The sequence below is a fragment of the Neolamprologus brichardi genome, chromosome 3 (assembly GCF_056152115.1).
Source record: "Neolamprologus brichardi isolate AB-2024 chromosome 3, ASM5615211v1, whole genome shotgun sequence".
NCBI classification, from domain to species: Eukaryota; Metazoa; Chordata; class Actinopteri; order Cichliformes; family Cichlidae; genus Neolamprologus; species Neolamprologus brichardi.
In genome coordinates this window covers 31,451,369-31,512,316 of record NC_142106.1, presented here as the reverse complement: position 1 = coordinate 31,512,316, position 60,948 = coordinate 31,451,369, and the positions used below count along the sequence as shown (strand labels likewise).

The 60,948-nt window shown below is 38.9% G+C and overlaps 2 protein-coding genes across 2 annotated transcripts; both read right to left on the bottom strand.

Moving 5' to 3' along the window:
- Positions 1-381: 381 nt before the first annotated feature.
- Positions 382-11,120, bottom strand: LOC148104204 (protein mono-ADP-ribosyltransferase PARP14-like). Its single transcript, XM_087836478.1, has 14 exons — positions 10,897-11,120; positions 10,682-10,806; positions 7,435-8,949; positions 7,114-7,350; positions 6,508-6,732; positions 6,367-6,421; positions 6,069-6,215; positions 4,823-4,885; positions 4,568-4,744; positions 4,303-4,479; positions 3,557-4,186; positions 3,080-3,216; positions 1,952-2,132; positions 382-820 (listed from the first exon to the last, which is right to left on the bottom strand). The coding sequence occupies exons 1-14, from the start codon at positions 11,066-11,068 to the stop codon at positions 534-536; spliced, it is 4,128 nt and encodes a 1,375-aa protein (XP_087692604.1). The 5' UTR covers positions 11,069-11,120; the 3' UTR covers positions 382-533.
- A 17,961-nt stretch (positions 11,121-29,081) lies between these two features.
- On the bottom strand, positions 29,082-52,848 carry LOC102788875 (alpha-2-macroglobulin-like). Its single transcript, XM_087836682.1, has 36 exons — positions 52,763-52,848; positions 52,431-52,611; positions 52,112-52,268; positions 50,751-50,803; positions 50,381-50,401; positions 46,672-46,837; positions 46,496-46,580; positions 46,282-46,405; positions 45,359-45,488; positions 45,137-45,246; positions 44,886-45,053; positions 44,518-44,745; positions 43,949-44,012; positions 43,656-43,801; positions 40,106-40,255; positions 37,142-37,276; positions 36,709-36,799; positions 36,474-36,576; positions 36,138-36,363; positions 35,160-35,286; positions 34,876-34,997; positions 34,735-34,786; positions 33,699-33,782; positions 33,119-33,295; positions 32,957-33,032; positions 32,589-32,745; positions 32,423-32,497; positions 31,617-31,779; positions 31,357-31,544; positions 30,968-31,180; positions 30,128-30,249; positions 29,913-30,003; positions 29,733-29,801; positions 29,543-29,648; positions 29,343-29,384; positions 29,082-29,158 (listed from the first exon to the last, which is right to left on the bottom strand). The coding sequence occupies exons 1-36, from the start codon at positions 52,840-52,842 to the stop codon at positions 29,154-29,156; spliced, it is 4,287 nt and encodes a 1,428-aa protein (XP_087692808.1). The 5' UTR covers positions 52,843-52,848; the 3' UTR covers positions 29,082-29,153.
- Positions 52,849-60,948: the final 8,100 nt, after the last annotated feature.

Genomic DNA, 60,948 nt, shown 5'->3' with positions numbered 1-60,948 from the left:
TTTAGAGTAAGATAGACAATAACGGAGGTGTAAATTTGAGCTCGTGTCCCTGAGATTCTCAGTCAGGTCCAACACTGTCTTGCTATGGTCTGGTTTTATTAAAATAAATAAATAAATAAAATATAAACTAAGATAACTGTCAAAATCCTCAGCTTGGGGGTTTAAACAGGAAGTCTGCTGTTGATTACCCACCTCTAATTTCTCAAGAATGGACCATTGTCAGTCAGTAAATCTTTATTAGGGTATTGTGACATGTTCTCAGATTAATTAGGTGTATTCAAAGCACTTTGCACTTGGCAAGGTGAAGATGTAAGAAGATCAACCAAATAAAAGATTAAAACCTGCATAATTGTGTAATATGTATGTATGTACGTATTTATGTACATATATGTAACTTTTAATTTCATTAGAAGAAGCTACTGTTCAGCTAGGTTGGTGACAGTGACAATTCCATATGTAACTTTTATATTATTCATAATTGATTTTTCAGACACTTTCATTTATAAACAGTGGAAAAAACTTTTCCTTTACTCTCACTTGAATGTGATGAGGTAATCAGGGTACGCTTGGTTGTCATGAAACACAACATACATGCTGGGGTTATCTATTCTGTCTACCACACTGTCATAGCGGTCGTGAGGCTGCTGGGTGTTTCGAGGTGGAGGCACCTTCATGGTAGCTTGGCCCTGAGTGAAGACACCTGTGAGGACTCGTGCGACGAACATTAACTGAGAACCATCATCAGCTGGCTTGGAGTAGGTGGGTTGAGCCGAGTAGTTGGCATTTACAGCAAAGTAGGTCCCGTGACCGTATGCAGTTGCTGAGGGTGAAAAGAGAAAAGGAAATTAACAATAGATGATTGTATTTACACCGTAGTGACACAGAACTAGTTACTAGTTCACTAACCCTGCCTTTGTTACAAGTACTGTTTCTTTCATATCTTTCACCAGGTGTTCAAGATTTTAACCATGCAGTGGATTGCAGCATGTTTTATTAGTGCATACAGGAACATAAAAACATGTCTTTAAGAAATCAAATGCCGTTACTCTACTAGGCCTGAAAAAAAATCCCAAAAGCCTTCACAATCACCTGGGGTTTTAAGTGTTGCCAAAGCCACAAATGCTTACAACAAACAAACAAACCATATCGGTTTTTTATCGTTTTTCAGCGTAATTTTTTCATCGTTTTTATTGTTAACTCGGTGTCCCTGGATCTTGTCCCGTGTGTTATGAATAAATCTTTTTTTTTTTTTTGGTACCGGTACTGGTTTTATTTTGTTGTATTTATCTGCAACACCTTAAAGGCTGGTCCGTGAAAATACTGTTGGACATAAACTTGTCCATGGTGCAAAAAAGGTTGGGGACCGCTGCTCTTCAGGTCCCACCACAACATTTGACTTTGGGCCATTGTAGCACTTTAGCCATTTTTTATTGTCCTATTCACCCAGCATTGTATAATTTTGAGCATTTGACTCTCTAGAACAGAGACGTTCATTGTTGACTGAATGACTCTAAGGTGCCCAGGTCTTGTGGCTGCAAAATAAAAAAATGCAACCCTTCCAAATAAACCATACTTTTTCAGTTTTTTCCCAGGCCAATAGCTTGCCAAAACTTCTGTTTTTATAAACACACACATATGTCTCTGTGGAGCAATCGTTTAACGCATTTAGCTGTTAACTCACGGGCTGGTGATTTCAGACGACCCAGGGATGTAGTCTCTATGCTTAGAAGTCAAGCACTATTCTATTTTCACAGAGTTCTAGATATCTACCAAAGCAGGTGGAGGCATAATCATCCAGAGAAGAGCTGCTTTATAACAAGCTTTAAAACTCTAAAACCATAAAGAACACCAATCTTTCCATTAAGGAATATAAAGAATATAAGAAATAAAGAACCATTTGTAACACAAAGCTTTGGTTCAGTAAATGTGGACTCTATAAAAAGATATTCACCATTTTGTCCAGCAAAGCTCCTGTTGAATCCAGTTTTCACTATGGAGTCGCAATTTTCCTGGGTCGTCCCGTGGTACAGAAGTTTCTCCCTTGCTCCTCCCTCCCGTGCGTTCTTATCAGAAATGTGTTTCTTCTGTGCTTCATAGGTGCGCCGCAGGTGAACGTTCTGCAAACGCTCAATCTGACATGAGAGAAGAAGGACAAAGGATCAAGGAGCTGCCTAACAAGATAATCCAGGATATTACTTACATCTGAGGGGTAGTTCAAAGTATGTCATCATAGTGATGGCATAGTTTCAATGGTGGATTGAAAGTAAAATCCTCCTAAAATCCCAAATGAATGCTGAAATAAATAAACACAATTTAATTAAATGAATCATCTTTTAAAAGGGAAATTAATTTATTTGTAAAATGTGACATTGACTGATTTGGAATTAAATTTTAATATTATTTTATTCTTCCCTTTTCTATATAAATCTAATTCTATATAAAGAAGTTTTCATATCACTGAATGTGGGAGTGAAGCTGTGGAACAGACTTAGAACTCAAACACTAAGTCTGTTCCACAGTTTGTCTCCGTTCCTCATCATGTTGTCAGTCTTCATGTCCTACTGCCATGTACCCCCCATGTGCAGTTTACTTCATGTTACCACTCTGCTTAGTTACCACGCCAGGAGTTTTGTTTTGTATTTTCAGTTTGTAGTTCTCAGCAATAAAGCTGTTTAAGTTCATGTTTCGTCTCTGGAGTCCTGCATTTGGGTCCAACCTCTGCTTGCCACACAGCCAGACCTTGACAAACCCCCTTTTAACATGTTGTTACTGATTATGATTATTTAGTGTTAAGCCACAATAGCAAAAACAACCATAACAATATGTGGACGCATAAGCAAAATCATGTTTTCGATGACATTGCCATTGCAGGATTTTGTTTTTTGCTAATAGTCAAAAAAACAAAACAAAAAAAGCCAAAGAATTGAATAAACAACTGTTATATTTAGTGAATCAAAATAAATAAACTGTTCTATTCACTAAAGAAGAATAAAGTAGCGACAAAGCAGCATTCATATTATATGACAGGTAATATAAATAGAAACTGAAATGTTCCCTTACACAAAGGACAGCCACCCACCTTCATCACAGTTTTGGCAACAGTTCGTTTGAAGGCCTCCTTCACTGCCCGGTACTCTGCAGAGGAAGGCTCCAGTGTAACGACCTTCATGCTCTCATTAGCAGCCATGCTGTCCCAGTACAAAGGGTAAGTAAAGTCTGAAAGAGACAAGCATATATAGCATATACAACATCAGAAGACACCTAGAGCCTATGATGAGTTTTATTTTGCTATTTACTGCAAATCTTTAATGATGCACGTAAAAAGAAAAAAGATTTTAATGGTATCATGTGTGAATACAACCAAAACATGCAATGGAGCCCGTCTGACAATAAAATAACACTCCTGTTAAATCAACATGATCCAACCCTATCAGCTGATCTAGGATTTTCATACTTTTTGTTTAAAAGTGAACAGTTTATGGTTGCTTTCATGTTTCACAATGACTTTTGCAACCTTCTTTACTACAAGTAGGTTTTTTAGTGTCTTTCTTCTCACCTCTCAGATTCTCAAGTCGCTTTAGCTTCATCGTCTGTCTGTTCAGTTGTTGTGTGGCCATCATTGTCTGTAGATTAACCTCCCATACGAGTCCCTGTGCGTCTGTTATTCCGTCTGTTAATTCGTTGTTTTCTAGTTGGTGATTGGCTGTTCTGGGAAGTCTTTCCCAGTTTCCGTTATGTGCCAGGATGCACCAAACAACTCGGAGGTACAAATCCCCCTCCTCCCTGACTCTCACCTCATTAGCAAGACTCATGTACTGACACTGACTCATTTTCTGCATCACCCGGGTGACCCCGTCTTTTAGCCCGCTCACTGTTAGGGTGCCAGCCTGATCTGTTTGCATGAATAAACCCTCAGACTCCACGAGCTCCTTCAGCTCCATCATGTCATCCTGGTCGAGGGGTTCCAGTGCCTCCTTTGAGAAGGTTTTACTGGAGCACTGTGTGTGATATTGATGCTTCAGCTTTTCCATGGCATCGTCAACGTCCTTTTTGGAAAGACCCAGGAACGTGAAGACAGACTGCTGACTTGTAGAGCTGATTTGGAGACTACTGAGGTATGCACTCACAGAAGGAGGAGGCTGTTGTTGCTGTACTTGAACTGGAAGTACTGGAAGTACTGGAAGTACTGGAACAAATCAGTAAAAAATTTCAGTGAAATAAATTTGTAATCAGTTTTTATTTTCAAATTCGTTTTAAAATTCAATTGCACATAAGATGTCAGTTTGTGAATATTTCTGTCACCTCTGTTGATGACAGCTGGGGAATACATCTGCATCGCTTTCTCTTTAAAAGCCAAGAAGACATCGATCTTAATCAGGATGAGACGGATGTTGGTGAGGGTGTTCATAGATGATGCAGATGACTTGATCCCTCGAAGAATGGCTCCTGCTACAATCGCAGGATTCAACCCTCCAGCTCCTGAAAAAACATCACTTGCATTTAGGTGTGTGTGTGTGTGTGTTTCACAACAAACTGAATGAATAGAAATGCCAAAAAAAATCCTTACCAGCACAGATGGCAGGAATTGCCACTGAACTGTATTTATACCATTCACAATAGTCAATGATATCACATACAAGTTGTTCAATGAGAGCTTGATCCTTTTCTCCACATACATGAAAAATAGCTTTACAGGGGAAGTTTCCAGACTGGGTCACAGAAATTTCTCCTCGATTCACTTTTGCTGCACAGAAAGTGACAGAGTGAGTGAGAGTCAGATAAATAAAATGAGAAGGTAAGTAGCAGCTTCTCTTTTTCTCACCTGCTTTCAGTTTAGCTTCCACCTCTGGTCCAGCTACAGTTAAGATGTCTTTGCATACCCCATCTGTAGATGACGAAAAATAAGAAAAATATATATTAAAGAACTTACAATCTGTCCGTGAAGGAAAGCTTGTGAAGCTACATGCTAATCTTGTACAAATTTTAGCGTGCTAAAACGGCTAATCAGAACCAGGACTGACTGATTATGATGATGGTGGTTACTGACCTCTACATCATTATTACCATCCATTTTGTAAGTAACATGCTGACCTTTCAACTGGGCAAGTTGCACAGTTGATTAACAAATAGATGCTATTTGTTAGCATATAATAAAAATCACAAATGTCACAAATTCAGCCTATTGGTTAAATACTGATATATTTAATAAATATACTTAATTGTGCAGCTTTGGATCAGCTTTGGAAATAGCAACAATAATAAGAGACTACATGCCACAGTTTCATCTTAAGTTCCCTTTTGTGTCACAGTTGAATACGTATCAGACATTCTACCCATTTGATTCCTTAGTCTTGCTTCCTGCATTGCATACAGTGACTCATCAACCCTATTTCCCCTAATCAATTTAAATGCATTTATGGGAAATGGTACTCAAAGGTAAGTCAAAGGTTAATCCCTGCCAAACCTGCTTGGCTGGAGATCAAACATTTCTCATGCCAGGTTGACACCACAGGCAGTATACCAGTTCACCACGTCACCTCTGTTCCCTGCCAGACTGTTATTGACTCACTTGTCTTTGTTACAGTTTGATAATCTGATTGCTTTCCATCGCCTGTGCCTCAGAGTTTTAGATTGCCATCCACTAAGACTAATATGCATATTATGCGTAATATGCACTATATTTCACTATGTGAAACTATAATCATGATAGGTATGAGATCCAAAATGCAACAAATTATCTAGTGTTGCATCTCCATATGCATTAGAAATTAGTGGCTTTCTAATACTTATGATGTTCAACCATGACTATCTGTTAAGCTCTTCGTAATTATGTGGTGAGGTTTTTAGCTAATCTAAGTGGCTTGCTAATAATGCTAGATGAAAACTTCAAAGATTACAATCATATGGGCATCCCTATATCTGTGCAGATTTTCATGAAGAGCTGTTTTCCTTTGTCATCCATAGAGAGCTATGCTACCATTGTGGCTAAAAATAACTTCAGAGTTACATCATGGGCCTCCTGCTCACTCCGCCTTCCTGCCTTTATATGCATCCTCGGTTTCACCTACCAAGGTTAAAATTTTGGAAGTCTGTTGTGTTCACCACAGCATCTGTAGTCTCATTAGTGATGTCACCAAACACCACATGTAGTTTAACTCCACTTCCCACTGTTATGATGATGTCATCTAGGTCGCTGGTGAGGGACCTGAAGATTGCTGAGAGTAACAACACCACACATTAGATTTTGTTTGACATTTAATCTGATGACTGAAGATGCTGATGAAGATGGTAAAATATGACACTGGCTGAATGCTTTTTATCTCCTCACTTTACATACTGAAGACAGTCTGAGTAGTGCTAGTTTACCTTGGCCTCCCTGGTTCATATTTAAGCTGAGCTGTTTGTAGACATCGTGGTAGCACTGTAGATAAAAATAAAGAATAACACAATGAAAGATGGATGCCTTCATGTTACATATCAGATCAGGACATATCGATTGACACTGACCGCCTCAGAATCAGGGTAGCCAGGTTTAATGACAATGTGGATGTTTGTAAGAGAGCCAGATGATGCAGATAATCCAAACTGGTGAATGACGTCAGTCAACACTTGAATTGCTTCTCTCAGCGGGTATTTTAAAATAACACCTGGCCCAATGATTGGAATGGCCACTGAACCCAAATTCAGCTGTACACAAAGCTCCAGACACCTCTTCAGACCGTTACGAAGAGCCTGCAAATCAAAAGTTACATATTTTCAACTATGTTTTCAAACTGTTAGATTGCACACTGCAACTAACAGAGCACACATGAAAAACTGTGAGGGTGCACAAAAAGTTCAAGTTGGTTGTATAAAACTTCTCTTGCAGTTATCTGGTTGGTACATTAATGCTTTCGCTTGTCAATTAAATTAAGAAATATTTTATTATATATATTTTTTGTCTCGCTTCTACTTTTTGCACATACACACGTAGATATCATCTGATTATTCCAATTAATACTTTCATCTATGTACAGCTATAAAGTGCATTTAATTTCTTTTTTTGAAGGTAAATTAACCATGAATTACTTCTTTTCCATCACCAGAAGTGTTAATAAAAGTCCTTAATTTTACCTGAACACTCTTTCCTCTTACTCCGTCCCAAGGCAAGCACTCAATGAAGAAAATCTTGGAGCAGCCCAGAGATGGAGGTGCATCAACCAGCTGAACATCACCAGGGGCGAGGGCACAACTGGCTACGACTGAATCAAACTTTAACTTTAATATATTCCCAGCTTTGCCCAACAAACTGTTGCCAATATTTGTAGAAGTCAGCTGCTTGTTGAGCATGGGGACCACCAGAACATCCACCTGCAGAAATAATATTGAATAACATGAATATTGATATTTTATTTTGGGATTATGGGAAATTGAATTGAATGGAAATAATCAAACCTGTTCATTTTCTAAACTGCTGAGTTTGATCTTCAGGTTTGTTCTGTTGATTGCAGAGTTTCCAATTGTGCTGTACATGCTGCTGCTGTAGCTGAGAGATCTAGGTGTATCACTGAGTCTGCTGGTGTTTCGTGGTCTTTGCACATTTGGGGTGGCTGCAGTTTGCTTATCTCGGATAATGACGTGACAGGAACCCTCTATCAGCTCTTTAGTCACTTTACCCTCTTTCTGGAAGTACTGCTGAGCCCCTGGTCCATCTAGAGTCAAAGTGTCTACTATAACACTGTCTAGAGTTGATGTTAGGGCCTCCTTGGCCTCCTGAACATGACATCGAGGACCAGACACAAACACACAAGGATTTGGAAAATGTGAGGCTTGTAAGGTCACCTTGGTCTGCTTCATGCCAATCAAGTCTAGGATTTTATTAAAACAGTCGACCATTTCAGGATGAAGCAGATTGATGGTTTCTTGAGTTGAAACTTGATTCAACTGGAAGTCGTGAAGAACTTCATTGAGCTTGGCCACATTTTCACTGTAGCCCACCAGTCGGACTTTGGTTGTTGAGGTTCCCCTGGCGCCGGGCATGTAGCTGATGTCCACTCTGAACTCTCTACTGTTTGCCTCGTTCTTGGCTTTCGTCAGAATTTCTTTCAACCTGTTGAGATCTATTGCACCCTGCAGCTGTACAGTGGTCACTTTAAGGTCTCTCATTACTGCTGCCTCGGCCTCATTCAGAGCATCAGAGGACAAACTGGACAGAACCAGATCTGAACCCACCTCAAAGAAAACAGGGTTTCTGAGGCTCTGCTGGAAGCGAGTTTGGTATTTTGGGATGGCATCACTGGTCTTCATGAAGGTTAGCAGAGCTGTAGGGAACTTAACTCTCTTCTCCTTTATGTTCTTAATCAGTTCATCCAGTTTTGCAGCTCCTGACTGCACCTCTTTGTCAGGGCCCTCCAAAGTGATCATGGCACTACCTCTGATGATTGTAACCTCTGGACAATTAGCACGCATTTCTCGATTGAACTCTTCTTCTATGAGCTTGAACTTCTTCTCCACAATTGGCACTTCCTTTTTGGTGGGTAGGCTTTTTTCCAGAATTGCAATCTTCTCCTTCATGACATCAACCTCTCCTACAACCACCGCATAGCCACTCTCTGTGTAAACTTTGATATCATCTGTCTTAAAGGCCGAGTCCTGCAGTATCATTTTCACCTGTTTTGGCTCAATCACATGATAGCAGAGGTAGGTCTCGGTAAGCCGAATGAAGACCTGATCCACTTGGCACTCCCATTTCTCTGCAGCACCACCAAAACCTCCTCCTGGCCCCTTGTCAACCTCCCCTCTAACCAAAACCTCCTCTTCATCGAAATTTAGCTCCACTGTGCAGCCGATTGACGACAGTTGTTTTTCAAAAAATCTGTATGCTTTACAGTTGTCTCTCAGGAAAAACAGCAGGAAAACATCTATCCTGAAAGTCTTCTCAAGACCTTTTATGTTTGGGTTTCTAGAGCTCTGAAAAAGGGAAAGAAAAAAAAAATCTGTCAATTTATGATATACGATAGGCTACTTATTGTAAACAGTGGGGGTGTACCACATAGGCCTGGGCAGTAAATCAAAAATGAATCACAACCCTCATTCAAAACCTCTAATTGATGTAATCTTTACCACGTCTGTTTTTTTTTAAATTTCTTTTTACTTTAAATCTATGAATACTCCATCCAATATGTGCCATCTCTGCTATGTCCAGTCCGTTGCCCCAATTCATACAGATTCATACAGTCCTACATAGATAAAAGCACATTAAATTAATATTTTTGTTTATATGTCTTTGTTTTTCATTGTTATGTCTGACTATGACACTGTGTTAAAACAGAAATATGCTACAGGCCTGTTTCTAAAACAGTCTGGGTATTTGTGTATAATGTAAAGAAAAGCAGAATGCAATGATTGGTGAATAATTTAAAACACATTGTTCAGGTTTTTTATCTGTGTGCTAGCAGAGTGCAGTCTCCATGGATTCCACAAAGAATTTAATATTTTGTTCACTCTGGGCACTATATTAGGTACACCTCTTTAAGCGTATTAATACATAAGGATAATCAGCCAATCACACGCAACTAACAATATAGACATGGTCAAGAGGATCTCCTGAAGTTCGAACTGAGCATCAGAATAAAAAATAAATTTGGGCTGCTTTAATTTATTTATACTGGGATTTTCCCACACAACTATCTCTAGGGATTACAGAGAATGGACTGAAAAAGAGAAAATATCCAATTCTCTGCATGAAAATGTCGTCTTGATGTCAGAGGTCAGAGGAGAATGGCCAGACTGCTTCGAGTTGATAGGAAGGAAACAGTAACTCAAATAACATCACAACACTATAATAAAAATTTAACAGCAAAGATTTAAAGCAGCACTGAAGTCTTCCCTGTTACTCTCAAGGTGTACCTAATAAAGTGTCCAGTGAGAGTGTTACCATCTGGCTTTTTATGACCTATGTTTTAAAAAACAGTATGTCACAAAACGACTGTGTGAGGGAAGGAAAAGGACCCAAACAGAAACTCACAGAGATGAAAAATGGGAACTCAAATACACTGCTTTATTGCAGGTGTAGAGGTGATACAAATAGAAGTAATTACCTATGTGTGTTTTTAAAAAACAGTATCTTTGATGGTATGGAGATGGAGTATCATACATGGCATTGGTTTCTTCCTTGTCTACAAAGGCTTTAATGCAAAATAGTGTATAAAGTTTTTGTATTTGTATCTACATACTGTGCCATCCACATGATGTTTTTTTCAGGGAAGGCTTTCTTATTTAAACAATGCTGAACTACACTGAGTATTTCACTCTGTATTAACAGCAAGACTCAGAAGTGAAAGAAGCCTGAGAACTGTCAGCCACTGAAAACACTGAGGCACAATGAAATGAAAACTATAAGAAAGAGGGCCCAGCAAAAGTGAAGCAAACACACAGTTCTCTGTATTTGTCCCTGACGTCAAATTTAATGATCATATATTTTTTTAAAAAGGACTGTTTTACTATTTAAAATGCATTCGTTGCAGTACTTACAGTGTCTTTGAAATATTTTATAATCATCTGTTTTTGTCAATATTGTCCTCAGCTGTCAAACTTCCCCTGCAGGCTAACTCACTCCTCTTAAACTGGTTTGGCCACATTATTCTGGGGCTCAGTTTTTACTGTAACCAAAAGTCGTGTTTGAAAGGGCAGTGAACTGTACCAGTGATTGGCTTGGCGATGGCTGGTCAGAGGTCTGTGGTGAACTTGTCCGGCTCACGGTCAGCTGCACTTCTCCACTAGGAAGAGTGATGGTGTGAAACTTCCTCTGCAAAACTCTGTCTTGATCTGTAAAACAGCCATAGACAGAGTCACTGAAACAGCCTGCAATTAAACACAAATCTAAAAAAATATTTTACAAATGACCGACTGTCCTACCTTCTTTTTCCTTGAAACAGATTTTATAAACGCTTCCTCCGAGTTTTTCTACATTTCCGCAGTCACCACCCCCGGAGTCTCGCCTTTTCTGAAAGTATCTCCTCACTTTCTCCTTCTCTCTGTCTGTAAAGTCATTGGCTTCAAAAAACAGTGGATACGGATATTCATCCATTTTATCTGCAATTCTACACTAACAAGAGAACTTTCAGCCCGTCAAACACTTGTTTGTGCCACCCTGTGAGTGCCCGTTTTTGTTTCACTTTCACTTTTAAAGTATCACATCCTGATGTTTACACTCCCCCACCCAGCAATGGAAAAAGTCCGCATTTAATTCTCAGGGGCTTTTCTCGTCTCACCTACTCTGCAGGTACTTTACAAGGTGTTTCAACTGGCAGAGTATAACTCAAAATTATATTTATGTCTTAATATGGTTTTGAGAAAGACATTTTACCAGTAATTATACTGACAACAAATTAGGGGTTTTATGCTTCATCTGATCTGCAAATATATTTCACATAAACCCATCCATCCATCCATTGGTCCTCTTGCGCTTATCCCTATCTGGTTACAGGGCAGCTGGAGCCTATCCCAGCTACCATAGGTCTGTAGAGGCGGGGCACACCCTGAACATACAGGAATCCCTCCGTGTAAAACCTTCCTTATATCCTGCAATATTACCACATCGACCCACTAGGTGTCATTATAGACCCAAAACTGTGTCAGTGCAGTGAGACGTAATAACAATTAATTACATTTAAGGTGTTTTTATTCATGTTTTGCTTCATGTGACATTTCGGTTTAATTCATAAAGTGGCTGTTAGAGTGAAAAAAAAAACCATAATAGAAATAGAGCTATTTCTAAAATGTTAATTTGTTAATACAGTGAATGAAAAGATGTTATTTAAAATGTTTATAGAAACTATGAAACCGTTTTAAGAAGTAAAGCACAATTATTGCTTGTACTGATGTACTGATAAAATGCATTTATGTAGGTGTTATGTGTGTATTCTTCAATAAATAAATAAATGTTCAGGATGTTCAGACACACACGGCCCTGACTCAGTGAGTGTCAGAGGAATAAATCTAAAATCTGGAAATCAGTCACAGTTTTTGTACTTTTATCCTTGATTTTTCTTTCTCAAATAGTTTTATTTTAAGAGCTAAAACAGTATATGTTAAAATTCACAGAGCAAAAAAGCATCACTGATTTAATACATTTTTAAAACACTTTGAAATTTTCATAAAGCAACAGCTACTAAACAAACTCAAAATGCCATAATATTCACTGCTGAGGAAATTACACATCTTTCACTTCATTATTAAACACTGCATTTACTTTTGTGCTCTTATAAGTCATCAAGTGTTTTAATTTTCACATGAATACCTGTTTACACTTATAGATTTTGTCTTGATATCCCACCGTGTTCTTCCACATTCTCACATGTAGTTTCAAGTGGTAATCTACAAATATCTAAAGCTCAGACCCCAAACTTTAGAGTTCAAATGAAGTAAGCTTAGTTTATTATGCATGAACAAATAATGACATGTTTTTTCAACATGTGGTTTGAATAACATTGTTGAAATGCTCATATTAGGTGTAAATTGACAGAAAGACCAGAGACCTGACATAAATTATATGTTGAACTGTCTCGACATGAACAGTGATCTGTGCTTCTTTAAATGTGTCCTTCCCATTCAAAGGTGCTTCAGCAGCCCCGCCTACAAGGGCTGGGAAAATCCACCTCTTCTAGTTCCATCACACTCTGTTACATCAGTTACATCGATTCTTAATGTATTTTAAGATATTTTCTATGCAATGGTGTTCTATAAACAGAATCAGGTGATCATTCTGATTAAAGGTGACTGGATTAAAGGATAATTGCCATGTTTCCCAGAAAAGCTCCTATTGAATCAATTTTTATGATGGACTCACGGCTGTCCTGACTCGTGCCGTGATATAGAAGGTTTGGTTTTGCATTTCCTCTTTATAAAGGAAGTGCAAAACCAAATAACCTTCCCTTTTGTAGAGCTGAAACTAGTCCAAATTAGACTGAAACTTCAAAGCATTTTGCTGACTGTGGAACTGGCAGTGACTGGTTTTATACACGAAATACCATGAACTTTATGTTTTGTCTGTTTTTCTGTCTTTGTCTTTACGTTCACTTTACATTCACTTTAATTGGGCCACACCTCTTAATCTTTAAATTCTGGCGTTTTCAGTCTCATTGCCACAGGTGTATAAAATCAAACGCCTAGCTATGCAGTCTATTTTTATAAACATTTGTTAAAGAAATTGTTCTTGGGTCGCTCTAAAGAGGCCACTGAAGTGAGCATGGTGCTGTGACAGGATGTCATGCCAACAGGTTAGTTTGTGAAATTTCTTTACTTGTAGATATTCCACTATCACCTCAAAGGGGTGTTTTTGCAAAGTGGAAACATTTAGGAACCACAGCACCTGAGCCACAAAGTGTGAGAACATGTATACCTACAGAGTGGGGCTGCCGAGTACAGATGCTGATAGTGCCTGAAAGCTATTAACTGCAGGGCTCCAAACCCCAACTGAGATTAACATCAGTACAAAAACTGTGCACTGGGAGTGTCATGGCATGGGTTTCCATGGCTGCTTCGGTAATGTATAGCATAGCCCAGTTTCAGCTGTTGTGTTTAGTGCTAATGGTTAATTGTTTGCTTAAGTTTGCTAATGCTCATTTTGTGCAGCAATAGACATATTTACCATCAGCAAATCACTGACCAGATTGGAGAGGGATTCATGAATACAGGATATGACAGCTGGACTTCTTTTTGGCTCATGATGAATTTTTACCTCGTGAAGAAAATTTTCATAAAAATATGCTCTTCGGTGAGCAGTCACAGTTATATATGTTGGGTCTACGCTTCCACAGGCCCTGCTGGTTTAGAGACTTATTCCCATTAACGACAAGGAAACAAGATGAACAGCGATTTTACTTGCGCAAGGGAAGGATCTCAGAGCAGCCCTTCTGCCCTCAGTCAGACCACTTCGAAGAACCAGCTTCCGCTTGCTGCCTTTTATTGGAAACAGTTACAGTACACACAAGCACCACCCACTGTAAAAACCCCCCTATGGTTCTAAAAGACAAGGTACTATGTGTGTATGTGTGTGCACGTGTAAGCACGTGTGTCTATGTGTGTGTGTGTGTGTGTGTAGGTGCATGTGAGTGTGTGTGTTTGTGGGTGCGTTTGTGTGACCTCCTGCCCACAAAAGGGTCATAAAAGCAGGAAGCTTACTAAACAAGAAAACAGAACCTTCACATAGGATGTGCCTATAATAAAATACAGGCTGGGGAGGTCAACAGAAACAGAACAATGTCTTTGATCATACAGTTTAAACCAAGACTTACAAATTTAAGTAACACAATGACAATATTTAACAATTTCAACCTCACAATATATAAGGTTTTAACAAGAGATCTGAAGTCTGCTGAATATGTCCAATGTTTTTTTTTATAGCTATAATAGCTATTAGCTATAAACCACAGTTATAACCATGCAAAAATCCCTGTCTTAGGCTGCTAGGTCCAGAAGTGGGCCAGTGAAGTCACCACACACTAGGAAAGCTGACTGTGAGCCCACAAAATCCTAAACTTATTTATGTTTGTTTTGCAATTTTCCATTAGGGTCATGTGCAGAGCCGTGGGGAGGGCCTTGAAGTTGGGAATGCTGAAGTGAGAGTATGTGTGTGTGTAGTGTAAGGGTTTGCTTCGGGGTAGGTTCTAGGGTATAGAGTAGGTCATTCAACTTGTCACATCTTAATATAACTCTACAAAGTATGTCAGTGTTGAAACTACCAGACCCCACTGCACACAGGACACAAGAATAAACAGTGAAACTTAACTGGTCCTGAACCCCACAGCTAAGAAAATTATATCAGCTTATAGACAATATTTTAACAGTGTGACAATAATTTGTGTGACAACCCACATAGCAAAATTGGTATGGCCTGGATGTGGCCCACACAATGTGCTTACACATGGCCCACATACCGCAAAGAATGACGGCCCTTTGGTGGCCCAGATCAGGTTTACCAGAGTTGGCCCACACATGGGCCAGCACAAAGCCAGTTGGAGACACAATGGTGGTCCTGTGCTGGCCCATGTGTGCATTACCTCTAGCAAACCTGATCTGGGACACCAAAGGGCCGTCATTATTTGCGGTATGTGGGCCATGTGTAAGTTGTGTGCAGCCACGGGCCAGTTGTAGACACACTGCTGGCCCTTCGCTGGCCCAGATCAGTTTCAGCTCTGGCCCCAGATGTCAGCCTAATGTGTACCTTAATCAAGCCATGTAATAACAACATGTGCCGGAACATAATAGTGCAAAAGTAACATGACAAAACCACCTGAGCTATAGCCGCCCAGTGGGAAACATGAGTAAACCCTCACTAGGTTTTGGATAAAGTCTAACAAAACTTTCAAACCTGTATTTGAAACGTTGGCTACCATAGCAGTATAGTATTGCAACATGGCATTTGGGTCTTCTAACTAAAATAGGAACATAAATAGTGCCATCATTGCCAGACCTGGCCCATATCTGGTTGACATACACCCTGCCGTGACACCAGTCAGTCAGAAGTACCAGCTTGATGACGGATCCGGGCCAGACCTGTGTTCTATGAGCCTGGGCCACATAAACCAAACCACAATCAGGCCAGATGTGGCATGCCATCACATAAACAGTACCATCTAAGCCAGGCCTGGCTTATATCTGGATGACATATCACTTACCATGCCAGAAATCAGCCAGCAGTGCCAGCTTGACACCAGATCCGGGCCAGACCTGTGGGAAGATCTCTTAAGATACAACAGTGAAGCCATAAAGTAAACCTGAACAGAACAGATACAAATATTAATCATTTTTTACCCAGCCTCAAAGCCAGATTTACACAGGATGCAACATACTCAAGTACCCTTTTGCAGCAGATGTAGTACTGTGAAATTAATGTTCAATTATAATGTTTAACCTCTACCTCCATCTGCTTGCATGGTTGTACTGCTCCACTTGTGAATTGGGGTGGGTTTTTTTTTTTTTTTTTTACACCTGCAGTATTTAATCTGTTTAAATCGAACATGGGTTGGTTTTCCTCCTTGGTACGATTCGTTTGTGCAGGTGTGAACAGCAATTGCACTTGGTATGGACCAAAACAATCCCTATGTGGTCTTAGTCTGATTGGCATGGCCAGGCTCTGGCAGATGATCTCGGAACAGTTCCAAAACTCCAGAGTGGTTTGTGTTTCTCTTTAAATTTTAATATTTCTTTTTAACCAGCCTGATCTGTTTGTCTCCTTGTCAGGCTTTAAAATTCTTCCAGGCCACTGTGACAAATAAAAATGTAAGAATGTGTTCTTAAATGAAGCTTTCACTGATTTGCTGCACCATCTAGGGGTACAAAGTGGTATTATATTAAAAAATCCAACATGTTTCTGGTTCTACCTCATTATTGCAATCTGTTAATAATCTCAGTTAAGTTTGGAAGATTTTTTTTAGATATTTTTAGACCAAGGGCTTTACAATAAGCACCTTCAAAGCTACTTTATGGTGAATTAAAGGAAAGCTGCGATGCTGTGTCTTCTTAAGAAGACACAGCATCGCAGCTTGAACGTAAAGTGAACGTAAAGACAAAGACAGAAAAACAGACAAAACATAAAGTTCATGGTATTTCGTGTATAAAACCAGTCACTGCCAGTTCCACAGTCAGCAAAATGCTTTGAAGTTTCAGTCTAGCCTTAATTTGGACTAGTTTCAGCTCTACAAAAGGGAAGGTGATTTGGTTTTGCACTTCCTTTATAAAGAGGAAATGCAAAACCACGGCACGAGTCAGGACAGCCGTGAGTCCATCATAAAAAATTGATTCAACAGGAGCTTTTCTGGGAAACATGGTAATTATCCTTTAAACCAGCCACCTTTAATCAGAATGATCACCTGATTCTGTTTATAGAACACCATTAAGAGACTTAAAGGTGTACATCACATTATAAATTGAAATGACACATGTGAAATTTTTACCATGCAATTATAATAATAACAAAAAATCATCTGGATATTTGGGTATTCTCTGTTGTGTTGTTTTAATTTTTATGTGTGTGTCTTTTAACGTCTGAACTGTAACATCACAGTTTGGCTTTTGTCCCACTCAGTCACCTGACATGTTGTCGTCCCTCAGAGGATGCTGTGTTCCTGGATGATGAGATGGAGAGGGAGGAGTGTGTGATGACCGAGATGGGGATCATCTATCACGGCTCCTATGATGACATTGCTGAGACTGACTGGAACTATGGACAGGTCAGAGAAAACCAGACTGAGGCTCTTAAGGACTTATTTACCGGTTGTCTTATGGCTGACCTGAGGGTTTTTATGCCTAGTTCAACGTGTTCATTTCCCATTTAGAGTAAAATAGACAATGCCAAAATCCTCAGTTTGGGGGTTTAAACAGGATGTCTGCACACCAATCGTTGATGACACAGTCGGTGCATCCACCTTTTACATACAGGCTCCTTTGACTCTGTGCCAGCTCACTCAGTTTAGAATCTCATTTTTTAAGCTTCTGGCTCCTGCCTTTGTTTTTCTGTAGCTCAGGCGGTAGAGCAGGTCATCTACTGATCGGAAGGTTGGTGGTTCGATTCCTGGCTTCCCCTAGTCTGCATGCCAAATATCCTTGGGCAAGATACTAACCCCAAATTGCTCTCCGATGCGTCCATCGGAGTATGAATGTGTGTGAATGTCAGTTAGAAAGCACCTAGGAAAAATGTGCTTGTGCGAATGGGTGTGAATGGGTGAATGCACAAGTTGTATAAAGCGCTTTGAGTGCTCAGAAGAGTAGAAAAGCGCTATATAAGAACCAGTCCATTTACCATTTACTTTTTCATTTGACTATAAGTTCTGCCTCTGCATTTCAGTCTTATGCTTACTGGGCATCCTGTCCCAGGTTGTCACCAACTACTACTCAGCTCACGACAATGATGGAAACCTGAAGACTGACATAATCATGGATGAAAACAGCAGGATCAATTGAAACAGAACCAGATATCCTGACATCTCTTGACTTGTCTTGGTCTACATGTTGTGCATTGTAGACCAGTGGTACTCAGAATCAGATTTTATTCAATAATCAGATTATTCATTTTAGGCTCAGAAACACAAAACCCCTTCTTAATAGTGTTATTATTATATATTTATTTATTTTACTAGCAGGCAGTTGGTGACCTGCAGTATCAGCCCCCGTCCTCCAGTTGGAGTCAATTCACTATCTGTCCCTGTGTCAGGGCAGTCCCTTCTCACGTCACACTCTAATCAAACCCTTCCACCTGCCTCTCACTCACTTCCTGTCCCCATGTCAGTCTGTCTCTCTGTCAGCCCAGTTTCTTACTCTATGTCTCACTTTATCCATCAAGTGAGTGAACGGCATTCCGAGGGACCACCCAGGTCCCGCTGTAAATCTCTGAAAAAGTCTCAAACCGAATCATATTCCTCCTCCTATATCACATCGGGGCCACCAAAATTTAGGAAAACAGTGTAAATTTGAGTGCTTTTTCATCTGGACATCAGCTCCATTTGGCATAATTCTGGCTGGGTTTTGTCCACAGTTGGTACTCTCGACCAGCTGTGTTCCTTGTGCTGCATTTGTCACAAACTAAAAAAGACCTGAAGTCAGACTTTTTTCTGTTAAGGTATAAACACACTAATATATTTTAAACACCAAGACAGGAAGCATAGTACTGGAAAAAGCAGAGGAGTACGGCTGCAAACGAGAGAAGTTCAGTCCTCCCACAGCTGATGTGGACGTGGTCCTGCCCCACCTGGAGATCAGTGTGGGCCACAACTTTGAGCTGAACATGGAGTTCATAAACAAGAGCGATGAGCGCCGCACTGTGGACGCTTACATCAGCGGGAGTTTGGTGTATTATACTGGAGTTGCCAGCACCAAGTTCCTGTTCCTGACCCCCAGGGTGGCGATTGACCCCAAAATGAGTGAGTCAGGTGTACGGCATGGAAATGAAGAGGCATAGTCATGAAACCACAGATGATTACCAAATGTAGACAACTGCTTCAGTGTAACCCTGAGTTATGCACAAATGTCTCAATGAGTGTTAAATCTTTTTTAATGAAATAAACGCTAATCAAAGTAGAAATGTTTGTTGTCTTTTGCAGATGTGAAGGAGCTGGCAAGAGTGGAGTCTTTCCTCTCAGCAATGATGAACCCTCTGCTTCTTTTAAGTGTGCCTAAGTATAATCCATGGCATGTTGTGGTTCTTGTCACTGCTGGTCTGTCATGTTATTGTGTCCCGAGAAACACTTTGTTTCACAGTTTATTTAGTTTTACAGCGCGTTCCAAATTATTATGCAAATTGTGTTTAAGTGTCATAAAGATTAAATAAGTTGTTTTTCAATTAAACCCATGCATGGAATTGTGTCTCAGGGCTCGTTGTATGACTGAAATCAATCTCGGACACCTGTGATCATTTGTTTGCCAGGTGAGCCCAATTAAAGGAAAAACTACTAAAGAAGGATTTTCCACATTATTAAGCAGACCACCATTTTCAAGCAATATAGGAAGGAAAAATTAATGAAAACCTCTTTCACAAAAACTTAAGCGTGATCACCATAATGTTAAGAGATTTGTGGCTGAGTCAGAGCACACATGGGTTTGTGCAGATAAAGGCATAATATGGAAGATTTCTGCCGGACAAATACATCAGATTAAGAGAGCAGCTGCTAGAAGGCCATTACAAAGCAGCAAACAGATATTTGAAGCTACTGGTGCCTCTGGAGCCCTGCGAACATCAAGGTGTAGGATCCTCCAGAGACTTGCTGTTGTGCATAAACCTTCTATTTGGCCACCCCTAACCAATGCTCACAGCAGAAACGGCTGCAGTGGGCCCAGAACTACATGAAGAATAATTTTCAGACAGTCCTGTTCACTGATGAGTGCAGTGCAACCCTGGATGGTCCAGATGGATGCAGTGGTGGATGGTTGGTGGACGGCCACCATGTCCCAACAAGGCTGTGACATCAGCAAGAATGTGGTGGAGTCATGTTTTGAGCCAGAATCACGGGTAGAGAGCTGGCCGGCCCCTTTAGGCTCCCTAAAGGTGTGAAAATGACCTCTGCAAAGGATGTGGAGTTTCTGACTGACCACTTTCTTCCATGGTAGAAAGAGAAGAACCGTGCCTTCTGCAACACAACCATCTTCACGCAAGACAATGCACCATCTCATGCTACAAGGAATACCTCTGCATCATTGGCTGCTATCGGCATAAAAGCAGAGGAACTCATGGTGTGGTCCCCATTCTTCCCTGACTTCAATCCTATTGAGAACCTTTGGAGCATCCTTAAGCAAAGAAATATGAGGGTGGGAGGCAGTTCACATCCAAACAGCAGCTCTGGGAAGCTATTCTGACATCCTGCAAACACATTCAAGCAGAAACTTTCCAAAAACTTACAAGTTCCATGGATGCAAGAATTGTAAAACTGCTATCAAATAAGGGGTCCTATGTTAATATGTAACTTGACCTGTTAAGATGTTTTTGAGTGAAATGGCATTTGATTTCCGTAAAATTAATCTACTAATGCTGCAAATTCAACAAATGACCATTTTGAATTCTCTGCAATCTATAAAATGTTTTGATACTCTGTGTGCGTAATAATTTGGAACAGTGCATTTTAAGTTTTTTATTTTTGAAAAACATACTGTTTTCATTGTGAGTTTTGTTGAGTAACATTTGATTTATACTCTAATGGTTGATGACACGAAAATTATGCTGACTGTTATTTGAATGGACTATTTAGGAAAATCGGAGAAAAATATCATTTGCATAATAATTTGGAACACGGTGTAGTTCTTAGAGTTTTTTCTATTTCTGATGTGTTTTGTGTGTGTTTGCAGCATCTTTTTCTTTGCTGGGGGTTTCTTAAGTTGCAGTGTGCATCCTACATCAATATTGAAGACAAACCTGGTTGCACTCAGGCAAACGGTTTACTTTGCTTTCATTATTTGTTTGATGCCCTATCCAGCAACTGTTTATCAAATACAAAAATGGGTTTTAGGGTAGGATTTTTAGGATTTTTTTTTTCCTGTGTGTACTTCAGGTGTCTGGTAGAGGAAAGGTGAGTGAAGAGATGAAGGACTAGATGTTGCAATCCCTGATAATGCATTGCTTCAAATGGAGAAAGTCTTGAGGGATGGCTCGGTTTGTATAAAATATTTCCACACAAAACCAAAACAGGTTTCAGTTTCACCTCATCCCACTGGATCTTTCCAGATTAATGATTTTATAATCTTCAAATAGTGGCAAAAGGAAAAAAAACCCCACACCCATTGCAAAGGCTTCTGCTTCTTGCTTTAGTATTTTTGCTGCGTTTGTCTTTTCTCAGGCTGATCACAGGAGGCTCTTCTCTGGCCTGGACCGAGTATTTCTGCAGAGGGCCGGGACAAGCAGGGTGATCACCAGTCTGGACTGTCCTGCTCTCCGGCAGGTCCACGGCCAGGCGTCTGTCACCATCAGCCCCTGAGAATAGTTGCATGTTGACGAGCACCCAGCATTATTTAGCCTTGGTTGTTCTTCTACCACATATAGGCCTATATAACAATTATGCAATTCCAGTTTTTCAGATCTATAGCTTCAGAGCTGCTAATATTTTTTGCAAATGCTGCACAGATAGTAGTAAAATAAATAGCTAGCTGCTAAATGGCTTATATTTTAAAAATAAATTCAAATTTTGTAGGTAATGAAAACACAACGAAGTTTGAGTTTTTGGCCACTAGGGGGTAGAATTACTCCAAAAGAAACATATCGAGCACCATTTAGCTGTGGACAAAAATGCCACAGACAAGAAAGATTATCATCTCATTGGAGCTTTTCTCTCATCACTCATGTGTTTAGCTTTCATTTTAACATAGTTAAGTCAACAACAGTTGGCAAAAGTTGAGAAAACTCAAAAATCTCTTGCATCATGTTGCCTTGAAATTTTACATTTTCTCAACTTTTTCTTTTTTACAGTGCACGTGTCTGAATTTACAATTATTTTTTCATTGATATACTGTATTGCAGTTGTCCTTAGTTGCTTTGGTGCTTTTCTCAGATCAGAATGAAAATTCTCAAAAGCATTAGTGCAACAATTAATCATTTGTGCACATCATAGTAGCAATTTCTCCTTTCTCTGAACAAATTGCAAATGCTCTTGACCCCTTTTGGTAGAGCTGTGCACAAATGTGAACAATATAACAGTACATATTGTAACTGAACATACGTAAATCATTCTGGCACATCCAGACGTTCCTGTCTGGCCACATATTTTCATCTAATTCACAACGGATATCATCCCTTCCAATGCAGCAAGGAAAGTATCTCCTGGAGTGGCGAATCCACCCTCTGCGTGACTCTGTTATGATGTCGTCACATGCTACATCCATGGCTACTAGCAGGGCCATTTGCGCATGTGAGTGCCGGTCATAAGCCTTCCACCTCCAGGCAGAGAAAAACTCCTTTATCAGATTAAGGAATGGGGAGTAGGGAGGGAGATATTCAACCAGCACTCTGTCATGTGCTGCAAACCAGTCGGACCAGATGTGAGTGGTGAAAACAGATGTTATCCCACATAACAACATACTTGTTGAGTTGGCCTCTACTCCTCTCACTCTCAGGAACTATGTCCCTGTAAAGTGTGTCTAAAAGAGTCAGGAGATGCTGTGTATTGTATGGACCAGAAAGGGGAATTTGGGTGAGGATGCACACATTGTAACATTCCCTCCGTGCTGGTCTGGGACATCAGTAGTTACTCTCTGTCCAATGTGATTTCTTCCACGCCTTTGGCCAGATTGAAACCCGCCTCATCAATGTATATGAATGTGTGCAGTGGTTCCCTGGTTTCCAGCTCCAGTACACGCTTTAGAGAGAGAGACGGAGAGAGAGAAATGTGACAACTTTTCCTGTGTACCATAATGTATTTTGTATGTTCTGTAGATACATATACAGAATTGCTAGTCTACTGCATGAAACTACACAAAGTAAAACAGTTTACAGCATTGAACATTAGAGTATACAAAGAAGACATGTTTTACCTGTACATACTGGTGACAGATCTCCTTCACTCTTTCACTGTTCCGTTCAAAAGGCACTTTGTACAATTGTTTCATGCGCATTTCTTTTCACTTGAGCACTCTGTCAATTGTTGCAATTGACACAGATCCAATATTGCCAAATATCCTCTATGACAGCACTTTTAATTTCTTTCAACTTTATTACATTGTTTGCAATCACCATTGCACAAATGGCTTCGTCTTGCTGCGGGGTAAAAAGGGGCCCTCTTCCACCTCTGCAAGGTTGTCTTTCAATCCTTTGTGGTGCAGATTACAGTAAAAGTAATGTACACTAAACATGAGATATTATGAAATGTTGGATTACTGTCCAATACTATACATACCTGTTCCCCATACAAAATGTTTGAATGATTGAATTCACAGTGGTTGTTCCATCATTTGGTTGCACCCTCCGACCAGCCTCATCCATTGTGAGGCCGTAATTGACAACATGGTCAACAAGTGTTGCCCTAATTTCATTAGGGATCTGCCTATGTATTTGGTGTCTTCTCCCTCTTCCCCCTTAATTCAACAATTTTGTATGCAATGACTCAAGCAATGAAATGAAGACTATTAGTTGTATTTATTATTCAGCATCCAAAAGTATAGTTCATTTTGACTGACATGACATAAGCAAATGATAATGTTATAAAACGGCAGAGAATTGTGTCCTGGCAGTACTTGTGGTCGTGAAGTGAAAACACACACGCAGTGACTCCATCCCAAACAGTTTCCTTAGTGGTAATACAGCTCCCGTGACTCTTAGTGACAAAACACACATACAACACAATGACTAAGCAATCTTTAGCATAAGGAAAGCTTTCACACAATAACATGTCCGAGCAATACTACCGAGTTTCACACAATGATCCAGCGCCGACTGAAGCCTGATCACACCGTTAAGTAGACGACCCCAAAGATGGCAGATAATAAGCCACAGCTGTGATCAACAGCAGGTGCGGCAGGCTTCAGCGCGGGAACGTTTTCGGTAGTACTCGTCTCAACTTGGAGGTAAGCAAACCCGAGGGAGCGAAATACAAACATCAACACAACGAGCAGGCAACCCAGCGGGGCTGTCAGACCATGACAATTTTCACATGAATGTTTGTTTACACTTACATAATTTGTCTTCATCTAATCTACAAATCTCTAATAAATTAATAAATTTTATAAATTTTATTTGGGACAGTGCATGTTAATGAACATACATGTAAAATAAGAATTTACATGAATGTAAACATACCAGATTATAGCCAAAGGCTAATTTCCATCTGTTGTCCAAAAACATATTAAAAATGGACATAATTAATAAAAAAGTTCATAATTCACACATACAAACCATTCTATTCCCAAGTAAAACATTAAAACAATACAACTTATACATGATCACACACTTGATTTGTCCATAACCAATTTTTAACCTGTGCCTTAAACAAGGTGAATGTAGAGCATTCTCTAATTGAGGAAGACTGTTCCACCAATGGCCACCCTGGACAGAGAGGACGTTCTGCCCAAATGCTGTCTGTCTGTGGGGTATAAACAAGTCTCAGCGGGTTGTGGCTCGAGTGGTCCTGTCTAAGCTTTCTTTACGCCTAATGAACTCCTTTAGTGGTGGTGGAGCAAGGGAGTGTAAGACTTTATATATTAAGCAAACTCTTTTACATTTCACTAAATTATTGAAGTTCGATAATTTATGTTTTTTTAACACATGACAGTGGTGATAGGAAGTAGATTTTTTGTCAAGTAATTTTAAACTTCTTTTATAAATATTTTCAATAATTTTAAGTGTTGTTGGACAAGCAACTGACCAGGACGTCAAACAATAATCTACATGAGAAATAATCATTGAGTAAAAACATGTTTTTGCAACATTCATAGTGCATCATGGGACATCCCCAGTAGCAAAGCAAAGTAGGTCCCCTGACCAAATGCTAAAGAGAGAAAATAAAAGAAAAACATTTAAAGTTTTAGAATTATCAGACATATATATTACTTCTCCAGTTAGGTGCCCTTTTATGTTTGAATGATTCATAGATCCGTGTTAGGTGGTTTAACTTCTGTTGAGGGGACTACCAGTGTGGAAATATTCTGTATGCAAGATAGATGTTGTTGCTCAAAGGTTAAAAGAGCCAGACATTGGCGGTATGAAATTATGTGTAGGCTAGTGGAAACGGGAAAGAGAATTAGACAAGTGTTGTGGATTGTATTATCACATATATACCAGTATACTCTACATATGTAATAACAATCGCTCATAAATTCTGTGCAATCATATATACTCATATATACTATGCACGCTTACTATGAAGTGTCTTATATAGTGAAGTTACTGTGTTAAACATTTAACCAGCATGTTCAAATTACATGACCCATATATTTAGGTCAACTATACCTACCACTATATTAATGAAAAGTTTGTGCCATTTGTTGTATGAACACATGCTGATCAATACTGTTCGAAAATGTAACGGTGAGGATCAGTAGGAAACCTTTGATAGTGGTATGGCCAACTGTGACAAGTCCAACATAGGGTTAATTCAGCTTGGCACTGCTAAAGTATGTGCACAGGCATGCAGCTGCATTTAATTGTACTGCTTAATGGCGTGTGCAGCCTTTTAGAGCAACAAAAGTACAACAGAAGCATGCAGCCGTTTAGATGGCTGTAAACCAAAGGCCTGCTGGCCTTTAAATGACTGTACTGTAAAAGCATAGAGCCCTTTGAATGTGTAACCAACTTTAATGATATAAAGGAGAATTATAGTACAATAACTACTTGGGCTCGTAATAAGACCCTGGCCAGAATCAGAAGACACCAAATTCGTATGGAGCCAAAGTATTGAGCAGCAATAATGACTCGGACACCATGTTAACTTTTGAGTAGTAGCCACTCTTGTATTGTTACAATGCATAAAAGATATGGTTCAATTTGTACAGGAAAAAGTATAAAATAAAATAGTGTGCACACTTCAACAAAATAAAAGTGCTCACTAGGGCCCTTTAAGAATTTAGAGTTATGTTGACAACAGCCAACTTGTGTATGTGTATCTCCTTCGTGGTGCCTTCAATTCTGTTGCTGGGATGGGGAAAAAACCCGGGAGGACCACGCGCCTTCACCTCACTTCCCAGCTGACAGGGTGAATGCGGCCTGCGTAGGCTCTGATTGGCTGTGGCGCTAGGTGCCCTTATCTGGGGTGAACCGAGAGGTGTATCCAATTGGCATAGGAAGTATGACACTTTGTTGATGTGAACAGTTAAAATAAAGGTAATAAATACTCAAAGCTCTTCTATTTTTTGATCACTGGTGTCAATTAATTGTGGTTTTTCCATCTGGGCTACAAATGACTGTACAGCAAAAGCATACGGCTCTTTGAATGGCTCTAAAGCACAAGCATACAGCCCTTTCTCAATGAAGCATGTTATGATAAGCTGGCAAAGGGGGGGTGAACTCACATTCCCCGTTGATTGGGGGGGGTGTAGTGTGCTCAAATGTGTGCTCCTTTTCCTCAGATTTGAAGGATGGGTCAGGTGTACCGTTTGTGGCCTAACCTATCCCAGAATTCATAGCGCTGCCCAGCCAATTAGCCATTGTTGGAAATTAGTTTTAATATTACTCTTTCCAGGTTACAAAATAAACTTTTAAGATATTTTCAGGCGAGAATATAGCGAGAATGAGAATGTAGTTTTCTGAGACGTTTGTCACCCACCAGATCGACAGCCAGTGGTTCAAGGCTCTGAGCCTCTGAGAACACATCGTTTTCATCGTTTTCCGGCAAATCATTTTCAGAGGTTTTTTGCTACTTAGGTTAAACATGATATATAAGTCACTTAGATAACTTAAAAATGTTATTGTTTAGCTTTTTTCAGTGTTTTGTTTGTTCCTCAGTAAATCGGTTATAGTTTACACACAGCTGAATAAACGCCAAACAGAAAACTGATTAAACAGAAGTGTGAGCTTATATTTTAGGGAACAAAGATCAGATGGCTGAGTTTATTAAACTCCACTGAGACAATCTGCAAATTTTATTAAAAGTTTAATAAACAATCATCTTGTCTTTATTTTTAGTTAGCACATACCTTAAACACATTAAGCTGTAAGCTAATGATAGTTATATAACGGCAGTTGCATGATGGTGCAATAAGCTGTACGTTTTATACCCAATGGGTGCATGATCTGATTAGTTGACTAATCGCAAAAATAATCGGTGACTAGTTGACTATCAAAATAATCATTTGTGTCAGCCCTAATCCAGAGCACCCCACCCAACCCCCACACCTTTCTCACTTCCATTGCCACCAGGTGCCCCCTTTACATTGCTGTCTGCCCCCTCATATGCCCCAGGTTATTGGCATTTTCTTATCTAAACATTGGTGACTTGGAAACTTAAAGATTAAGAGAACAACATCTTTTTTCTTTTTCCATCGAACATTTCTTTCAGCCATTTGTGCTTATCATGCGACTCGTTTTTATGCAATAACTACAAAATACACAAATACAAGATTACATATTTTATATATTAAAGATACATGATTACACATACATAAAATGAACAAAGTTTCTATTGCAAAATTACACAGAGTGTAAGAAAAAATGTATTATTGTGTTGTGCTTGTTTAAAAAGAAAATGAAAATTGCACATACTTTCAAAACAATTTAGTTCCGGTTGATGGTGTCACTCAAGATATCTCAAAATATCTCAAAGTGCAATGTTTCAAGTGGAACAAACAGGTGAATGTAGTAGCAATGCAAGGGGACCAGCAACACTGATCACTGCTGATACAAAGTGATGCCGGCCAGTAAAGCAGCTGGTCAGGACAGGCCTTAAAATCGGTTATTGACCAAAGAGAGGTCCACCTCTCCCTGTAATTACTTGATTGATGGTCCATTGAAGAGCACCTGATACAGTTAGATTAAAGGGGCTTTTTCCAGGAGGTGAAAGTCAGGAAGGTGTAAACTTGAGGTCTCTCTCTGAGCTCTTGCTTGAGGAGGAGGAGAGTCTTAGCACCAGCAGTTAATTACTTTATTGATCATAAGTTTCCTCATTAATTCAGGAAGAGCTCCAAGTGGCATCTTAAACCCTGAGTCTTGGCTCTTCTCATTCACTACATGCTGCAGGGCTGTGAACCTCCACCTGTCTCTCTTTCTCTTTCCATGGCCTCGCTCTGATCGTGATTTTATTTTTTCAGATTAAATGAATACAAATCAACGTAATTACAGACTTCCAATGTGATATGCGGCCTGCAGTCTGATTGTCACCAAAGCAACCTTTTTCAATTCAAAATAACCAATCTATTTTTCATTTCACACTTTCATGCAACTTTTTTGCTTAAAGACAACAGCACACTATTATGAATTCGTAAATATTTAATTTGTGATACATATTTCTTAAAATGATCTACAGCCCAGAAAACTTTGGATTTCTATTTATCCGTGTACACAGAACCAAAAAGTTCAAATATATGCACATATTTGGGAAAATTCCTTAAAGCAATGGTAAAGCTGAATAGTACATAAATAGTACAAAAATGGAAATGAAGTAATTTGTCATATATTTAATATTTAATCACATTTTCTGTTTAAAAGATGCAATACTAGGAATAATTTCACAAAATAGATGTTTCTCAACTTACAACACTAATTTCTTCAGTGAGACACTCTTCTCTGCAACTCTGTCAGTGCTGCCATTATCAAAAGCCACAAGTATGTCCTTTAGCCATCAACATCCAGATGGGTTAAAGATGTTATGATCTGTAGTGAGAGTATGGAGCAGGTGGAAGAGAGCCTGCAAAGGTGGAAGTATGCACTGGAGAGAAGAGGAATGAAAGTGAGTAGAATGGAGGCAGAATATATCTGTGTGTACATGAGAGACAGGTTGGTGGACATAGCGGACATACTGGACAAAGGATGTTGAACATGGAGCTATCAGACAGAAGAGTAGATTCATGGATGTAGTGAAAGAAGACATGCAGAGTGTTAGTGTGACAGAATAGGATGCTAGAGTCAGGTTGAGATGGATGAAATTTTTATACAGAAGAACTATTTGTAGATGAAAACAAAACATATGGAGGCACATGTGTGTTTAAAAACATCTTTATTAAAATGAAAGTTGTATAACTTGAGTGAGGCCCTCAGGACTGACTGCACATCTTTAAGCTGCAAAAAAAGAATAAAATGTAAGGATGCAAATAAATAATCATTTCATTTTCATTGCAGTCTAAATAAGTACTGATTTAACTGTATTGTCAAATACTGTATTGTGTTGAGATTGAACAAATATTTAAAAAATAAATTCAATTAAATTTTGTATGAAATGTGGTGTTCTTGCAATAACAGTTACCTGCAGCTGATGGGTAAATGTATTCAGTCTCAGCCTGGTCACCTGAGAGAGAAAACAAAGTGGAAATGTGACTTGCTGTGTTTTTACAACACGTTTAAATTTGATCCTTCAAATTCTGTTAACTGCTGTTTGTTGTACAGCTCCACTAAGGAGCAAAGTGTGTCAGTGTGCTGTTGCAGTGAAGTGAGTTAGAGTTGTACTTGGCTGGTAGTAGTCATAGATTTTGATCATGGCTGGTTTCAGGTTCTCCACTCGAAGTTCTTCTATGATTGTCAAGCTGTAGTTCATGGGTATGTCCTTTGGTAACTGAACAGAATTAAAGAACAGGAGACACACTCTGTAACAATACAAACATCATCATCTGGTATCCCCACTGTGATTATCTCTCACCTCCTGTAAATACACCAGAACATGATCTTCTGTTTGTTCAACACGATCCACCAATGGGGCACCTTTGAGCTGTGAGGAGACAACAGTCTCCTTATTATTATTTTATCATCACCTTTATCTCATCATAAACTGACACATGGTAGCAACATTTCTATTCAGCTAACAACTGCAATAACCCACCATCTTTAAAGACACTTCATTTGGGACAAATCCAGAGAGCATTTTGATATCCAGGATCACCATGTTGGTAGTATTCTCCTTTCCACTGTACCTGTGTTTGAACAGTTAAAAAGTGATTGCACTGATGTGTGTCCATAGATGCCACATTTCCAACAGTTATCCCACAGTGGTAAATAAAATTCCCCTAGCACATATCTAATCTGTTAAATACTTACAGGGATTTTATTGTCAGAGTGAGCTTGCGTCTATATTCACTTGTTGGATCAACTTCTGATTTGACCTCCACGCTGAGAGTAGTGACATCAGTGGGACTCGGGATGTTGTAGTGAACAGAAATCTGGGAAACAGTCAACCAAAAGAGGTTTGCAATTTATAATATTAGTAATAATAAGAAGAATAGAAATCTGTTTATGTTTTTATGTTTATGTTTCGCATTTATGTTCAAAATATAGTGTCACCACATTTTATGTGACTGATTACAGTTATTAAATGATTTTGGTGTTTGTGGCCAGAATAATATGTATACTAATTGTGGGCAGAAATGTCATGTTGATTTGGAGCTTCTTTCATCAAAATATTTAAAATTGAGATAAAGGCTTGGACCTGAGGAGGGATCTGGAAATAGAAGTGCTGGTTATTTACTTAAAATATGCCAGCTAAGATGGTGCAGGCATGTTAGCAGGATGCCTTTATGACACTACCCTCTGGAGATTTTCCAGGCAAATCCAACTGCGAGGATACACACAGTGTAGCTAGACCTTCCTGGAGATATTATACATGTCATCTGGCCTTAGTGAAATCCATGATGAAGAACAACGACAACAACAACAAGAAAAAACATACATAGGAGGAAAATGAATGTTTGAAATCATTTCCTTAGTGGGAAGCCAATGCATCCTGATTTTGGATAATTTGAGCAAATACATGGATGGATAAGCAAATGTCCTTTTCTGAGTGAAACCACACTTTTGAGTTGTGCTCTTAAGTTTTTTTCATTATGCTTCTTTATTTGGAAAAAGGAACAACCAGGACGTTTTCACGATACTGTCACTGACCTGCACTGACACACATGTAGTGCCCTTCACCTCCAGGCTGTATTTTCCTGACACGACCTGCATCGTCTCCTCCTGGTAGAGCAGTTTGTTGCCCGGATTTACATCAAATGTCAGCTGACTGCTGTCAGACTGAACTGTCACTGTGCTTGAACCCTCAGGACTGAATACCAGAGTGGAGTAGAGAGCGAGAGCCTGAAGAGCCGCCACTGTGTCCTACAAACAAAATCACAGCTACTACACATACTTACATATATATTTATATTTTGTATTTTACAGGACAGCAACAGCAAGTAAAACTTCAGTATTCAGCGTCTCTCAAATTAGTTTTTATTTATCCCAGTGTATATGAACTCAAAGGTGAGATTTAAACTGTTTGGGTGGTGTAGCACCTGAGTGGAGGAGAAGCCTCCATAGTAATTCTGCTGGCCAGTCAGCCACCTAATAATGCCAGAGGTATAACCCAGGTCGTCAGCAGTTGCGGAGGCACTGAGTTTGGCCAACAGCACATAAGAACTGATTTCCACTGACAGGGAGGCTGATGTTTCTGCTGCTGTCTGAGACCAGTACAGGAAACCTCCTACAAACATACAATAAAAGTTACACTTATGGTAATAACACCTGAATGATTTCCTGTTAGATGGTGACTTGCCTTCCCTCACTGCAACTGTGTCTAAGTGCTGCAAAAGGTGAGCGCGGGTCTCCGTGTCTCCTGCCAGGGTGAAGACATAGGCCAGCAGAGCTGTAGTGTAGGTGTTGCTGAGGTCATTGATGGACGCCCTGAGACAAGCCAAGCTATTATTCACCACAGGATCCTTTAAAAGATCAAAAGAAGAGCCCTATGAAGACAAACTATTGACCCTGCCCAGGACAGGACATATGCTGCTACTCTCTTTTATTCAATTGCACAATACTATGTCACTTTTTAGAATCACCTGCACTGATAGCTAAGCTATTTATTTTTCAGGATATAGTTATATTGTTACTTCGTTAGATTTATTTGATATTATATTTTGCATTATCCTACTGTATATTACTGTATACTACTATTCTTACTGTATATATTGTATATCTTATTCCTCTGTTCCTCTGTCTCTCTTGCAGCATTGAGCATGTGTATGACAAAAGAATTTCCCTCAGGATAAATAAAGTTCTTCTTATCTAATCTTATCTTATCTTATCTTATCTTATATGACCAAAGTTGATCATTTCCTTTATGTAATTATTTGTGTAACTTTATTTTCATGACTGGAAATAGAAATAATGCTTTAACATATTTCTTTTTCCCCTACAGACAGAAAGTATCAACTTAAGTGATTTAGAAATCTATCATAAAAATGTCTTTTAAAAATGAGGGGAAAATGGACGTCAAAAGAAGAAAATGAAATAAACATATACAAGTCAGTGTTGTATTGTGTTTTTTTTTTTACATTGTACACATCACTCAAGTTTACTCACATGTTTGGATATATTCATTTCCAAGAAAGCAGCAGTGATGTATGCACTGAGAGTCACTTCATCAGACACACCACCCTGGTGAGTGAAACCAAGTTATTTCTGTGTGCTGACAGAATTTCTCTCCGCACAAAATTAGTATCAGTGTCCAGCTAAAGTATAGACTTACCTTCATTCTGTTGTTGAAGAGTTTGCCTGACTTTTTAAAACAGCCATTTGCTTGTTGTTTATTTTCCAGCCATGTCTTAGACTCTTGAATGATTTTTGGATCAATGTAGACAAAAGACTGAGCTTTGGCAAAACTTCTCATCACAAAAGCAGTCAGCCTGACATAAAAAATCACCCAAAAGAAAACTTCCTCATGTTTCGAAATTATATCAAAATGTGTCACAGTTCTACCATTATAAGGTGAGTTGATTTTCCACATGTCCAGAAATAAAATGATAATAGGATGGGAGATTTAAGGAGTAAATTTCACCAACAGGCTCAGTTTTGTTTCTGAGGCAAATGGAATATTAAGGTAATTATTATTTTCACCAAGTGTTTCCTGGTCCTCTTCCAAATGTGGTGTATGCGCCTTCATTACTTTTGTAGTTCAGCTGTCTTTGGTAACCTGTAACAACAGGAAAATGACTCTTAAATAGATTTTCTATTCATAAACCTTTGATTTTAGCCTCACTATGAAACAAACACACTCACCACTGGTCAGGAAGTTTGCAGCTTTTTCCATGATGGCTGGGGTGAGCTGCTGTGTGCCTTTCAGGTACTGGAGGATGTAGATGTTGGGGGCTAGAAGAGCCATGTTCTGCTCTCCACATCCATATGGCATCCGGAGCAGTCCGTCCAAGTTCTTCAGAGCCCGGCCGAGGATGTCACCTGATCAGAGGCACTCAGTCACTGAGACAGAACATACAACGTTCGAACACTTGAAATGCAAATAGATTTATAGTCTATTATAGTTTCTAGTCCATTATATATAATAGACTAGAAACTAGTAAAGAAGTTAAATATTTAGAAAAATACAGCAGGTTATAAAAAACAGTACATACTAAATTATAATATTTTGCACTTTGTTATTGGAATGTAGTTTCTAAACTATTTTCTACACTGCAAAACTGTTGGAGTCTCATTTCAAAGCGTGTTTCAAAGCCAGGCAAAAACAATGCCAGTCCAGTTGTATTTGTCTTTTATATTAATTCACTCTTGATTGAAAAAATAAACTTGCTATATTTCTTTCTGGATTAATCTAAACTCGTTTGATTAAAATCAACAGGTTTACCCAGGACTGATACAAAAGTGCGGGCAGATCCTTCAATCACATTCTCAGGCAGCTGTATCTCGGTTTCCTCTGTCAGTGTGTCTCCTGTGTACAGACAAACAATCACCATACAGAGAGAAGCTTAATCAGAACGTCAGTACCAAAATAGTTTCAAATCAGCAGGTAGTCACAGCATCATGAACTGTAACAGGTCACCTATAATTAAACCTATAAGCACAAAAAATATTATTAAAACAATAACAACAACAACAACAACAATAAGAGTACTATGAGTGTGACCTAATATTTCCGCACAGATGTGTCCAGACTGACTCTTACCAAGCGTGTCAAGTTTGTAACATAGTGTATATATGAGATATAACTATAAATATCTCATATATAGTTGAGATATACTGTAACAACTAAATGTCCTGTGGGGAATTAGCAAAATTTGGTGTGACACCCACAAACACCCACAAACACCCACCCACAAACTCAAAACTGTAATGACTGCGTGGCACACATCTTTAATGACCTTAAAAAACAAGACTTGGGTACACAAGAGATTGTGTCTAAATGTCGAGCCAGAATTATACCATTAGTTTGTTGATGACTACCAAAGGCATGTGGTCAAGGTGCAACTTGACAAGGGATATTTAGCTGTCATGGTTCTGGGTCATTTTGACCCAGTGTTTTTGTTATTGTGTATTGTGGTTTATGTTTTAGGTACATTAGTAGTCTTGAGTTTAGTCTGTTTTAAGTTCTGTATATTCCCTGTTTGGTTTCTTGTCCATTTAGTCTCGCTTTGTGTCGTTGTCATCTGTGTCCCTGTCTGTGTGTCTGTGTTTATGTGAGTTTGTGTGTCTGTGTGTGTGTTTTGTTTGCCCTCCTTGTGTTTCATTCCATCTTGTTTATCCATGTTCCCCTTTCTCTCATCCCCTTTGTCTCTTGTGCTCTTTCGCCCTCTCTTGTTTAGTTTTGCATCCCCTGTGGCGTCATGTTTATTTGTGTCAGCTGTGTTCCCCGTGTATTTGGTTGGTGTATAAACCACACCAACCTTTTGGACAAAGCAGCCAGTTGGATGTCTTTGTCATCTCAGTCCCCTCAGCCTGAGAAAAAACAAGTTACAGTTTCACCTTCATGAGAAAACAAGTTTTCAAATGCAGAATCTTTGTCATCTTGTGTTAATAGCACCAACCTTTACTATGAAGGATTTTGTGACCACATCAATGCGGCCCCTCTCTGGTACTCTCACAACCTCATTATCACATGAAACATGGGATGGCACTGCCTCAGCAGACACAGTCACATTCACAGCCCCTAAAAAAGGACAACAAACATCATTTTTCTCAACCCTGTAAAGTCTTGCACATTAAAATATTGTTAATTAGATAATCTCACTGATTTTGTAGATACTGAAAAGAGCAGGGGCATTGACTGAAAGGACATTTACACCGGCGTGGATAAAAACTTGATCCTTACCTAAAACTGTTGGAATCATGGTCCAGCTCACAGTCTTGCGCTCCTTAGCACACAAACAGGATGTGTACTGCTCACCGGAAAGAGGGGTGAGGGTATAATCTGAAGAAGGCGTAGCAAAGACTGTGACCTGCACAAAGAACAAAACAGCAGGTTGAGTTTCAAAGAGGAATTCAGTGTTTTCTTGTTACTCTGTGAGGACAGAATACTTGCAGCTATTGCCTCATTCACCAAGAGTCGCTTCACATGTTTTGATTTGGTATAATTTTGCACTGAATATCCTTCCTGATACTTGATGGGAAGTGTGTACACCACTATTGTCATGGTACTGGCTCTTCAACCCAGTTTTTTTTTAGTTATGCTCTGGAATTATTTATTTGTTTGAAAGACCTTGGACTGATGTTCAGAGTTTTTATTAGTTAGTTTTGAGTTCCGGATTAGACTTGTGCTTCTGAGTTATTTTTAGTTCTCTCCTCTTGTTCATTCGTGTTTGTTCCCCTTTTTGTCCAGTCTGTCACTATCTTGTCTCTGTGCCTGGTCATCAGTGTCAAAGTGTTTTTTGGTCGCTCTGGGTTCTGTCTCAATGGCTGTCTGTGTTCCTTATCTAATGTAGTTAATATGTCTATTTTTCTGCAGTCCCTCTGTTACTTCCTGTTATTTTGATAGTGTCTTGTCTCATGGGTATGATGTTGACTTTTGCTTCCTTTGTGTTATTAGTTTTGATTCAAGTCAGCTGTGTTTCCACGTGTCTCCACTTCCCTTAATCACCCTTCTATTCCCCACTGCATCGTCCTTCATTGTGGATGTATTCTATTAAATTAGTGAATTCCTATCTTGCCCAGTCAAATAAAGCTGAGATTTTGAGTTTTATTCTGTCTGATGAGTCCTGCATCAGGGGCCACTTCATAACCATCTGCAAGGTCTATCAGCATGCTAACATTTGTTGACATTTGTAATTTTTGATATAGAAACATTGATCACCATGATGCAGCTGGTCAGGTAGTTGAAAACAGTTGCCTTCAGTTCAAAGTGCTCCCCACGGATGATGGAGTAGGGCATGGTGAGCTCGAGGAAGAAGGGCTGGAAGACCTCAACTTCTTGACGAGGAGCCAAACCAAAACCCTGAGAGGACAAGCAGAAAGCCTCTGTCTCCCAGGTCGTGATGGTGTCAGGGACAGTGAGGGACACGTCCTTTGATCCAGACTCTCTGAATCAGCAGATTCAAAATATGCACATTGTCAGGTGGTGATTACACAGATTAGCCAACAAAAACATGCAAATGACAGTGTAGCTAGATCTCCAAAAACTAAGACATACCCAACTTCCACCAGGTCCCAAATCCAAGTCTCGGGGAAGAAAGCACGGACAGTTTTCATTGGTCCTTCTGATGGACCTAAAGATCCTCCAGAGGAACCTACTGCTAATTTAGAATCATAAAAAAAAAAATGAAATACTTAATCAGAATGAATAAGAAGGTGTAACACACTGCTTTGATTTTGGGAACTTTTTTATGATTTGGAATTTGCAAAGCAAATCAAAACAAAAATATCACCTGAGGGAATGAAGCGGTATTCTCTTCCCATGAAACTCAGACATGAAGGAATTTCGAGCAGCAGGTTTGTTGCCACCTTTAATCCTACTCTCTAGACACACAAACATCACAGAGTTAAATGCAGCTAAAGCCATGAAAAGCATTATATTTATCATCAGCTGATATGCTCTGGAGTTTTACTGTTAGCTGGATGCAAAATCTGCAGATGGAATGCTGTTGTAACTATACCAAGTTCACCAATGCTGCAGAGAAGGACTATTGTTTGTCATATATTGCATAATGCAGTAGAATATTATTTATTTATGCAACTATTAAGACTCACCTTATGTGGAACATTTGAAACAGTCAAGGTGCAAGGCCAACATCAAGAAGCTGGATCCATGGATCCAGTGAAACACACAACACATGCTCATGGAAAGTTTTTATATATTACCTGAAAATCAATGTAGGCTTCATTATCTTCTATAGGTGAACTATATCTTCTTGTTCTCACTTTCAAGCATTTGCTTGGTTCTTGTAGCCGATATGGGAAATAAGATGCTTTCATGACAGGCAGCAAGTTAAATATCTACGAAAAAAAAATGGTTCAAAGAAGTTCAAACAATTGAGAAAATCAGATTAAAGATCTGTACTTATATGAACCACATATGTAGTATTTACAAATGATCAGATCACTATTCAATGTAAGGTTTATACCACAGCTGTCCTAAATGAACAGGATTGGTAATTACCAAAATCAATTTTTATGGTTCTGTAATTCTCAGGACTGTGTGGAGAGGAGAGAGAGTGGACCCAAATGCAGACTACGGAGACAGAATTGAATTTTTAACAAACGTGAGCCTTTTATTCTTGGCTGTACAAGTAACAAACAAAAAGCAAATGGAGATAGAGATGAAACTAACAAGACCTAAACTGGGGGAAAAAAACTAACCACTAAGTACCTGGATGTGAAGAAAAATAACATGGAACGTGAAGCCCTAAGCCATTAAAACCAAGACCAGAAACATGAGTGGCGAACAGAGAAACCGACAAGTGACAAAGGGAAACTCAAATTATAACACACAGCAGGATGATCAGGGAAGTCGAAGCAGCTGGGGAACATATCAGACACACATCAGGAACTAAATCAGACATAACAGGACAGGGGAAGCAAGAGACTGTCAAAATAAAACAGGAAGCACAACAAACATGGAGATGAACACTAAGACACGCAAGATTAAAGCTGTGACCAGAGGAGAAAGAGACAGAGAGAGAGAACACAGATCACGAAGAAAAGAGTAACTAAGTGAGAGACGTGGAACACAGGGAAAACACAGAATAAGGAAATTAAATACAAGAAACTACAAATATAACATAAGTGTCCTTCTACTAGTGTCCTTCTATCAAGCCACAATCGAGAGTGTGCTGGTCCACGCCATCTTTGTGTGGTACGCTGGTTGCACAATAGCCGATAAGAAGAGACTCCAGAGGGTCACCAGAACTGCAGAGAAGGTGATCGGCTGACCACTCACCCCCCTGGACTCCATTGCCAGCTCTAGATGTCTCTCCAGAGCCAGGGCTATCTTAAAAGACCACCTCCATACTAACCACCACCTCTTCAACATCCTGGTTCAGATCCATCAGATGCAAAACCAGCAGACTAAAGAACAGCTTCTACCCGTGGGCTGTCAGAACCATTAATGCAAATTAAGAGTGTGAACAGACTTCATTCTGTCGCTGCTTTTGACTTTGTTGTTGCCATTCCCTATGCAATATTTTGGTGTTTCCTTTTTCTGTGCAATATTTTGGCCCCTGTGCAATATTCCAGCAAATGTGCAGTTACCACCCCATCCTTAATGACCACAGCCCTTGCACTGTTATTTATTTATTATATTATATTATTGCCCTTGTACATACCCCCACAAGGTTTCTGTAACTCATACACCGTGCATATAGTGTACTAATATTGCTGAACTTATATTGTTTTTCTTCTTTGAATATTGTTTTCTGTACTTTTGCACCTTTGTGGTCTTGCTACCTAATTTTGCCGTGCAAGCAGAAGTTTTTCTAAGTTCTAAGCAGAAAACAACTAAGAGAACCAGAACCATGAATGACACTAAATATAAGAATATTAATTAAACCCAAAAACACATAAACACTGGGTCACAGATCCAGGACCATGACAGTAACGGTTAATATACCAGTATGAACAAGCTCTTTAATCAAAAATATTTTTAATGCTAAATTATAAATATTATTGTTATCTCTGAAAAACATTTAAAATTACAGTTATATACTTGAATTTCTGAACAGAAAAAAACATTTTAAGTTGAGTTTGCCAGCTGAAATCTGGGTTTAAAAATGGGAATTCAGTTTGTTATTTGACAGCGTTCCAAAATATTTATCTTTTTCCCCTTTTTATGACAGGTAGCCAAATAAATGTTTTAATCACTGTTTCAGGATACTTTATAACAGAATAAGTGTTGAACTGTATTAATAGTTATTTTGTACAGTTTTATGCAGTATTATACAAAAAAGAAAACAAATAGAGAAAAATATGTAGAGAACAAAACCTCTAAATGACCAAAAAAGCCTATCTAGAAGCAAGATTTACAACTAGGCTGTGCAAGTTGCAAACACCTCCACGTGGTTATTTATCAAAAGTAAGATTTTAAAGATTTTTTTGTTCACCTGAAAGTTTAACTTATACCAACCATGCTTAAAGTTATACACAGGTCTTGGTTCAACACACCAGTAAACTTAATAGATGCTATGGTTACACAGCAAGGAAGAGAGATACTGCCATGAGACAGGTTAAACAGTTGTGAACCTCATAGTTGATCTCATTCAGTTTTGATTGGCTCTTCAGATGCAGGAGAATCTCTGTCTTGGCAAGTATAGATCTTCCCCACAAATTAAGATCCATGTTGCCTTCATATAATGTCTGCTACTTATGACACTAGAAGAGACTGAGGCTACTCCACACTAATGTGTTTTCGTTTGAAAACGCATTGTTTTCTCTCTGTTTTGGCCCCCCGTCCACACTGAAACGCTGCGCTTTCCTCAAGGAAAAACGCAGCGTTTTGAAAACGCTCTCGAAAACGCATACATTTAAAAACGCAGCTGTCCCGTCGCAGTGTGGACACACAAAAACGCAGACTTTCTAAAACGATGAAGTATTTTAGTCATGTGATGCAGTCATGTGACTAAATAAACAAAGATAGCGGAGTGCATTATACAGCGGTTGTTTTGATTTCTCTCAATTTTGACAGCCCTAAAAAAGATGAATATCACTTTGTACATGTTCCAGATAGCTTTTCTTCAAATTCTTTAACTCTCACTCGCTTTTGCGCATGCGCAGGACTGGTACGTAAGCCTGAGAGTGAAGGATGTATAAGGTGGTTGAGACCACACTTACCTTATCTGCATCCAGAATATTATCAGGCTCTTTGATGAGGACACTCTTGTCAATGGCACTTAAACCACACAAAGAGTGTGGAAGCGCCGTCACCTCCATGTTGGTTTTTTCTCCTGGGACAGTTGAAGAAGGTGTGAACTCCAATGACACCTAACACAGACAAAGCGTGCATTACACCATCTAGACTTTAATGGTTCTAAAAGAACAAAAGTTCAAGCCTATAAACCAAGGAAACCATTCACTAGCTTTTATGGAGTTTTTGGAGTTCAGGTTTGATAATCACTGTGTCATAGTCTGGGGGAGCTCAAGTGTTTTTTCCTCTGTTTTTCTTGTGTTGCCCAGTATCTACCCTGGGGTGGCGTCCTCGTCATCTCACCTGATCTGCTCCCCTCATCCTCACTGCAATCAGTGAGATAGCATTTAAGACCAGGGTCCCCCATCTCTTCTCCACCTGTTTTTGAGCTAACCTCACGTTGGTAACAGGCCTTATCATTCTCCTTGTTAAAGGAGCATTTTCTGTTGCACATCCACCACACAGGATTAATCTTTCTACCGCTTCCACCTGTCCTCCTGCCACCTTCTCTCTTGGCTCTCTAGAAAAGAAAGGTCAGAACACTTTCACTAGCTCACCATTCTAGACGCACACCCAGCGATTCAAACCTGCCAAGTAAGACTCCATTTCAGTATTACTCACCTCTCCAGACAAGCTTCCCTTGCCTCTTCTCTAACCATGCTCTCCCTCTGTTCAGTTTTGCTACATTCGTTTCCCTGCCAAGTATCCCTCCTTCGTGACACTATTTACTCATGTGTTTAAGCAAATAAAACCTGTGAAAACCTTATCACTGTTTCCCATGCTTGAATCGGCGCTTGGGTCCTCATCCATGTACTAACCTCCATGCCCTTGTGACAGTACAATTGGCCTAATGAAAAATGGACCCAGAAGATCCAAAACAGGCCGCGATCTCGAAGTAGGGTTCAATACTAGGTAATTATCAACAGTCAGTCCAATTCCTAGAAATACAATGCAAATCTATTGGTGACACTCAAGTGAAAAGCATCGCCTCACTATTAGAACTCCAGCCCAGTTTCACTCCCAGCCAAACCACTTCTACGCACACTTCCACTCCTTTCCCCGCTTCCATAGGACCTGCCCCATCTTTACCGGCCATTAGCACTTCTCAGCCTGAACCATTCACCAGGGTACAGGGTTGCTGTAAGGGTTTCCTGTTGCAATGCTCTTGTGTTTTCTCAATCACCACACTCCATCCCTGACAACACCTCTGAGCTCTCGTAAGTGGTAGGCAAGCTGAGGGGTAAAGCATTGGTATGGGTTGAGGCGTGTTTGTCATCACATTCCTTTTCATCCTGCTCTTATGATGAGTTTCAAGGGAAGATTAAAAGACCTTTGCCCACCCCATCTCTGAGGGCAGCGTAGCTTTGAGCTTGAAGTCAAGTTAGATGTAACATAGCTAAGTTTGTCATCGATTTCTGCATGGCAGCTGCCAAGGTGGGTTGGCCTGATCATGTGATCCTGGGAATATTTATGAGTTAGCTTCTCATGATGAGCCCGCATCGTTCAAGGATTTGGTTTATTTCCTCCTCCCTCTCTCTCAGGATTGCCTGAGAGAGAGAGAAAAGGCTACGTAGCTGGCTATGTAATTGCACTTGCCTCTGTTCTACCCGATCCTCCCATTCTAGCCAGTTTTAAACAATCAGATTTTTTCCCATATTACTCATCAAACCACACCAGTCTCCCTAATTACTTCTGGCGACTGTCCTTGGCTACCCTTGTCTAAAGAAACATAATCCCCATATTGAATGGTTACACAAATTACTAGCTGGAGCCTTTTTTGCCTTGCTAACTGCCTCAATAATCACCTGCCGAACCTTCACCACCAGATCTGTCCTCAGTCCCCAAGGAGTATCATGACCTCCAGGAAGTATTCCGTAAACATAAGGCACTTCCACTCCACAGGCCCTATGATTGCACCATCAACCACCCAATCTGACAACTTATCCAAGCCAGAGAGAGAAGCCATGGATAAGTATATTTGAGAGTCCCATCATCTGCCCATCCTCTTCCCTGGTAGGTGCAGGCTTTTTCTTCATCACTAAGAAGGACAAGACCCTTCGTCCTTGTATTGACTACAGAAGTTTAAATGAGATTGCGATCAAAAGCAAATATCTTCTCCCGCTCATCAATTCAGCTTTTGAACCTGTTCATGGTGCCACCACTTTTTCTAAGTTAAATCTACACAATGACTATCATCTGGTCCCCCTTTGGTCACTCAAAGTATCTGGTCATGCCGTTTGGTCTCACTAAAATTCCCATATTTTAGCAAACATTAGTTAATGAGGTCCTGAGAAACTTCTTGAACGTTTTTGTGTTTGTGTATTTAGACGACATCCTAACCTTTTCCAAGACTCTGGAGGAACATCTGGTCCAGATCAAATCTGTGCTGAAGCGCCTTCTCGAAACCGGTTATACGTCAAAGCGGAGAAAGGGGAGTTTCATTCATATTCAGTCACTTTTCTTGGTTACATCCTGGCAGGAGGGCAGGTGAAGACCGACCCAGCAAAAGTCCAAGCTGTTAGGGAATGTCTCACTCCCACATCTCAAAAAAAAAACGTTCTCAGATTCGTCAATTTTTACTGCCGCTTCATCTGGAATTACAATCAGGTAGCAGAACCACTCACTCACCTCACCAAGATACCCTTCACCTGTACACAACAGGCCAAAACTGCATTCACCTGCATTCGCTAATACAGATGAATGCAGGTGTTCACCTGTGTTCATAGTAGAGGTTTAAGCCTCCAATACAGGAGCGGTTTAATTTCCTGGGACGTGGAGGAAACTATCCACTATGCTCTGCTTGATGAACCTCTTTTTGCAGCCGGAGGTGGAGCTCGCCATTCCATGAGTCCAATATCTACATTGCCATGACATCTCGACTTGGACTCAGGAAGTGCTGCTCAAGGTTCTCAATTGACCACGCCACAATGCAGATCGATTGAGAACTCCGGCTCCCAGGTATGCTCCAGGCCAAAAGCTATGGCAAATACTTCCCGCAAGCAGGCCCCACGCAGCATTGGTCTCTATGAAATCAAGGCCATCATCAGCCGAACAGCAATAAAGTTAAGGCTCCCTGCATCCATGCGCATAAATCCCATATTCCACGTGTCCCAAGTCAGGCTGGGGAACTCCAGCCCTCTGTTCACGGTTTTGCCATATTTGACGCCCTGCCAAGTATCCCTCCTTCGGTATTTATTCTTGTGTTTAGAACTTGTGAAAACCACTATATTATCACTGTTTCCTGTGCTTGAATCTGCTCTTGGGTCCTCGTCCATGTACTGACCTCCAGGCGCTTGTGACACACTGCCCACTCGATGTTTGCTAAAGCTGTGGCTTCCTTGTTGGGAGGGAGTCTTTTCCACTTCGATTGAAGTTTTTTGGGGGGTTTTTTGTATGTCATGGTTTCATATAATTAAACTTAACTTACACTAATCAATATATCTAGTACAGCTGCACACAGTTTACACCAACACATACCTTGTGACTGAAGCATTTCTCAGTAGAGAAGTCAGCGCTGTGGGCAATCACGTTCGTACTGGAAAGTACAACATATGCTACAATCTGGACGACTGGTGCCATGTCAGTAGAAATTCTCAATTTAAAGGACACCTCACCCTCATTCACTGAAACAAACAAGCATACCAAAAATAGCTATAATATCAATTTCATTTTAATAATCACCAAACTTTTTTTAAAAGTGTAACTGGATTTAATACCTGATATTACAAAAGAATTTCATGAACTCATGATTTGAGCCAGTCTTTACATACCTGACTGATCTTTAAATTTAATCTGTTTAAATCCTTGCATGACAATGGCTCCTCTGGACAACACCTGAAGAATATAGAAGAAAATGACACAAAATGTGTAATCCATCTGTGACGTTGTGCATTTTGCGTCTCTCCCAGCTTTAAGTCCTGCCGGGAGTGTTTCAGAAACAGACAGTGCAGTCTGCTTGTGGTCTTTTATTTTGAAAATTGACTGGACTTTGGACAAATGACCGAACATCCTCCAGCTTCTGTCTCCAGTGGGGCAAAAGGCTCGGATGCCCCCTCTCCCCTTCATTGTTTGCAATTTTTATTAAACTAGCAGCAGCAATCTGGCTATAGCAATTAAGGGAATAAAATGCAAGAATGTAGAACATAAAATTAGTCTTTATGCAGATGATGTGTTGCTTTTTCTTCAGCATTTACAAACCACTTTCTCTGATGTGAATATATTAATAAACTCTTTCTGTTTCATTCGATAAACTGGTAGATTTTCAAATGTTTTTTGTTTTTTGTCTTTTTTTTTTTACTTTTTTTTACTATGGATGGACTTGTGACAAGCAATAACTTACCAGATATACCACATCCATGTTAACTGCAGTTTCCCTCACTATAGTGTACTGAATAGATATATCCTCTTCTGCATCGCAGGAAAGGGGTTTATCCTTCATCTTCAGCTTCAGCGAGCTGAATGTTTTTTCATCTTGAGAAGGAGGTTGGGATGTATACACAGTGTGATATCCTAAATCATAAAAAGGAGTTCTATATCTTTGGAAGTATAGGATTGGTGGCAGGGCTACCTGAATTGTAGGAAAGAAACATACATAATTTGATGAAGAAGAAAACACTGTGGAAGGTCACTGGAAGATGGAAGCTAATGTAAAATAATCTTAACAGTTTCACTATAGTCACTAATTAATTAATTGTAATATCTACTTACACAGAGTTTAATATCCTCATGAAAGTTATCTGTGCTGAATGAAAACTCAGCGACACCGTTGCTGTCAGTTGTTAGATTTTCTAGTAAGCGTTCCGACCAACGTTCTCCCACAAACAGGTACACAGGTACTTTGGAAATGGGCGTATCATTGTAGTATACTGCTTTAACCTGTTCAAACCACAATGTTTCATTACTAAAACCCACATTATTTACACTACATTCTAAATTACATAGCACAAATTTGAACTTACTTTTCCCTCCACATTTGATCCTGGTTCCCAAATCTTGGGAACGTCAACAAAAGACGCTTTTCCAAGGACAAAAGAAATTCTTATTTTCATTTCTTGTTTGCGTGAAATGCCTGAATACGAAACCTCAATGTTAAAACAATGCACATGCCATATTTCCGCAAATGCACAATAACCTATAATTTTAAAAAATGTAACAATTAAAATAAAATGAAAAATAACAACTGCAAGACTTTCCTGTTCCCTCCTCTTCCATTTTGGCAATGACATTCAGCTGATCTTTAAGGAATCTTTTGTTAATTTTGGTGAATATTGACATCTTGAACGTAACAGCTGCACAGCCTGTTCCATCAGCCTAGAAATTCCAAAACAATAAAATATAAATAATTTTAAAAAGGCTTACATCATACTTTTATTTCCTAAGACCTGAAGTCTTTCATGGCATGCATTTTTAATTTGTCTTTGCTATTTGGGCTGATTGGGACCTGATGAATGTAAAAACAAAGAATTATCTTTATACTGATTTTGCTCTACAAGGGCCTGATATCCACATATAAGGATATTCGTTTTAATTTCAATAGAACAATATCAGTATAATGTCGTTGTAAGTGGAAATCAGGCTCTTGTAGAGCAAAATTTAGTATTGTGGTCTAGACAACCCAAAATGTGATGTCCAGATATGTGGACGCCAGGTTCTAGGAGGTTAAGCAGGTTGCAACAATTTGGACTTTGTTGCAGTTGCTTAAGCCAGTTGTAGCTCTACCAGTGTTACTAATGGAATAAATGACTTAAACTCATTATTTAATCATTTAGCTTGTTAAGAGCTGACACACTGACACAAGCATCAGCCACAGAACATATTCATAACAGCAGAAAAAAAATGGAGTCAGTGAATATTACTGAATCTGTAACTGGGTATTTTATAATACAGAATTAAAAATAAATGCCTTAAGGACACTAAAAATGATTTACTTGAAATTCAAGTTAAACTTGAAATTTTATTTGTTATATTCTCGAAATTTGGAGATAGATAAGATGATGATAAAGTACTGCATTAATTCCTGACATACAGAAACCTTCTGCATGGGCATGTGGTCTGCTTTTATCTGCATTGTTTCAGGAGAAATTTGAGACTGGAATAACTGTACCCGTTTGGTCTCTGTGTGGCAGGGCGCCTCTATTGTGTGATTCTTAGCAGAGGCAATAGAGCGTTTAAGAAGTCGGCACATCGTAACTGTAATACTTCCTGGAACAGGCTGTCCAAATGTGTACCTATTAAAATAAAAACAAAAACAAAACAAAACAAAACTCCAATTTGTGAGGATCTAAATTGCCATTTGTCAAGAAAGGACTCCTACTTACTTTGCACATAATTTAATATCAACTTCTTCCTGGCCAATACTCACTTCTTCAGATACATTTACTGTTATGTCAAATTTGGGTAAAACTGGGGACAAAATATCAAAGTTAGCATCTGCATTGTATTAAGAATCTTTAAAAAGAGAATGTCAAAATATCTTTTTAAAGATCTGACTTACCATACTTTTCCACCTTGAATTTGTGAACAAACTTATCTTCACCCACAGACACTATTATTTTGTACGTTCCTTCATGGGCCTCAGAGTTCAAAGAATATGAAAGCTGCAATATTTTATTATTGGATGTTTCATTTAACCATTGTCCAATCCTGTTTCTATTGGGATTCTGTTAAATACAAGAGAAGTATGTGTACAACTTAACCTTTTCAATTTTTTGCACTTGTTTGCATATTAAAGAGTATGTTGGTGAACCCTAAACGTTGTCTGGTGCATATATTGATGTATGTATTTCTGCTTATTGAGTAAAAAACAAACAAATGAAAGTCTAATAACCTGGTATAAGAGAGAACTGGACTACTGCATCTCATCTGGTCTCCAGTATAGGCAATATAAAGTTGTGATCAAAATGTTACATAAACTTATCATAGGGAAAAATGTCATAGTGACTTTTGTTTTGTTTTTTTTAATTATTATTATTATTTCTGTAGACTGTTATTTTTCCAGGTTGAAATGACTATACAGAAAAAATAAATGTGTGTGATTGTCTGTCCTACTGCACTACTTGTACAGCAGAGAATTGTAGTCCATCAATGTGCAAATGAGTGTGCGTGTAAATGTATATCGTCCCCTAGGATCTGGGATTGGCTCGCCATCCAGTGAAAACTGGAACACTCTGGGATCTGTAATTGCTGAACTGGTCCTTGGATTTTCCCCATATAAAAACCTGACCTATAAACAATGGTCAAACATATGTCACAACTAATTTAAGAATAACTCTTACAAAAAACGCAATGCACCCATTTGTCATGGGCCCCACCGGTACCATTTGGACTTTAAAGACTAATTCTTTACTTTTGCACAATTTTATTTTATTCTATTTTTCTGCTACTTTGGGGGGAATTTTTTTTATAAGTCTTTGTTACAATATGTTGTAATTCTGTATTGGTTACAAAAATCTCTTGAAAAAAAAATCTTAAAATGGCTTAAATTACTAAAGTTTTAAGCAATTAGTGAGGCGATCGTGGCTCAAGAGTTGGGAGTCCGCCTTGTAATTGGAAGGTTGCCGGTTCGAGCCCCGGCTTGGACAGTCTCAGTCGTTGTGTCCTTGGATTAGATTAGAAAGAGGTTGTTAAAGTTGAATGATAGCAGAGATGAGTGGGAGAAGAGAGGCAGGATTTCAAGTCATTTATTTGACCATTCTTCTTAGCAGAATTGGTTGAAGTAAGACATTTTTAATAGAATTAAGAACAAGGCTTTCAGAAAGTAATGTAAGCCTGCCTTATCCATTCAGTTTTAGTTTGTGTTTGGGATCATTGTCTTGTTGGAGCAGTCAATTGTGTCCAAGTTTCAGCTGTCTAGCTATTCACTTCAGGTGAAGTTGAAGAATGTGGAGATACAATAAACCTCCTTCATTATTTCATCTGGTTTGTGCAATGTACCAGTACCAGGAGAAGCAAAACAGGTGATGCTATCACTGCTACTTGACAGCTCGTACAGTGTTCTTCGGTTTGAAAGCTTAACTCCTCCAAACATACTTCTTGTCATTGTGACCAAACAGCTCAATCTGTGTGTCATCTGTGCATCAAACTTTTCTCCAGAAGGCAAATGGCTCACCCATGTGGGCAGCTACAAATTTCAATTGAGCTTAAATGTGTCAGTATTGGAGAGATGTTTCTTTTGTTGTCTGCACCATCTTAAACCATGGTGATGCTAACTTGCCTCACTGTGGACAGTGAAAGGGCTCATGTTTCAGCAGTTTCCACTTCCCAGTTCATGTTGGGTTTGGGCCTTGGTGGTTCCTGAAAATCCTAATTTTTATTTTTTTTTTCACTTAAGTGTGACAGTTTGGGTCTTCTTCTGGAACTTGGCAAAGTGGTTATCCTCTTAAGCCTATACGCCCCCAGATAAGGGGGCAAAAGACAGGAGATCGGTTTGGCATTGGGGCTTAAGAGGTTATGTCATATGGTGTTGTGAAACAGGCAGGATGGAGGACCCAAAACACAAACTCTCAGACAAAAACTAAACTCAAAAATTGATGAGTATATTGCTGAACTTAAGCAATACAAAACCAAAACAGGAATGAACTAGAACCAGACAAACAGGCAGAGCACACAGCCAGGGAATGAGCAAGATTGTGACAAGAAACAGAGGGGAGATGCAGACATAAATACACAGAAACGAAGGGCAAATGAAGGTGGGAACACAGCTAAACGTAATCTAACAAAAAAGACGGGAGGCAAAAGTGAACATGCTGAGACAGGAGACTATCAAAGTAAAACAGGAAGTACAAGAAACACACACTAAGATGCAGACTGAGTAAATGAAGCTTATGCTCAAGTTCATCAAGGAAGATGGATGGCCTCACATCTATCTGCTTCCAGGTGCTGGGAATCTTAAGTTTTATTCTTCCACTTTCCCACGTTTTTAAGCTGTTTGTGTCATCACTGGTCTAGTCCAATCACCTTCTCCAGCCTTTTCCAGGCCAATCAGCATTAATAGCGCATACTTTAAATCTCACTGTGCATCTGTTTTTTTCCTTTGCAGATGCTGTTGTGCAATCCAACTCATCCCCATCCCCACCTCTCATCACTCAAGCTCCATTCAAGACACCTTCATCTCCACCACCAGCGTCTAAGCTCCAATTTATTCAGCAATAAATCATGTTCATTCTTGCTAATAATCTGTCCTCACTGAAACACAGGCAACAGGTGGAGTGAGAGAGACACGGAGACATGGCTGGCCAATTGGCAAAAACCTGGAGACTGAGACATGACTGGGAAATTGAGAGCAAGAGACAGAACTTAACACACCTAACCAGACATGAAAGACTGCACGGGGAGGCACAATAACAAAGGACATGCTGGGGAGGAAACAGAGACAAGACCAAGAGAACCCTAAAGATAAGAAAAACAAAAGCGACTTATGAATATAAATATAAACAGACAGCAACTTCACAACTAACACAAGGAAAATGGAAAATGCTGGGCAAAAAAAAACCCAGGATCATGACAGATTATACAGTGATAATGATCCTGTGCAGATGCAGATTTTTGCTCACCTCAAGGCTTCATAATGTCATAATAGAGACAACATCACAGCAGCTACAGACATGTTTTATGCTGTCTATGATTTTCAGCCTTTTGAAAAACTGATTCAATACTTGAGCTATTCTTTCAGTCTACTTATAATATAATGTTATATAGCTTCCTAAACCTCCTGATCTTTCGGTATTTTCTATTTCTTCCATTTAGTTCCCATCTTTCCCACCTTCATGTCACGCACTGAAATTGGAATGACTATAGCCAATGAGTGCCCTCAGTGGACTAATGTTTGAAGCTATACTTTTAGTTTTCTGCTAAAGCACCATGTTCTTCTCTATCCAGCTTTGATATGTTATGGTGAAGTTTAGGCTCCCTGTCAGCTGTTCTTCTACTTGTTTGTATTGTAATTATACAAACTAGTTTAATTATCAGTGCTGTGTGTTTAATGTAAAGGTGTAAGAAATAACCTGACACAATATATACTGTTTATATATCAACAAAATTGCACCACGGTAAAACACTGATATCAGAATCAGCATATAAATTTCAGAGTTGCTGCACTTTGTTGTGCTGTTGCTTTAAGGAACGTTTAGACCCTTAACAAATCTATAAGATTTACATGCTGAATGTAAAAAAGAAAATAAAATGATGTGTGGATATTTTCTTACCTCGAGTTCAATGATGTTGCACTAAAAGGCAAAAAATCAAAACGAACAAAAGTGAGAAAATTGTTAGAGGAAGTGATTTTCTCATACACTGTCCTACCAATGTCTCTATTCAACTGCAGGCTTGGTAGAAATTCAAAAATATTAAACACGTAACACAATTGAACATAAAATGAATTTCAACAGTATGTGATTTTTTTGTATGTTGTTTTGTATACTCCAAGTGTTTGCTTGTTAGAGTTATCACAGAATAAGTAAAAAACTAATTACTAAACACAGACAATACATTGTACTATCGATTTGTTAGTGCAAGTTGACTGATAAACTCAGAGTGATAAAAGTCAAGGAGGAAAGGAGGGACAGAAATACTCACCAGCTGACTGACAGGTCTCAACTTGGAGTCCAGCGCAACAACTCTGAAATGCACTTTGGAAGAAGTTCAAAGATTTTACACCTTAATAAGTAATAAATCCAGACCAAGAACTGAAACTGACGCATTCTCCAACATCAATATTGCCAAATAAGTAGCAGTACTAACACAATTTTCTCTTTGCTTCTATTTGTAAAAAGCTTAAATTAAATGTGTATATATTTTATATTGCTCATCCTCGTGTCCCTTGCAGAGGCAAAGCGTGAAATGGACATGGTGGACTGGTGTGTCTTTGCTGTGATATCAGGTAGGAGTGAAAGACTTTCATAAAGCCTGAAGAGCACTTAAAAAAAAATACAGCAGATGAGAATCTGACTTCTCCGAAGCAAAATGTAAAGAAATGATAGCTGGCTTTAACGGGGTCAGAGTTTAAAGAACTTTATAGGACAAATCAGAATATTAAGTTGTAAGTGTATTAAGTTGTAGCCCATATTAATGTTAATGATGTATTTGCACCTTCATACTGTACCAGACTTTCCTGACAGCTACAATAAGAGGATGCAAACTCATATTAGGATGTGTTTGTGAACAAGGGGTATCTTTACAGAAATAACAAAAAGCCAAACTGCAGCTACAACTGTTATGTTTTGTCCGTAGTGCTTTAAGTCAGTCACTTTATAAACTGTTAAATACATTTAATAGGTATTTTTTAAAATAATTTATAGTTAATAAAAACCTGCATTGTGAAGCAGCATCGATGAATTTTGTCAAGGCTTCTGCATTTATCATAGAATCATAATGCTGAACAATTTAGAAAAACAGTTTGTAGCATATACTTGTTCAGACTGAAGGCATAACAGTTTAAAAATTTAAATCTAAGTGTTTCAAAGACAATAATGTGTTTCAAAAGTGTAGGTGACACAGAGAGTGCTTGGATTGTGCAGCACTGCTGTATTTTTACATATTTTTTATTTACCTGTTTAATGTTTAGATTATTCTGAAAAGAAAACATGAATGAATGAATAAATGTTTGCTGGAAATAGTTTTGGTGATTTGTACAAACATGGCCAGACTAACTTCAATTCACATTTTCAAAACTTGCTCAATAGTTTGTAATTATCATAGTTCAGCTTGACATGCTATCAAAATATCTGGAAATTATAGAAATAAAAGGTTTTGTTTTTGAGGGAAAGGGACGTGTTCATGGTGGAAGTTAAATACACTCAGGAAAAGGAGGAGGGGGGGGGGGGGGGGGGGGGGGTCTCCCAGCAGCAGGGAATTATCTCAGAGCAGAAATTCTAAGAGGCTGAATCTGTATCAGAATAAGTCCATCTAGCTCTGATGGGTCATCAGCTCACTCTTACCTGTTTGTCCAGGGAGGTAGAGGGGTTTATCCGTCTGGATGAATGTCCTGGCCTTGTAGGCTTTGATCATGACTTTTCTCACTTCTTTTGAGTGAAATGTGTCTCCTCTTACCTCCACCTCAAAATCCAGAATCTTTTCTCTTTCCACTGAAGGAGCCTTTAAGAGAAGTGTTTTAGAGAATGAGGCGCATTGATAAATAAGAATAAATAAATAATTGTGTGCTGTGTTTAAAATACTTGACTGTATTCACCTGCAGTCTTTATATATATATATATTAGAAATTACCAAGTGAATCAAAACCTATCTTGGGGAGCTCACCTTAAACTGAGTACAAGTATGAAACTCTTCATTGGATGTATGGGTGAGCAGGGTTGTATTCTCCTTTCTGGACATCAAAGTGACAGTCATGACCACAGTCTCACTGGGCTGCAGAAGACTTGCACAAAATTTGGTCTCAGCTCCAGCTTCTATAACTGCAGGAATGGCCACCAGGTACTGCCTGCAGACACAGACAGATGAACATATAAAGCACTGACAAAGAAGGAAACCCTAAACCAGTACTCGTGCCAACTTCAACTACAACTTTGTTACACACAAAGTCACAAAGCAAACAAATTCTATTTTTCTTTATAAAGAACACTTAAACTTACGGTTCAGCCACCGCTTGATCCACACAGATCCAGCTCAGGAGGACACTCAGTGTCCATGTCAGAATTCTTGAACAGCCCATGACTCACTGCAAAGACTTTCAGAGTCAGCGTCTGTTAAATAGACACCCCCTCAACCACCATGCCCCTCCCACTTAGCACAGATACTAACACCCATGACCAGCCCCGTCTGTTTGGTCTCCAGATATCTTAAAAGCACAAAAAGTTGGTCATGCGAAAATTCTACAGGTCAAAAAAATCAAATAATTTTAAGATACTTAAGATGTAGGGTTTTTTGTCCACAGACTTGTTTAGCACCAGGTGCTGTCTTCAAAGCAAGTAGTAGTTTTTTAAAAAGTTTTTAGTTTTCAAATGTGTATTCCATTCTATTTATGCTAACACTGGAGAGAGAGAAGAGTTAATTTTGTAAGTATTGATGTTTTCCTAATATTTTACCAAAATCCAGGAAGGAAATGTGGTTGTAGTGAGTGAAGTGTTGTAACAACTACTGATCTGTAATGGCATTCTGAAATAACAGATAACATACATAACCCCACAGACGTGATACAGAGTAACACCATGAAGATGCTGACTGAGTATGAAACACAGGATGATCGCTGTGTTGTGAATTATGAAGAACGTGTCATAGATTAGTAGAAAGGTCACCCGAGCACAAAGCACTGTAAAAGTTCCACAAGTTTATTTACAGATTTAGGCAAGGGGGAACAGAAGCAGTCAACAGAGCAGGCATTTTTAGCTTTTGACTTCCAGTAGTGGCATGCACACATGTGAATAGACCGCACGGTTCAGGTTTCGCGGCAAGATTTGCACAGAAACAGGCATTAATACAGGGCATCCATGCTGTTCTCCTAAGAATTTCAGGGCTTGCTCATATTCTCCTAGGGCAGGGGTCTGCAACCTTTAACACCCAAAGAGCCATTTGGACCCAGTTTTCACGCAAAAGAAAACACTGGGAGCCGCAAATACTTTTTGACATCTAAAATGAAGATAACACTGTATATATTGTTTTTTACCTTTACGCTTTGTGTGAAAAACTAAGGTGTGTTGCTTATGAAATCTATGAAGTGCTACAGAGAAAATTTTATTTTATTTAATAATAATAATGATAATGGATTGCATTTATATAGCGCTTTTCTAGGCACCCTAAGCGCTTTACAATGCCATTATTCATTCACTCTCACATTCACGCACTGGTGGAGGCAGCTACAGTTGTAGCCACAGCTGCCCTGGGGCAGACTGACAGAAGCGAGGCTGCCATATCGTGCCATCGGCCCTTCTGGGCTCTATTTATGTAATTAACTCATTTTTAAAGAAATATAACAAAAGGAAAGACACCCAGCTGAACTAAAATGATCCATGTAGCAAACAAAAACTGTTGTGAGCCGCCACCCTTAACAATAAGTACTAAATAAGCACTTTCAGTATATTAAGTTCGTGACAATCGCCTTTGGGCTTTTGAAGCCTTGACCTGGCTTTTAAAAAATAATTGGAAAAAAAGCCCTATGTTGCTTAAAAAAAAAAAAAAAAAGGAAAATAGATATTTGTAAAATTCTGCCTTAATGTGTATTTTACCTGGTTAATGTGTGTGGAGGGGCGTGGTCTGCAGCACCGCTGCAGGGGAGGCAGACGCACCTGAGCGGTACCCGCAATCACGCCTCGCGGCCTTAACGTCTGTGCCATCTATGCTGTTGTTGGTATGTGTCGGGCTGTGAGCTGAAAAGCGACAGCCGGCTGCATGCGTACAGCAACCGTGTGTGAAAAGTGGTCAATAAAGAGATGCTGAAAAGCATGTTCATGGAAACATCGTCGGGTCTGCCGTGATATGTTTACAATGGGACTTCTGCTCCTGAACCTCTGCGCACAGGGTCTGCAAATCGGGGCTGTACGAAGTCACTTTCATCTTTACGCAGGACTGTAAGCTGTCACCTGTGAGGCGTGAGCAGTGTTTGTTTTTAACATAGTTCATGACCCCTGACCTAGGGTGATGCCCTGCCTGGTGCTGGAAGACTGCGGAAGAAGTGGTTGCTTATTTGGTATCTGTTACTGAAACCAAGGCTCAAAGGAGTCCAGGAGGGCAGGCAGGATGACTGCAGCTTGAATTCATCACTCCATAAGATGTGCTGTCACTAATTTTTGGTCCAGTTCTTGAGTAATTGGCATCCCTCAGCATTTGAAGTTAGAACTTCCTTCTTTCTCCCTGTGACCTCCCTTGGACCTTAAGCTAGCAACACACTGTGTGACAAACTGCACACAAACAGTTTGTGTGTTTGCTGATGTTTGTTGAGCTGATAGAAGCATTGCATTTGAAATTATTTACCACATGTTACTCCCTTTGTGTTTGCTCATCTTTAGTAGTGCTAGCTAGATGCTGAAGTACCGCAGCTGCAACTTTTGGACACCATTGTTGTATAAAAAAATAAATAAACAAAAAAAAAAATACCGTCCCACTTTAACCCCTGACTACAGCACCCAGTTTTGCTTCTTTTTATGCGACATCCGCTGACTGCCTTTCATGTGTTACTGTTTAGGCTCAAATCGGTTTGGTATTTGAAGGCCATGACATGAAATAATAACTCCCTTCAAATGTGTTAAACCAAAAGTAAGGAGTCTATTTTAAAAATGTAAGTAGAAATTAAAGACACTGGTTTAAAATGTAGGGAGTGAAATTAAAAAGCAGTCAAAAAAAGACAACTACTCAAGTAAAGTACAGATACCTGAAAATTCGACTTAAGTACTGCAACAAATTTTTGTACCTTGTTACTGTCCACCTCTGCTCAGGGGGCTGCCCTGTGAGTGTCTCATGCCATTTTTCTATTTACTCTTCTTGTTATACTTTTGGTCAGTGCAGAAAGAATGTTTAACTGCAGCTATCTGTTCATTCTGACTTTTGTAATATGTTGTTTGGCCTGGATACACTTCGACTGGTTGGATAGCGTCCTACCGGGTCTGTCACTATGCATATAAAATAAACTTTTACTTTTCAAAAGCTAATGTTCAACTATGTCAAAAGGAGGTCAAATGCAGTCCAACTGTTTATTATATAATTTAGTTTTTTCTTTTGGTATTTAATCCTCGGCATACAGCTGATCTATTTCTTTGATTTCATTAGCTAACTAAAGTCATTTTGTGTTGGTGTTTTTAGTTTTTATTTATGTTTACCGAATAAGACATATTTTGCGCTCTCAGAAAGCCCTTTAATGTATCCCAAAGTACCTGGCGAGAGATTTTTTGTTTTGTTTTTTTCCACAAGCCTTGCAATCTTGGCTTTTTCACTGTGCCTGTTATAAGTGTGTGTTCATATGTTTTCATTGGTTACATTTAATTAAAAAAAATATCTCTCAGGAAAAAAAGAGTGTGGACTGTTATCTTTTGCCGTCTTCTTTACATGAGATTTAAAACTATTGTTAATGGGTTTTAAAGAAGTTCTAACACTCAGATCCTATCAGCCTCACACTGTGTTTCTATTTGCTTTAGTCTTATTTGGTCTTGATAATCTGTCTTTACGGGAAAAGTTTTTGGTTTGCTTTTCATTTTGGGGGAGGGGAGGGTTGCATGTTTAAACATAGTACAGTCCAAAGTTTTATAGGTTATGGAAAATTTAAAAAAAAAAACATTTCTGTTATTTTTAACATCTGATATTTTATGACAAGAAATCAGAAACTTTTTGTCATTGAGCTAAACTGTTGCCCCAAAGAGGATCTCTGAATGAACAATACAACAAACTCTGAAGCTAATGGGCAACAGTAGTAGAAGGCCACACTGAGTGCCACGACACGAGGCTATAGTTTGCACAAGACTTGGACAACAGAAGAGAGTGAAAATGTTACCTGCAGAGCACAATCAGCTGTATCCTTCAGACAGTAGAGTTAGAATTTGATTTGATACAGACAGAATGTAAGCATGGAGCTTATAGAGGGCCAGGAGAGACAAAATGAATTAATTAATTACACCATTAAATAATTAATTAAATGTGTGAATAATTCATTACAATTGGAATTAATTAATTCCTGGTGATTTTAACATCTATGTTTGCTGTGAGACTGGAACAGCAGTAAAGGACTTTCTTGCCCTTATTGACACTTTTAATCTCACTCAGTGGGTGAGTGATCCAAGTCATGAAAAAGGTCACACACTTAATCTGGTGCTGTCATATGGTCTGGATGTTTGTATCATGGAAATCAAGCATTGTGGGATATCGGATCATTTCCCAGTGACGTTTAATATTGCAGTGTGTAATGCTGAGTTGAACAGCGAGGGACCTGAGTGTGAGTTGCACATGATAAATTTACTGACCGCCGCTCACTCTTCCTCTGCTTTTTCTAACTCTGTCCTCTTTGATGCCAACCTTAGTGCAGAACTAGCGTCTTTGGGCATCCTATGTGACTGCTTATCAAAATATCAGAAGATTGTTAAAGCTGCAAAATCTGCATTTCTGTCCAGCGTAATTTCTAGCAAAGTCACAAGTCCCGGGTTCTTTTTAATAACTTACCTTCCACATTCAGAGTGAAGCTCTTTGTAATGGGCACTGCATGTGAGCCTTTTCCCAGAGTCCCTGATCACTGCCTGGAGGCAGAAAACACCTGACAGCGAGAAGGTCATGTCCTGACTTTTTTGTGGATCAACAGAACACTGTGGGTCAGTGGCTTAGGATGTGGAGCGACTGGATCCTCGTTGTACCAAATTATCTCAACATCCTGACAAGGTTATTATCGTTAACGAAAACTAACAAAATAACGAAAACTAGAAGTGAAAAAACATTTTCGTTAACGGAAATAAAAATAAAAACAAAAAAAAGGAAAATTAACTAAAACTAAAATGAGTGTTCACAAAACTAAGTAGTAGTAGTATCTTTATTTCAGACATATACAAAAAAAAAAAACAAAAAAAAAACAAACAAAAAAACAATATATACACAAGTACACATACTTGCATTTACTCTGTGTACATACACACACGTATGTGCTCAGATAAAACAAAGAAAATAAAATAAAAAAATAAATAAAAATAAAAATAAATAAATCAAACAGAGTCTCAATTACATGAAATGACAATTATTAGGTCTGAAATGGAGTAGGAAGAAGTATAACACACTTATTAATCCCTACCCCATGCTTAACATTCTATTGAATCCCACTATTCACCTAATTCCCATCATCACTTACCCCACACAATAAACAAGGAGAACATGTATAAACATAGCTACAGTGATAGATATAATTTAGATACAGTTTAGCATAGTTATATATACAATGGGTGATCAACTTTATCAGTTTCATATTCTTCCAAAATCAGTTTTCGAAACATCTTTATAAACTGACTAATGCTTGAACATTGCTGTAGGTCCACAGTAAAACTGTTCCACAGTTTTACCCCATAAATAGTAACACAAAAGGTTTTAACCTGTGTCCGTGCTTTAAGAGTCTTCAGATTTAATTTTCCCCTCAATGCATAGTCCCCGTCTCTGTCAAAAAACATCCTCTGTACATTTCCTGGTAACATATTGTATCTGGCTTTGTACATAATTTTTGCAGTTTTATATTTTATAAGATCCATAAACTTCAGAATTTTTAATTTCAAGAACATGATGTTAGTGTGGTCTCTAAATCCTGCTTTAGTAATAATCCTGATTGCTTTTTTCTGAGTTTTACATAGTGGTTGAAGTGAAGTTTTGTATGTATTTTCCCAGATTTCCACACAGTATTCTAAATATGGCAATATAAGTGAACAGTAAAGTACCCGGAGTGATTTGGAAGGCAAAAAATGTTTAACTTTACTCAGTACAGAGATGCTTCTTGACAGTTTAGCTTGTATATGCTTTATGTGAGGTTTCCAGCAGATTTTGTTATCTATTATCACACCCAGAAATTTTGTTTCAGAAACTTGCTCTACTTCAACATTGTTTATTAACAATTTTACTCCGGCATCTTTTTTACAATTTCCAAATAACATAAATGTAGTTTTTTTCAAATTTAGTGATAACTTGTTTCTGTCAAACCATGTTTTTAGTTTAATCATTTCTTGTGTGACAATTTCCAAAAGCTGCTGTGAATTCTCTCCAGCACAAAAATATTTGTATCATCTGCAAATAAAATAAACTGCAATATATCAGATGTTTTACATATATCATTGATATAGAGGATAAACAGCTTTGGTCCCAATACTGACCCCTGTGGAACTCCGCAAACAATGTCCAGGAACTCTGATTGATATTCACCAATCTTCACAAATTGTTGCCTGTCTCTCAAATAACTTCTGACCCACTCTAGCACCACTCCTCTAATACCATAGTACTCCAGTTTATGAAGTAATATTTCATGGTTAATTGTGTCAAAAGCTTTTTTTAGATCAATGAAAACACTAACTGTGCATTGTCTTTGATCTATATTGTTGGTGATATTTTCAATTAGTTCCATTAATGCCATAGATGTTGATCTATTTGGTCTGAAACCATACTGACTGTCCATTATTATTTTGTGTTTATCTATAAATTTGTCAAGTCTATTAATGAAAACTTTTTCCAGTATTTTTGAAAATTGTGAAAGTAGAGAAACAGGCCTGTAATTTGTGAATTGGTGTCTATCTCCATTTTTAAACAGTGGTATTACTTTAGCTGTTTTCATTTGTGTTGGGAATGCACCAGTTTGTAGAGACAAATTGCAAATGTGTGTTAAGGGTTTGGAGATGCCACTGATCACTTTCTTAACGATTTCCATGTCAATGTCATCAGAGTCTGTAGAATTTTTTGTTTGTGATTTCCCAACAATATCAATGATTTCCTTTTCTTCTACCACCGTTAAAAACATTGAATGAGGATTAACTAAAATTAACTGAATTTATAGCAAAAATGTGTTTAGTTTTCATTGATGTGTGTGTGTCATACAATAGTCAAGGGTGAAAATGAAGTTTAGTTTCCAGATTTTTTTCTTGCTGTGTCTCATTATGCCAGCAGGTGGCAGCACGTTAGTCGAGTCGTCTGTGTTGCTGCTCCGTCCACGCGCAGAATCATGTCAGGAAAAGTCGGGAGCCAGAGTCCAATTTGGGATTACTTTGAATATGACTGTGTTTTGGATAAAGCAAGTGTCTTGTAGTGGAAAGAGACAAATTATGAGGGACATTTCTAAAGGGAAAAAAATCCCACAAACCTTAAAGTGCACTTGAAAAGCTCACACAAGAAGGCTAACCTAGCTTACCTTGAGAAGGTAAGGGAGCACACTCAACCCTCATCCCCAGAAAACAGAAGCTAACCCCAGGCAAGGCAGCGTGATGCATCCCGAGACAACAGGACGGGGATATCTACATAACTGTGTGAGTCAATTGCCTTCAAAAAGTTTATCGATTCACTTGAACCAAAATTACGAACACCCGGTGCTGCGAGAGTTAATAGTCTCATTGGGGCCAAGATATACATTTTATAGTTGCCTGGTATCAATGGTTGTTCATCTGCCTTTATTTATTTATTTATTTAAAGAACCCATAGGTGGGAATGTGAGTTGTCTGTCTCTGCGTGTTAGCCCTGCGACAGACAGGCGACCTGTCCAGGGTGCAGTATGGTAGCTGGAATAGCAACATACCCAAGGATAAGCAGAAGAGAATGACTGATATGATGAAACTGGGATTTTGTTACACTTAATTATTGCAAACACAACTAAAACTATAACTGAAACTAATCAAAACTAAACTGAAACTAAGGATTTTCAAAAAAAATAAAAACTAAACTAAACTAGCAAACAATTGGTAAAAACTAATTAAAACTGATATAAAATTGAAAATCTGATGTCAAAACTAAATAAAAATAAAAACTAATGAAAATTGCAAAACTATTAAAACCCTGCATCCTGAGGGTAGTAGGAGTTTGCTTCACACCATCAAGTTCTTACCCTCCTGCAATGAGACCGTGGATCAAATGTAAAAGCAAAACAACTAATCCCAAGACTATTAACTTGTCATCAACTGATAACAGAAATTAATCCCCAGATCAAATGCAACGATCAGAAACAAATAGCAGTCACCATAAAAGTGTTAACTGATAGCTCAATTAAAAGATCAAGATACAAAGAACAGATATAAAACAGTTATCAGTTAACCCTAAGAGTGTTAACTGATAATTAAAAGATCAGGATGAACTCCAATTGATTCCAAGTGATAACAAAATCAATTAAAACAATCAA

Bases quoted from the DNA above. Each gene is read 5' to 3' on its own strand.
- LOC102788875 (XM_087836682.1), bottom strand. From the start codon at position 52,842: ATGGGCTGTTCAAGAATTCTGACATGGACACTGAGTGTCCTCCTGAGC. The intron at 52,612-52,762 runs GTAAGTTTAAGT...CTGTGTCTGCAG, and splicing joins GATCAAGCGGTGGCTGAACC to GCAGTACCTGGTGGCCATTC. The intron at 29,802-29,912 runs GTGGGTTATTGC...GTCTCCTCACAG, and splicing joins ATGAAGTGTCTTTAAAGATG to CTCAAAGGTGCCCCATTGGT.
- LOC148104204 (XM_087836478.1), bottom strand. From the start codon at position 11,068: ATGGATGAATATCCGTATCCACTGTTTTTTGAAGCCAATGACTTTACA. The intron at 10,807-10,896 runs GTAGGACAGTCG...GCTGTTTTACAG, and splicing joins CTGTTTCAAGGAAAAAGAAG to ATCAAGACAGAGTTTTGCAG. The intron at 4,187-4,302 runs GTGACAGAAATA...GATTTGTTCCAG, and splicing joins CCCAGCTGTCATCAACAGAG to TACTTCCAGTACTTCCAGTA.